Here is a 72,089-nt window from a genome sequence, read left to right on the forward strand (position 1 = left end):
TTTTTAAGGCAATATTTCTCCGTTTTGGAATATTTAGAAAAATAGAAAATTAAGTAGCAGTCCGGGAAGGACACAAGGGCCCCACGAGGGTGGAGCACGCGCCCTACCCCCCTGGGCGCGCCCCTACCTCGTGAGCACCTCGTGTGCCTTACGGACTCCGTTTTCTTGCACGATACATATTTTGGTCGGTAAAAGTTCACTATACTCTCCCGAAGGTTTTGACTCCCGTACCACGCAATTATCCTCTGTTTTTGTTTTGAGCTGTTGCTGCTGCAGATTAGAGCAAGATGTCTTCTCAAGAGTCAGTCGGGGAGAGCCGGGTATCTAATCCGGCACCGGAACCAAGGGCAAACAGCGACCCTGACCACTTTGGGCTAGCAATGGAGGAAGAGATGGAGGCTGACTTAATGAGGGTAGATGCCATGGAGGATCAAGAAGTAACCTCTCGCTTCCGAGCTGGGTTCATGATGGGGGAACTATAGAGCTCAGCTATTCCAAACTCGGTTATCCCTTCCAATGTTAGATTTCTTTCTTATGAAAGTATGAAGAGGAGTGCCACTTGTTCTCCCGCAGCTATGAAACACCCTTGGGTGCAAGGAGCCTTAGCCATTACAGGAAAGATTCGTAAGGAAACAATGGACCTCAAGCAGCAAGTCAACAAGCTTGAGGAGGAAAATCGTATCTCGAGAGGAATCATCGCCAAGAATATTACGCCAACAACAAAGAAGGAGACATAATCACATGGGTATGGGCACTCCCCTTGGCAACCGCCAAGCTTGGGGGAGGTGCCCCGGTATCGTATCACAATCACAACTCCTATCTTTACCGTTTTCCTTAGTTCGATCCTATTAGTAGTATTTTGATCTAGCAGAATAAAGTTTATGGCATGATCTAGTTTTAAGTTTTGCTTTATGATCTCTCTATGTAATCGAGTCCGTGAGTTATATAATAAAGATTAGTGTTGAGTCAAGGGCCTGATTTTCTTGCTATGATCTTGAATGAATAAAAGAAAAGAGAAAAAGAAACAAAAGAAACAAAAGTTCATATTGATCTTATTAAGAGTAATGAATTCACATAGAAAGAGTGTGATGATTAAAAGTTGTTGGGAGTTGGAAGACATAGCTTTGGTCATCGTTGCAATTAATAGGAAGTAATAAGGAAAGAGAGGTTTCACATACAAATACACTATTATTGACATCTTTTATAATTGGGAACACTCATCAAAATATGACATGCTAAAGAGTTGATGTTGGACAAGGAAGACAACATAATGAGCTTGCCTTTCCCCCTCATGCTAGCCAAATTCTCAGCACCAAGTAGAGATACTACTTGTGCTTCCAAATACCCTTAAACCAGTTTTGCCATGAGAGTCCACCATATCTACCTATGGATTGAGTAAGATCCTTCAAGTAAGTTGTCATCGGTGCAAAGCAATAAAAATTTCTCTAAATATGTATGACTAGTGTGGGAGAAATAAGCTTTATACGATCTTGTGATGTGGAAGTAATAAAAGCGACGGACTGCATAATAAAGGTTCATATCACAAGGGGCAATATAAAGTGACGTTCTTTCACATTAAGATTTTGTACATCCAACCATAAAAGCGCATGGCAACCTCTGCTTCCCTTTGCGAAGGGCCTATCTTTTATTATTATCTTCTACCTTATGCAAGAGTCATGGTGATCTTCACCTTTCCTTTTTACATTTTATCCTTTGGCAAGCACAGTGTGTTGGAAAGATCCTGATAGATATATCCAATTGGATGTAGGGGGCATGAGTTATTATTGTTGACATTACCCTCGAGGTAAAAGGTTGTGGGGCGAAACTATAAGCCCCTATCTTTCTCTGTGTCCGATTAAAACCCCGTAACCACAAGTATTGCGTGAGTGTTGGCAATTATGAAGGACTAGATGATAGTTGAGTATGTAGACTTGCTTTTTAGCTCTGACATAGACTCTTTCTGATGTTATGATAAATTGCAATTGTTTCAATGACTGAGGTTATAGTTTGTTGGTTCTCAATAAGGTTTCTGATTCATACTTTTGCATTGTGAATAGATCATCACTTGAACATAAGTAATCATATGACAATATCTGTATATGTTGCTGTTATGAGAATAATCATGATGCCTTCATGTACGTATTTTATTTTTATCGACGCCTCTACATATGAACATGGGGACATATTTATTGTTATCGGCTTTCGCTTGAGGACAAGCGAGGTCTAAGCTTGGGGGAGTTGATACATCCATTTTGCATCATGCTTTTATATCAATATTTATTGCATTATGGGCTGTTATTTCACATTATGTCACAATACTTATGGCTATTCTCTCTTATTTTACAAGGTTTACATAAGGAGGGAGAATGCCGGCAGCTGGAATTATGGGCTGGAAAAGGAGCAAATATTAGAGACCTATTCTGCACAACTCCAAAAGTCCTGAAACTCCACGGAACACCTTACAATAAATAATAAAAAATCCTCGCCAAAGATGAAGACCAGGGGGCCCACACCCTTCTCACGAGGGTGGGGGGCGCCCCCCCTAGGGCGCGCCCCCTACCTCGTGGGCCCCCTGGTGGCTCTCCGATGACCATCTTCTCCTATATGAAGTCTTTCGCCGAGAAAAAAATAAGAGGGAACCTTTCGGGACGAAACTCCGCCGCCATGAGGCGGAACCTTGGCGGATCCAAGCTAGAGCTCTGGCAGAGCTGTTCTGCCGGGGAAACTTCCCTCCCAGAGGGGGAAATCATCGCCATCGTCATCACCAACGCTCCTCTCATCGGGAGAGGGCAATCTCCATCAACATCTTCACCAGCACCATCTCATCTCCAAACCCTAGTTCATCTATTGTATCCAATTCCTGTCTCCAAGTTCAGGATTGGTGCTAGTAGGTTGCTAGTAGTGTTGATTACTCCTTGTAGTTGATGCTAGTTGGTTTATTTGGTGGAAGATCATATGTTCAGATTCTATATGCATATTAATACCCCTCTGATTATGAACATCTTTATGCTTTGTGAGTAGTTACGTGTGTTCCTGAGGACAAGGGAGTAGTCTTGCTATTAGTAGTCATGTGAATTTGGTATTCGTTCGATATTTTGATGAGATGTATGTTGTCTAGCCTCTAGTGGTGTTATGTGAACGTTGACTACATAACACTTCACCATTATTTGGGTCTAGAGGAAGGCATTGGGAAGTAATAAGTAGATGATGGGTTGCTAGAGTGAGAGAAGCTTAAACCCCAGTTTATGCGTTGCTTCGTAAGGGGCTGATTTGGATCCACATGTTTCATGCTATGATTAGGTTTACCTTAATACTTTTGTTGTAGTTGCGGATGCTTGCAATAGAGGTTAATCATAAGTGGCACGTTTGTTCAAGTAAGAACAGCACTCAAGCACCGGTCCACCCACATATCAAATTATCAAAGTACCGAACGCGAATCATATGAACGTGATGAAAACTAGCTTGACGATATTCCCATGTGTCCTCGGGAGCACTTTTTATTATATAAGAGTTTGTCCAAGCTTGTCCTTTGCTACCAAAAGGATTGGGCCACTTTGCTGCACTTTATTTTTACTTTTGTTACTTGTTGCTCGTGACAAATTATCTTATCACAAAACTATCTGTTATCACTTATTTCAGTACTTGCAGAGAATACCTTGCTGAAAACCGCATATCATTTCTTTCTGCTCCTCGTTGGGTTCGACACTCTTACTTATCGAAAGGACTACGATAGATCCCCTATACTTGTGGGTCATCAGCCACCTTCTCCAGATCGTCCACCTCCTCCGGTTGCTACAGGTTTTCGTACAGGTTCATGCGGCAGCGGAAGGGAAAATCAGCAGGAAGGGTGGAGGGCTGCGGCTATTGGAGTGGAAAGGGTGAGGAAACAATGGTTTTGGTGAGGAAACAATGGTTTTGGGTGGGCCAGAATTGTCGAAGTCCTACAGGGCGGAGGTCCGGACTCCCGCAACCCCCCCCCCCCCCCCCCCCAGCCTCCGGTTTGTGAGAAAACGAACATACAGAGACAAATACAAACCCGCGTTAAATGGCTTGGAGTGTTCGAACAGCTCAGTCCAGATGTCTAGCATAGTCAACCCGGTGCACCATTTTCCTTCTTCTAAAGTTCTCACATGTAGACATAGAGGAACAAAAAGCATTGTTGCACATCGGATATCCATTTCTGAGCCCCTGTCTCATCTGCATCCGTTGAAGAGAAAATTCACAAAAATATATAAAAAATCAAATAAATCTGTTTTTTGCATGAAAGATAATATACAAAAAAACGCAATTTTTTGAATTTTTCTACCATCTTTGTATTCTTTGTTCATCACAGTTACAGGTGAGCCATGTGCGTCGAATCGCCTCGTCCGTCGCACACGTTCTTTTCTGTCTTAGCACTAGACCGTGGGCGAAAAAAGTACGACTTGACCACGGACGCTACAGGGCTGTTTGGATCTCGCCTGCCAAAACCTGGCGCGCCAATATATTGGCTAGAGAATCCGTTTCGCTGGTGAGTCTGCTTAGAATCTGAACTGCCAGCCAATATTTTGGCGTGGCTCCGAAAATTTGGCCCCCAACCACACTCAATTTTTTGGTACGTCGAATTTTCCAGCCCGCGTAAGCTGACAACCCAAGGCCAACCAGCGAGTCGAGTAAAGAGCTACAGTACAGTCCAAGTGCTGTGCAAGCAAGCAGACGCACAGAGGCAGCGGTCAGGCGGGGATGTGAGCAGGGATTCGCTACCTTTTCTCTGATCGACCTTGGAATGGATGCCCACGTGTCGACCTTGGAATGGGTTCCTGTCATGTCATGCCTGTGAATTAAGGATTGGCTTCTCGTCACGTGGGCATGTAGACATACAGTAGACCTCGCACGTCGCACGGCTGTTGTGTTTTGAGGAATTCCGTGTTTTGATTAGCAGCGCTGCTATATATACGCACGACCAAGGTGCAGCCGACGCATGCACGATTGTTACGTGGAAGCACCAACAGTGAGAGAACTGTTGGGGAGGAAGCGTCGGTCGCAGATCGTGCGCTAACAATTCTCCACGAACCAATTTCGTTTTATTAGCTCGCTTTCCATACAAAAATGCTACACCTACGTAGCTGGTTACGTCAAGCTACGTAACTTTCCTTCGCCATAAACTAATCGCTCCCCTGATTTTCAGAGGGTGAGCCTGGCCCTCTCTTTCTTCCAACCAAATCAGCCCACATCAGTTCATACGTAAGTTTCGTAATAATTATTACGTGGGTGTAGTAAAACCGCTTTCCATGCCCCGCGCGTGCAGCAACGTAGGGGACGTCCTGTTCCTAATTAAGGATACACAAACTTTTGCCTATTTGGATACGAGAAGAAAAATAAAATAGGGAGGAAGGAACACTTAAAAAAGCACAAGTAATTTGTAAGATGTTCCAATAATTAAAACAAATGTCCTCCAACTATAAAAACTTTGGTCAAACATAAATAATTATTTTCACAAAACGTTTGTGAATTTTTCAATCTTCATGACTTTAACCAAAAGTTTGTGAATTTGTTTTTTTATAAAATTAAAAGCTGTTCTTGATTTTGCAAATGTTCAAGAACTAAGTTCATAAATTTGTAAAAATATTCATAAATTTCAGAAAAAAGTCTGTTTGTTTTATTTTTTTTATTTTAGAAAAAGTTTGTGAATTGAAAACAATGTTCCAGAAGTTCATAAAAGGTTCATGGATTTTAAAATAAAATTTTGCATTTATCAAAATGATCACAATTTTCATTAAAAAGATGAATTATAAAAACTGTTACTACCAAATTAAAAAAATGTTCCTGAATTTGGAAATTTTAGCATTATTTTGAAAGTTATAAATTAAAATCTGAAAGAGAAAAAAAATGAAAGAACGAAAAAAAAAGATTAAAGGCAACAAAGAGAAAAAACATAAATAAATAAATAAAAGCAGGACCTTCCTAAAACCATAATCCTCTATTTCTAAATAGCTACAACTCACTACCTAATTTTCCTAGCCATGCAACCATGTCACAAACTAAGTCAAACCAAATTACAATTTTTGCGCTAGTTTATGCATGCAGGGCTGCCATGCCAAATCACCGGTTCATGCATATTAGTCATAAATTATTTCTTTCATTAGATTTTTTATTTTTAGGAATTGTGCATTTGTTGGGCGGTTGCAGCTTACCTATGTAGTTCAGCGGTTCACACTTTTTTTTATAAATGACATTCTTTTGACTATAATTCCATAGTTTTCTCTCTCTTTTTAGTTGCTTCATATGTTTTCATTGTTTTTAAACATAGATTGGCTTCCCATTAGATTCTGTTGTTGCAACTATTTATACATTTCTTTCAGCGAGTTTTTTTCCAAGGTTTTTTAACAAGTGAGCTGACCCATGGGCGGGGGGGGGGGGGGGGGGTGCACTTTTGCTCTATGTGTCCAGCCCAAAGAGAGAAATAGGAATTGCCCGCGACGTATGGCGAATAAACCCACACCCGCCGATCATTCAGGGTCAGGCCCAGTTCAGTTTTTCTCGTCTAGCTAGCATGAATTCGTTTCAACTACGATTTTCTTCTTCGGTTAGTTATATGTCCAGTTTTCTAGTATGATTTTATTTTACTTTTTAATTGCGGTTTTCTTCCATTTTCTTGTTTTCAGTTGTTTTTTCTTACATTTTTTGTTTATTTCATTTCTTTTATCTTCATGTTTTTCTTTCTCCCTTTTTATCTTGTGTGTGTTTTCTTTTCCTTCTTATTATCTTTTTAAAAATTATGAACATTGTTTTTAGAGAAAGCAATGCACATTCTTTAAATATTCATCTTTATATTTTCGTGAATTTTTGTAATATTATGAAAATTCGTATCTGAAAAAACATGGAAATATAAATGTTTTGAACATTTCTAAAATTTAAAAAGTTTCCTAAAATCATCAATATTTTTAGAAGTTTAAGATTTTTTCAAAATTATGAACATATGAAATTTTAATGACTGTTTATAAAATTGACGAATATATGAAATGGTGATGTTCGGCGCTATTTATGTACCTGTTGTTTATATCTAGTTTATCTATGTATCTAGTGACTAGTGATGTCTGGTGATGAACTTGCTCTTTTGGGCACCGCTAGCTAGAGAGCTCGGGCGCGCGCGCTCCCGCTAGCTAGACCAATAGCGCAAGACCGCGTGGATGGGCCTCTTGAGCGGACCGTATACATGCACGTGGGCTTACTGTTTATACATACGGCCAGATTGCGTACGCTCGCGCGGTAACCGACGGAGATTGAAAACGTACCATCGGTACATTTTGATGGATCGCGGTGCATGACGGACTCAGGGCAACATTTCCGTCCATAAAAACGGCATAGACATAGCGGTGGAAAAAATGCCTTCGCGGGCCCAGCACAAGCCAAGATCCCCATCTCCCACCCCGCTCCCTCATTACGAGTGCTCTGCAGCGCCATCAGCAGAGAGCAGAGTTCATGGCGGCGGCGGAAGAGAACGGCAATGGACTGGAGTTCCTAACAGATCCTATCGATGGGTATGGTTTCTACTTCATCTTCGTTGAAGCAGTAGGTCTGAATCTTTTGCATGGACCAACTAATGGATGGCCGGCTCTTCTCACAGGTTTCCCTGGCCGGATCTTGAAACCAACGATTTAACTCCGGGCGGTGAGGCAGGTACTTGTCTCACACAGTCGGCTGCTGAATCAAGCATGGGAGATATTGGCGACGACCCACTGTCAATCCAATTGGCAGTGAATAACGGCTGGGAAGCACTGAGCTTGTCGGCGGGCGATTCGCAAGGACCAACTAGAAGGTACCCTCTCTTGGTCTTGATCCTGCTTAACTCTGAACGTACTCATGTAAGCCATATCTGGGAAAAATAGAACTCTGAAGCACAAGGTGTACTTGCATAGTGCTCGCGTGTCAGCGCTGAATTCTTCAGATTTGCATATTGCTCGCGTGTCAGCCGCTGAATTCTTCAGCAGAAATCAAAAAAGTATATACAAAAAACATCAATTGATAGCTGTTCATGCTCATCTCTGAATGTATTACGGTTATAAATGTCTGAAAAATTTATATCTCCAGATGTAAAGCTCTGCTTTACTTTTTGGTCGCTTATCAAGCCTGATGTCTTCTACGGTCGGGCGTATTTCATTCTTAATGATTTCAGAAATCTGGAACTAAACCTGCACCTCTATGTTGCTTGTGTGTGAACAATGAGATCCTGATGAGAAAATGAGCAAAACGTAAGTTCGTCTTGGATCGTCGTAAACACCGAAAACAGTGTGGTAAGCCATGTCTGAATAATTGAAATCTCCAACATTAAAGCTGTGCTACTATATTGGTTGCTTGTGAACATTGCATTCTTCAATACAAATCAGAGCAAACATTTGCAATCAAAATAATGATCCATTAATAATGATGCAGGATTCATATTGGACGAGCCCCTATTGAGCGCACACCATGCGCTGGAAGAGTGTGTGCCCTTGAAAAAAACCTTAAGAGGATACGCGGAGACGAAAACAAATACCGTCGTGGTACCAGCTGTTGGATACAACTTTGATTCATTGGGAGAAGCATACGACTTCTACAATCTATATTCGTGGGAAATTGGATTTGGGATAAGATATGGAAAAAGTAGGTTGAACGTCGAGAGAACCAAATGTATGCAAGAAATGGTCTGTGGATGCTTGGTGAGTTGAAAGTAAAATAATTACCAAAAAAGTTGTATCTGTTTTCTCGAAACGCAATATAACATTTGGCAATGGATTCATATTTTCAGGGCAAACGAAAAAGAGGAAACGCACGGACATGCGATGTGAGTGCCCTGCATTGACATGTTTGCTTCGATCAAATGACAATGGCTGGTACATAAGTGAGCACAGACCATCCCACCACCATTCCTTGACAGATAAATGTGGTGAAAAGGTGTACTGGCCTTCACATAAACATATAGATCTGTATAAAAGAGACCTTGTCAAACAGCTTAGGGAGAACAATATCAGCATTGGAAAAGTTTACAACATAATTGGTAGTTTCTTCGGCTCAATGAATAATGTGCCTTTCACGAAAAGGGCTTTGAGGGGTCTATGTGGTGAAATCAGCCGAGATCAAGCAGATGATGATGTCCGGAAAACTATGGATGTCTTTGCAGAATTGGGTTCAAAGGATTCTGGTTAAGGAGTTTACTCTGGTCAACTGGTGCAAGCAGAATGCAGTACCATTATTTCGGAGATGCAGTAACATTTGACACAACATACCATACAAACCTCTATGATATGCCATTTGGGCCTTTTGTTGGAGTTAACAACCACTTTCAGAGCATTATCTTCGGTGGTGTGCTTGTTAGGGATGAGACGGCTGAAACTTTCGAGTGGGTGTTCAGCGAATTCATCCGCATGATGGGCGGCAAACCTCCTCAGACCATTCTTACAAGTGATAATCTGAATCCCCATAATATTTGCTCGCTGCACAACTTGAAACACATAGAAAACCACGTGCATAGTTGAAATGTAAAAGATAAAACGATTCATAAATTTATAGTAAGACACAGTAGTCTGAATTGCAGGCAAATGATATGCTTTCTAACAAAAAGATTGTTGCCTCCGCAGATCAATGTACAGCTATGGAGCTTGCAATAGAGAAAGTAATGCCAGATACCACACACCGGTGGTGCAAGTGGCACATCGTGAAGAAGGCGAAGGAAAAACTTGGTGCATACTACTCAAAGCGAAGCAACTTTAGAGCAGAGTTCCATAAAATTGTGAATCACATGATAACAGAAGATGAATTTGAAAATGCATGGGCAGAGCTCCTTGAGAAATACAGTTTGCAAAAAACACTTACCTTACACACATCTACGAAGTTCGCACAACGTGGGCAAAACCATATTTCAGGGACACATTTTGTGCAAAAATGACAAGCACATAACGCGGTGAGAGTGCAAACCATATGCTGAAGGGATATGTGCCAGCAAGCTGCCCCTGCACTTATTTATATGATGCTTCTTTTCGATCGAGAAGCAAATGAAAACTATGAGGAACGGCGAACAAAGATAGTAAGTTGCTTCAATCCTCTATTGGATAGCAATACTTGTAATTCTGCCTTTGCAAAACCATAGTACATGCTAACTATTTATTTATTTATATTCAGACATTGCCAGCTATGTAGGTAAACACGCTACTGGAATTCCACGCTAGCAAGATCTACGAGCAATGTTTGAGAAATTTGGTGAGATCCTGTATAAAGCAGGACAGTACAGAGTAGAAGAAGTTGAAAAAGGTTCAAAATATTATGTACATCGATACCACCCGGATAAACATGAAAAGTGATGCAGAGTATTGTACATAGTGCATGTCCTCGCTCAAGGTGAAGAATTGACATGTGAATGTGGCAACTTCGAGCACACAGGATTGCTATGCTGCCATTCCATTAAGGTACAATCTCATCGTTTTGAGATAGAAAATGTAACATTATAGCTGTTGGTGTCAATTGATAAAACCATGTACGTTGAAACAACTAAATACTCGTATTGCAGGTTCTTGATTTCCTTGGTATAGACAGAATTCCATCAAAGCATATCCTGAAAAGGTGGACAAAAGATGCGAGACATACTTCCAAATAACTTGGCGCACCTACAGAAAGACAATATTTCAGCTAAGTGAATAACATTTAGACATTCAAATCTCTATACACATGCTTTAGAGGTTGTGAAGCTTGGTGATGCAAATCCAATTGCATAGGATTGCGCGATGGAACTTCTTAGAGCAGCAATGGATAAACTGACTCCTTTAGCTGCTGAGCATGATGGTCTGGGTTTAGAACACATAATAGAATTGAAGAACACAAAGGTTAAGGCATTGAGTCTGCTAGAACGGCCACATAATGGCTGCATGAGCGACGATGTGGGCAGTGCCATTGGAATTTTCATTGGATTATCTGCTCCAGAGCGCAAACGGAAAGCTGGACGACCAACAAACAGCAGAGACAAGCCTCCGTACAACGATCGATCTGGGAAGAGCAAAAAGTTGAAGGTTACATCGGAAGATGCAGTTCTCAGATGCGGCACAAGTAAAAAACACGGTTCTGCACTATATATCGTGGCCCTGGTCACAAAAGCACGCCTCAGAAGTAAAGGAAAGAACCGAAATGCTCGATTTGCAGGGTGGGAGGTCATCGGAAGAACACCTGCAACAATCCTAAGATCATGGTACATGTTGTCGAGCAAACAACTCATGATCCTGCTATCGATCAGTGATTAATATCTATGCAAGTAGAACCCAGTTTGTTTATGTATCCTGGTTGATCAATGATAAGTAGGTGACAACGTTCCTGCCCAGTCCTGGTACGGAACAATTGGTAGGACGGGCGAACTAAACCTTGGTTTGCGTTCGCCATATGTTGCAACTAGGGTTTCTTGTCTGGATTTGGGGGATCGATTTGTGATTATTGTGTGGCCATGCGGCGAGGTCGATGGGGTTAAGGGTGTGTTTGGTTTGGGAACAAAGTGAAATGAAATGTCATGGTTTCGTTTCACTAGAATGGGTCGGTTTCATCCTTGTTTTTGGTAGGGAAAATTTAGAGGAATAGAATGGTTAGATTTTAGTGTTCGGTTTTGAAAGATGGAATGGAATGAAATTGTTCATCTCACCACTTGTATGCTTTTGATTATGTACAATGTATTGAACTTTGGCATCGAACACAAACTGAATGCAAACGAACACTTGATTACACTGATTCAGAGAACAAAGGTACAATGTGCAGGCAAACAATCATGTGTCTGAGACGCTGCAGTACATCAGTTACTGAACCAACCTTCTAACTATGTCAATCTACTGGAGGTGTACACAAACTGTTATGCTTAACAGATTCCAGTCAAACAAGAGCGCTGATTTCAGCCAAAATTGCCCAGCATCAATGCAGGAGCGGTGCAGAGAAACCATCCCCGAATCGTCCAATCGGGTGACCAGCCTTGAACCTCTCCACCGCGCACCGCGTCCTCGCTTTTCTCCGTGAAGAAGAGCTCCATCGCCACGGCCCGACGCGTCACGGGTCACCGTCACCCGAGCTCCTTCGTGCCGACCCACACCATGGCCTCCACGGCTGCCTTGGACGCCGCGTCGCCGTCAGTGCCGAGTACACTGTACACGACCACGATTCGGCCCCCACCGCCAAATCCTTGCTCGAGGGGCGGGAATGTGCCTGCGGCGCAGATCGAAGGAAGAGGGCCGTCGACTGATGGATGGGCGTTGCGATCCGTGATGGGTGGGCCGAGTCAACCCGACTTCCATTCACCATGACGTGACGCTATGATGAGCCGGACGTTGCGATCCGTCACGGATGGATGGACGTCCATTTGGCCCGCCCCGTACAACCATCGACGCTTCGTCGGTACTACGCATTAAATAGGACACCACATACGCCGGAAGTACCGCATGCATCCCATATCCTGACGCGAGCCAACGCCTATTGATTCCGGGATCAGGCGAGCTCGTCCGCGCCTGTGAATATTCGCTCTTTTGAGTCATATTGTACAGAACTTATCCCCAATCTATGTATGGATTATGCTATGTTGATCCACGTAGTTGCATGGATTGTATGGATTTGGACTGGGGGGGGGGGGGGGGGGGCATTTGAAGAGGACGGCTGTGCGGAGAAATGGGATGTGACCGATCACTGTCCGACATATAGGTGCCAAATTTGGCAATCGTGGTTGTAGATGCTCTTATTGTGTTGAACCGAACGAAAATTGGTTGAACAGAACGCCTCCCATGTCAACCTTGATGTTGTTTCGGATCCTTATGTGAAGTACACATCAACACGTCTCAGATCAGTTCTTTTTCTCTTCAACAGCTCTTTACCTGTCATGTTCTCTCTCAAACAGTGATCACATCTTTTCCAAAGTCTGAGGAATAATGCCGAGAAAAGAACTGGCAAATTCTAGTGACTTTCTCTGACAACTTTACATCCCAATGCTGCAGTAAAAAAACTGCAACATTAAAGGGATGCTAACCATGGTTTTGGGTACCAGGCGGTAAATTCGGTTACTGCCCGGTTACCGCGTTTCCCGCTCCCCCATGAGAATCATGTATACCGAGAAAAAAATTCGAACTTTTTGAATTTAAACTTCTATCTGCTTGTTAAATAAGGTATATCTCTTGCTGGAACACAAGGATACTCGCGTCCCAGTGGTAGGGATCTCCAACCAGCAACTGCTGGTCTTGTGTTCGAGGACATCCAGCTGCACTATTTACTTTAAGTCATCCAGCTGCACTTTTTTCCTTTTAGTTTTTAGAAGCTGTAATTTCTAAAAAATATGGGCGTGCGAGAGTCGAACTCGCGACCTGCATGTGCAGGCCATTGGAGCAGACCTGTACATGCAACTTGCCGGGCCGGCGTAACCACTGTATGTGTACGTGAACCTCTAGTAGCGTAGCTAGCTAGACTTAATTGTCTCGTCGGCGGATCGTGACTTAGAGAACAAATAGAGGGATATTTGGTGATTGCCAGAGGCTCTTGACGTGCCTTGTTTTTGCTTATTGCTTACGTAGTGGTACAGATTATAGGGGGGTCACGTACCTATATATAGCAGCTAGGAGTAGCTATCTAAACTACTCGGTTAGGATTTCTAATCCTACTATTACTATTGGTACCTGATCAGTGTCCGACTAGGACACAGCTACTACGCGTCATGTTTATTTCTACATTCACCTCCTAAACATGACGTTCTCGATGCGACCGCGATCTCAAATGCAACGACTACTACTCATAGGCAATATCCTTAACATTGCTTTTGGTGTTCTTCGTAGTATTTCAAGGACCATCTTTATTGTTGTCAGCTCATCCATAGCTTGATGGCAACACTCTTCTTTGGTCCTGTCTTCGATCTTCACCGGTTCTTTGGTGCTTGATAGACTGTCTTTCGGATCATCGAGGGAACATCTTTTGAACCCGCGCGAGACCAAACTTCGGTCTAACATTGAGTTCGAAGCTCTTGGTGCTTGCTTCCTGTAAAGTGCCTTCTTGAGCTTGTAAACTTTTCCTTCTTCGCCTTTCTTCTCTTAGCCGAGGGGTTGTTTCACGTACACTTCTTCTTTGAGGTCGCCGTTGAGGAAAGCGGATTTCACATCCATATGATGAACCTTCCAATCCTCTTGTGCTGCCAAAGCAAGGAGCACTCTCACCATCTCGATTCGAGCAACCGGTGCAAACACCTCCTCATAGTCAACTCCTTGACGTTGTACGTAGCCCTTTGCAACGAGTCTTGCCTTGTGCTTCACAATGGCACTCTTTGTGTCCTTCTTCAACTTGTAAACCCACTTTAAACCTATGGCCTTTTGGTTTGGAGGTCCGGTTACCAAAGTCCACGTTTCATTTCTCTCGATCGCCTTCATCTCCTCATCCATGGCGTGCATCCAACTTGAACTTTTGCTCGCCTCTACGAAGTTTGTCGGCTCCTCAACTCCGAGTAAACACAAATCGGAGTACTCGAGCGTAACTGGCTTTGCGTATTTGTAGACTTTTTTGAGGGTCTCGAAGCGACGAGGCCTGGAAGAATCCGTTGTGGCTTGCCGTGCCCAAGTAATAGCTGAGTAATCCCAGATCGCTCATGCTAAACTTCTTCTTCATCTGCGTCTTGAAACATTCAATTTCTTGCGCGCTATCTCCGGTGATAATCAGATTGTCGACATAAACTCCAACTAACAGGTTTGATCCTTTGGAGTTCTTTGTATAGACCACGTGCTCGAGGGGAGATTTCCCTATGTCAATCGGCTTATGCGGTCAAGTTATTGGACAAGTGTGGCATGACAGGTTGCTACGACACACAAACTCCAATGGACCAACGACACAAGTTGAGCAAGCGTAGCTCAAATCCGCCGGTGGACACCACAATGTTGTAGGGGAACGTAGTAATTTCAAAAAATTTCCTACGCACACGCAAGATCATGGTGATGCATAGCAACGAGAGGGGAGAGTGTGATCTACGTACCCTTGCAGATCGACAACGGAAGCGTTTGGTTGATGTAGTCGTACGTCTCCACGGCCCGACCGATCAAGCACCGAAACTACGACACCTCCGAGTTCTAGCACACGTTCAGCTCGATGACGATCCCCGGACTCCGATCCAGCAAAGTGTCGGGGAAGAGTTCCATCAGCACGACGGCGCGGTGACGATCTTGATGCACTACCGTCGCAGGGCTTCGCCTAAGCACCGCTACAATATTATCGAGGACTATGGTGTAAGGGGGCACCGCACACGGCTAAGAATATGATCACGTGGATCAACTTGTGTGTCTAGGGGTGCCCCCTGCCCCCGTATATAAAGGAGCAAGGGGAGGAGGCCGGCCGGCCCTATAGGCGCGCCAAGGAAGAGTCCTCCTCCTAGTAGGAGTAGGACTCCTACTAGGAGGGGGAAAGAAGTGGGGAGGGAGAGGGAAAGGGGGGCGCCCCCCCCCTCTCCTAGTCCAATTCGGACCAGGGGGGAGGAGGCGCGCGGCCAACCTTTGGCTGCCCCTCTCTCTTTCCAGTAAGGCCCATATGGCCCATTACCTTTCCCGGGGGGTTTCCGGTAACCCTCCGGCTCTCCGGTTTTCTCCGAAATCACCCGGAACACTTCCGGTGTCCGAATATAGCCGTCCAATATATCAATCTTTATGTCTCGACCATTTCGAGACTCCTCGCCATTTCCGTGATCACATCCGGGACTCCGAACTAACTTCGGTACATCAAAACTCATAAACTCATAATATAAATGTCATCGAAACCTTAAGCGTGCGGACCCTACGGGTTCGAGAACAATGTAGACATGACCGAGACACGTCTCCAGTCAATAACCAATAGCGGAACCTGGATGCTCATATTGGCTCCTACATATTCTACGAAGATCTTTATCGGTCAGACCGCATAACAACATACGTTGTTCCCTTTGTCATCGGTATGTTACTTGCCCGAGATTCGATCGTCGGTATCTCAATACCTAGTTCAATCTCGTTACCGGAAAGTCTCTTTACTTGTTCCGTAATACATCATCTCACAACTAACTCATTAGTTGCAATGCTTGCAAGGCTTATGTGATGTGCATTACCAAGAGGGCCCAGAGATACCTCTCCGACAATCGGAGTGACAAATCCTAATCTCGAAATACGCCAACCCAACATGTACCTTTGGAGACACCTGTAGAGCTCCTTTATAATCACCCAGTTACGTTGTGACGTTTGGTAGCACACAAAGTGTTCCTCCGGCAAACCTGAGTTGCATAATCTCATAGTCATAGGAACATGTATAAGTCATGAAGAAAGCAATAGCAACATACTAAACGATCGGGTGCTAAGCTAATGGAATGGGTCATGTCAATCAGATCATTCATCTAATGATGTGATCCTGTTAATCAAATGACAACTCTTTGTCCATGGTTAGGAAACATAACCATCTTTGATTAACAAGCTAGTCTAGTAGAGGCATACTAGTGACACTCTGTTTGTCTATGTATTCACACATGTATTATGTTTCCGGTTAATACAATTCTAGCATGAATAATAAACTTTTATCATGATATATAAGGAAATAAATAATAACTTTATTATTGCCTCTAGGGCATATTTCCTTCAGTCTCCCACTTGCACTAGAGTCAATAATCTAGATTACACAGTAATGATTCTAACACCCATGGAGCCTTGGTGCTGATCATGTTTTGCTCGTGGAAGAGGCTTAGTCAACGGGTCTGCTACATTAAGATCCGTATGTATCTTGCAAATCTCTATGTCTCCCACCTGGACTAGATCTCGGATGGAATTGAAGCGTCTCTTGATGTGCTTGGTTCTCTTGTGAAATTTGGATTCCTTTGCCAAGGCAATTGCACCAGTATTGTCACAAAAGATTTTCATTAGAGCCGATGCACTAGGTATGACACCTAGATAGGATATGAACTCCTTCATCCAGACTCCTTCATTCGCTGCTTCCGAAGCAGCTATGTATTCCGCTTCACACGTAGATCCTGCCATGATGCTCTGTTTAGAACTGCACCAACTGACAGCTCCACCGTTTAATGTAAACACGTATCCGGTTTGCGATTTAGAATCGTCCGGATCAGTGTCAAAGTTTGCATCAACGTAACCGTTTGCGATGAGCTCTTTGTCACCTCCATATACGAGAAACATATCCTTAGTCCTTTTCAGGTACTTCAGGATGTTCTTGACCGCTGTCCAGTGATCCACTCCTGGATTACTTTGGTACCTCCCTGCTAGACTTATAGCAAGACACACATCAGGTCTGGTACACAGCATTGCATACATGATAGAGCCTATGGCTGATGCATAGGGAACATCTTTTATTTTCTCTCTATCTTCTGCAGTGGTCGGGCATTGAGTCTGACTCAACTTCACACCTTGTAACACAGGCAAGAACCCTTTCTTTGCTTGATCCATTTTGAACTTCTTCAAAATCTTGTCAAGGTATGTGCTTTGTGAAAGTCCAATTAAGGGTCTTGATCTATCTCTATAGATCTTTATGCCTAATATGTAAGCAGCTTTACCGAGGTCTTTCATTGAAAAACTCTTATTCAAGTATCCCTTTATGCTATCCAGAAATTCTATATCATTTCCAATCAGTAATATGTCATCCACATATAATATCAGAAATGCTACAGAGCTCCCACTCACTTTCTTGTAAATACAGGCTTCTCCAAAGGTCTGTATAAAACCAAATGCTTTGATCACACTATCAAAGCGTTTATTCCAACTCCAAGAGGCTTGCACCAGTCCATAAATGGATCGCTAGAGCTTGCATACTTTGTTAGCTCCCTTTGGATCGACAAAACCTTCCGGTTGCATCATATACAACTCTTCTTCCAGAAATCCATTCAGGAATGCAGTTTTGACATCCATCTGCCAAATTTCATAATCATAAAATGCGGCAATTGCTAACATGATTCGGACAGACTTAAGCATCGCTACGGGTGATAAGGTCTCATCGTAGTCAACCCCTTGAACTTGTCGAAAACCTTTTGCGACAAGTCGAGCTTTGTAGACAGTAATATTACCGTCAGCGTCGGTCTTCTTCTTGAAGATCCATTTATTCTCAATTACTTGCCGATCATCGGGCAAGTCAACCAAAGTCCATACTTTGTTCTCATACATGGATCCCATCTCAGATTTCATGGCTTCAAGTCATTTTTCGGAATCTGGGCTCACCATCGCTTCTTCATAGTTTGTAGGTTCATCATGATCTAGTAGCATGACTTCCAGAACAGGATTACCGTACCACTCTGGCGCGGATCTTACTCTGGTTGATCTACGAGGTTCAGTAGTATCTTGTTCTGAAGTTTCATGATCATTATCATTAGCTTCCTCACTAATTGATGTAGGTGTCGCAGAAACAGGTTTCTGTGATGTACTACTTTCCAATAAGGGAGCAGGTACAGTTACCTCGTCAAGTTCTACTTTCCTCCCACTCACTTCTTTCGAGAGAAACTCCTTCTCTAGAAAGGATCCATTCTTAGCAACGAATGTCTTGCCTTCGGATCTGTGATAGAAGGTGTACCCAACAGTCTCCTTTGGGTATCCTATGAAGACACATTTCTCCGATTTGGGTTCGAGCTTATCAGGTTGAAGCTTTTTCACATAAGCATCGCAGCCCCAAATTTTAAGAAATGACAACTTTGGTTTCTTGCTAAACCATAGTTCATAAGGTGTCGTCTAAATGGATTTTGATGGTGCCCTATTTAACGTGAATGCGGCCGTCTCTAAAGCATAACCCCAAAATGATAGCGGTAAATTTGTAAGGGACATCATAGATCGCACCATATCAAGTAAAGTACGATTACGACGTTCGGACACACCATTACGCTGAGGTGTTTCGGGTGTCATGAGTTGCGAAACTATTCCGTATTGTTTCAGATGTAGACCAAACTCGTAACTCAAATATTCTCCTCCATGATCAGATCGCAGAAACTTTATTTTCTTGTTACGATGATTTTCAACTTCACTCTGAAATTCTTTGAACTTTTCAAATGTTTCAGACTTATGCTTCATTAAGTAGACATACCCATATCTGCTTAAATCATCTGTGAAGGTGAGAAAATAACGATATCCGCCACCAGCCTCAACATTCATCGGACCACATACATCTGTATGTATGATTTCCAACAAATCTGTTGCTCTCTCCATTGTACCGGAGAACGGTGTTTTAGTCATCTTGCCCATAAGGCACGGTTCGCAAGTACCAAGTGATTCATAATCAAGAGGTTCCAAAAGTCCATCGGTATGGAGTTTCTTCATGCGCTTTACACCGATATGACCCAAACGGCAGTGCCACAAATAAGTTGCACTATCATTATCAACTCTACATCTTTTGGCTTGAACATTATGAATATGTGTGTCACTACTATCAAGATTTATCAAAAATAGACCACTCTTCAAAGGTGCATGACCATAAAAGATATTACTCATATAAATAGAACAACCATTATTCTCTGATTTAAATGAATAACCGTCTCGCATTAAACAAGATCCAGATATAATGTTCATGCTCAACGCTGGCACCAAATAACAATTATTTAGGTCTAATACTAATCCCAAAGGTAGATGTAGAGGTAGCGTGCCGACCGCAATCACATCGACTTTAGAACCATTTCCCACGCGCATCGTCACCTCGTCCTTTGCCAGTGTTCGCTTAATCCGTAGTACCTATTTCGAGTTGCAAATATTAGCAACAAAACCAGTATCAAATACCCAGGTGCTACTGCGAGCTCTAGTAAGGTACACATCAATAACATGTATATCACATATACCTTTGTTCACCTTGCCATCCTTCTTATCCGCCAAATACTTGGGGCAGTTTCGCTTCCAGTGACCAGTCTGCTTGCAGTAGAAGCACTCAGTTTCAGGCTTAGGTCCAGACTTGGGTTTCTTCTCCTGATCAGCAACTTGCTTGCTTTTCTTCTTGAAGTTCTCCTTCTTCTTCCCTTTGCCCTTTTTCTTGAAACTAGTGGTCTTGTTGACCATCAACACTTGATGCTCCTTCTTGATTTCTACCTCCGCAGCTTTCAGCATTGCGAAGAGCTCGGGAATAGTCTTATTCATCCCTCGCATATTATAGTTCATCACAAAGCTCTTGTAGCTTGGTGGCAGTGATTGGAGAATTCTGTCAATGATGCAATCATCTGGAAGATTAACTCCCATCTGAATCAAGTGATTATTATACCCAGACATTTTGAGTATATGCTCACTGACAGAACTGTTCTCCTCCATCTTGCAGCTATAGAACTTATTGGAGACTTCATATCTCTCAATCCGGGCATTTGCTTGAAATATTAACTTCAACTCCTGGAACATCTCATATGCTCCATGACGTTCAAAACGTCGTTGAAGTCCCGATTCTAAGCCGTAAAGCATGGCACACTGAACTATCGAGTAGTCATCAGCTTTGCTCTGCCAGACGTTCATAACATCTGGTGTTGCTCCAGCAGCAGGCCTGGCACCCAGCGGTGCTTCCAGGACATAATTCTTCTGTGCAGCAATGAGGATAATCCTCAAGTTACGGACCCAGTCCGTGTAATTGCTACCATCATCTTTCAACTTTGCTTTCTCAAGGAACGCATTAAAATTTAACGGAACAACAGCAAGGGCCATTTATCTACATTGAACATAAACAGGCAAGATACTATCAGGGACTAAGTTCATGATAAATTTAAGTTCAATTAATCATATTACTCAAGAACTCCCACTTAGATAGACATCCATCTAATCATCTAAGTGATCACGTGATCCAAATCAACTAAACCATAACCGATCATCACGTGAAATGGAGTAGTTTTCAATGGTGAACATCGCTATGTTGATCATATCTACTATATGATTCACGCTCGATCTTTCGATCTCAGTGTTCCGAGGCCATATCTGCATATACTAGGCTCGTCAAGTTTAACCTGAGTATTCCGCGTGTGCAAAACTGGCTTGCACCCGTTGTAGATGGACGTAGAGCTTATCACACCCGATCATCACGTGGTGTCTGGGCACGACGAACTTTGGCAACGGTGCATACTCAGGGAGAACACTTTTATCTTGAAATTTAGTGAGAGATCATCTTATAATGCTACCGTCAATCAAAGCAAGATAAGATGCATAAAAGATAAACATCACATGCAATCAATATAAGTGATATGATATGGTCATCATCATCTTGTGCTTGTGATCTCCATCCTTGAAGCACCGTCGTGATCACCATCATCACCGGCGCGACACCTTGATCTCCATCGTAGCATCGTTGTCGTCTCGCCAATCTTATGCTTGTACGACTATCGCTACCGCTCAGTGATAAAGTAAAGCATTACAGGGCGATTGCATTGCATACAATAAAGCGACAACCATATGGCTCCTGCCAGTTGCCGATAACTCGGTTACAAAACATGATCATCTCATACAATAAAATTTAGCATCATGTCTTGACCATATCACATCACAACATGCCCTGCGAAAACAAGTTAGACGTCCTCTACTTTGTTGTTGCAAGTTTTACGTGGCTGCTACGGGTTTAAGCAAGAACCAATCTTACCTACGCATCAAAACCACAACGATAGTTTGTCAAGTTGGTGCTGTTTTAACCTTCGCAAGGACCGGGCATAGCCACACTCGGTTCAACTAAAGTTGGAGAAACTGTCACCCGCAAGCCACCTATGTGCAAAGCACGTCGGGAGAACCGGTCTCGCGTAAGCGTACGCGTAATATCGGCCCGGGCCGCTTCGTCCAACAATACCGCCGAACCAAAGTATGACATGCTGGTAAGCAGTATGACTTATATCGCCCACAACTCACTTGTGTTCTACTCGTGCATATAACATCAACATATAAAACCTAGGCTCGAATGCCACTGTAGGGGAACGTAGTAATTTCAAAAAATTTCCTACGCACACGCAAGATCATGGTGATGCATAGCAACGAGAGGGGAGAGTGTGATCTACGTACCCTTGCAGATCGACAACGGAAGCGTTTGGTTGATGTAGTCGTACGTCTCCACGGCCCGACCGATCAAGCACCGAAACTACGGCACCTCCGAGTTCTAGCACACGTTCAGCTCGATGACGATCCCCGGACTTCGATCCAGCAAAGTGTCGGGGAAGAGTTCCGTCAGCACGACGGCGTGGTGACGATCTTGATGCACTACCTTCGCAGGGCTTCGCCTAAGCACCGCTACAATATTATCGAGGACTATGGTGGAAGAGGGCACCGCACACAGCTAAGAATATGATCACCTGGATCAACTTGTGTGTCTAGGGGTGCCCCCTGCCCCCGTATATAAAGGAGCAAGGGGAGGAGGCCGGCCGGCCCTATAGGCGCGCCAAGGAAGAGTCCTCCTCCTAGTAGGAGTAGGACTCCTACTAGGAGGGGGAAAGAAGTGGGGAGGGAGAGGGAAAGGGGGGCGCCGCCCCCCCTCTCCTAGTCCAATTTGGACCAGGGGGGAGGAGGCGCGCGGCCCACCTTTGGCTGCCCCTCTCTCTTTCCACTAAGGCCCATATGGCCCATTACCTTTCCCGGGGGGTTTCCGGTAACCCTCCGGCTCTCTGGTTTTCTCCGAAATCACACGGAACACTTCCGGTGTCCGAATATAGCCGTCCAATATATCAATCTTTATGTCTCGACCATTTCGAGACCCCTCATCATGTCCGTGATCACATCCGGGACTCCGAACTAACTTTGGTACATCAAAACTCATAAACTCATAATATAACTGTCATCGAAACCTTAAGCGTGCGGACCCTACGGGTTCGAGAACAATGTAGACATGACCAAGACACGTCTCCGGTCAATAACCAATAGCGGAACCTGGATGCTCATATTGGCTCCTACATATTCTACGAAGATCTTTATCGGTTAGACCGCATAACAACATACGTTGTTCCCTTTGTCATCGGTATGTTACTTGCCCGAGATTCGATCGTCGGTATCTCAATACCTAGTTCAATCTCGTTACCGGCAAGTCTCTTTACTCGTTCCGTAATACATCATCTCACAACTAACTCATTAGTTGCAATGCTTGCAAGGCTTATGTGATGTGCATTACCAAGAGGGCCCAGAGATACCTCTCCGACAATCGGAGTGACAAATCCTAATCTCGAAATACGCCAACCCAACATGTACCTTTGGAGACACCTGTAGAGCTCCTTTATAATCACCCAGTTACGTTGTGACGTTTGGTAGCACACAAAGTGTTCCTCTCGCAAACGGGAGTTACATAATCTCATAGTCATAGGAACATGTATAAGTCATGAAGAAAGCAATAGCAACATACTAAACGATCGGGTGCTAAGCTAATGGAATGGGTCATGTCAATCAGATCATTCATCTAATGATGTGATCCTGTTAGTCAAATGACAACTCTTTGTTCATGGTTAGGAAACATAACCATCTTTGATTAACAAGCTAGTCTAGTAGAGGCATACTAGTGACACTCCGTTTGTCTATGTATTCACACATGTATTATGTTTCCGGTTAATACAATTCTAGCATGAATAATAAGCTTTTATCATGATATATAAGGAAATAAATAATAACTTTATTATTGCCTCTAGGGCATATTTCCTTCAAATGTATCGAAGCGTTGTGGGCAGCCTAAGATATTTGGTGCATACCCGACCTAACTTGGCTTATTCAGTCGGGGTTGTGAGTCATTTCATGGAGAAGCCGGCAACCGAACACATGAGCGCGGTCAAGCAAATCTTGCGCTATGTGAAAGACACTATTAATCTTGGTTGCACGTAGGGAAAGGAAGGATTGATCCTTCGTGGATACTCAGATAGCAACATGGCAGGTGATGCGGATGACCGGAAAAGCACAACGGGCATGGTATTCTACCTTGGCCCAAATCCTTTCAGCTCGAATTCTCAGAAGCAAAAGGTGGTTGCACTGTCTTCATGCGAGACAGAATACATAACGGCAAGCACGACGGCTTGTCAAGCAGTGTGGCTGAGAAGACTCCTAGCTGATCTTGCAAAGCGGGAGGTGCAGAAGGTGTCGTTGAAGATCGACAATCAAGCTGCAATCTCACTATGCAAAAATCCGGTTCATCACGAGAGGAGCAAGCACATAGATACCCGGTTCCACCATATCCGGAAGTGCATTGAGGAAGGGATGATCGAAGTTCAGCACGTGAACACGTAGGACCAGCTTGCCGACATTCTCACGAAGTCCCTCGGTCGACAGAAGTTCATTGAGATGAGGAAGAAAGTGGGAGTACAAGTGATAAAGACAAAGCAACCAGATTAAGAAGGTGAATGTAAGAGTTAATCTAGTTGTAGTATTAGATATGGTCACGTAATAGTCCAAAAGAGTCTTAGTACTAATCGTTTTAGTGTTCACATAAGTAAATCGGACAAGTGCTTGTACGAGTCCGGGTCTCTGTCGTGTTGGTCGCCGACTCGGCGACATGTTGGACGGGGTGGCTGTATCCCTATATATACTGAGCAAATAAACGAAAAGGTGCAGGTCGGCGCACCGAAAAAGTAGTTTCCTCTATCTACAGTTTCGATCGCAAGTATCGCCGGCTACACACGTACGCCAGAATCCATTGAGCTCTTGCTAGCTGGTTGTACGTGCGTGTATCTCCAGAAGGCTTTTAGGGCGTGTTCTGATCTTCTATAACTTCACAAAACTTCATATATCCAGCTTCTTTGCGTGACTTCTTGCTTCACCTGGCGATCTGGAACCGTTCTGCTTCCAGCTTCTCATATTACTGCAGCCCGGCTGGGAGGGTTGGGGCCTGTTTGGCATAGATTGGGCCGGCTGATGGCAGCCCAACTCGGGCGCAGTGCACCGATACAAGGGGAGAGAGGGTTATAGCTTCGTTGGGATCGCTACTGTAGCGCTATTTCGAGGCGAGGCAGCAAACCGTTTTGTTTGCCGGTGGCAACTCCTTGTAAATAGGGGTGAACTTCTGATTTTCTAATCGGTGGAGCTGGGCCGATGGAGCTCCAGGTGTTTGCACTGTGGTTTCGCTCGGCTTCAAGAAGCTAGCTTCTTAGTGTAAAAACGTTCGGCTCAAAACAATTTCTGAAGTTAGTGAAGTTAGAAGCTGGAGAAGATCAGAACACGCTCTTAGTGTAAAAGCGTTCGGCTCAAAAACTTTTCTGAAGTTGATAAAGTTAAAAGCTGGAGGAGATCAGAACACACCCTAAGTTAACGTCGTGCTTCACTAGCTCTGCGACAGCTTGCGACATAGAGGGTGTGTATTCAAAGTCTTATGCGAATGGCAAGAGCGGACCCGTTCATAAAGAAATCATCAAACACTTTTGCTTCTGGAGGAATTAAGTTGGATCCATTCATAAAGAAATCATTCAAAATCTCATGCGAATGGCCAGAATGGCCAGAGAGGATCATTTCCTGCTTCTGGAGGAATGCAATACTAATCACCAGCATCTTAGCATCAATCGCTATGTGCTAATACAGCTCCACTCTGAAGGCATGTAGCAGTCTAATCGTTTTTTTAGAAAAGGAGAATGATCCCCGGCCTCTGCATCTAGGCGATGCATACAGTCATTTTATTAATTATTTTACAAGACCTTACAAAGTAATACCACAGTAAGACTAAAGCCGCCGTCTAAGCAACAAACTGTGGCTGCATCTATCCAGTTGATGAAGGGCCTAACATCGCAACCAAACCTAACATCGCAACCAAACCTAACATCTAATACCTGAGGACCCATCCAGGACGCCTGGGCCTAATACCAAACAGACATCGCAACCAAACCTAACATCTAATACCCGAGGACCCATCCAGGACGCCTGGCGGGCATGGGTCTCGCCGGTTTGGCGTGCTCTCAGAGGCCACCGCCGCCAACTGTCACCGCTCCATCTTCAGAACTGTACTGATGCATCAACCTTGCTCGGTCTAGCTATCATCGACGCCATCATGGCGCCCAACGGCACCTCCTCCCTGCGCGCAAACAGCCGTGCACGTCGCGGTCGCCACTGATACGCCTCAGCACCATGCTGCCAAGTACCACCAACCGACACAGTTTGAAGTCTTTGAAAGATCTGTCGTGCGTAGCACCTGCCGACCAGGCATGACAATGCGTAGCACCTGTCGGTCAGGCATGACTTAACATCTCCACCGAAGCTCCGTGCAAGACGAACCCGCTCCACCTACTGCCTCTGACTTCCAGCGCTGCTCCACAAACGATGCTCCCAAGAGAGAAACGACACCGCAGTGCCGCCATCGTCCAATCTGAAACATCAGATCCTAGGGTTTCCCCAGAGCAGAACAAGTGGGTCGACAGGAGTTACACACGATGCCTCCATCAAGGTAACGGCGTAGAACGCCGCCATCGCCTGCCAACGGCTCGGTTTTCATCGGGAACCATGTCTTCCCAACTCGCAGCCAGGACTGGATGATGGATCTCGAGATCCGATCACCAAGCCTTTGGCCGGCCATCTCTGACGAAGAAGATGACCACCACCATTGGCCAGCGAGACGACGTGAGATGAAGTAGAGCGCTGCCAGTGTGCATCCTGGCCAGCACCACCGGCGCTCGGCCCGTCCCGGACCACGCCCCATGGCCGAGGGCAATGGCAAGCGCTGCCACGACGAGGGCGCATATCGGAAGCCCAGATCCGGCACACCCGCGCGCTACCACGTGGCCACCACCAAGCGCCTTTCAGGGGCAGCCCCGCCGCTGTGAGGGACGCCGCCCCAGGGGCAACTGGCGCCGACCACCGGCTGCCGCGAAATCGCCACCGGCCGCCGCGAGATCTGCGCGAGAACGACGAGGACGCCCCACCGCCACCTTCCTTGGGGACCACGCGGGCTTCGGCGGTGTCCCCTCCGGCGGCAGCGAAGCGGGGGAGGAGCGGGGAGGGGCAGCTGGCGGCACGGTTATAACACGAAGTAAAGATGGATGTAGCAGTCCAATCGTGACAAAAATTAAGTTGGAACGGATCAAAGTCCCATCTAATCTACTCCCTCCGTTCCTAAATATTTACTACCCCACACACACACACACATATGTATTAGAGTGTAGATTCACTTATTTTGTTTCGTATGTAGTTACTTGTTAAAATCTATAGAAAGACAAATATTTAGCAACTGAGGGAGTAGCATGGTAAGACCATGAATGGAGTATTTGACAACGTAACTGCCGGCCGCCACAACCACTCTTGGTGATTTACTGATTAGAAAATCATCATTCCACGTCGTTAGCATCCAGAGCGATGTTTTATTAGGCACGGGACGCACCTATTGTCGCATCCCTTGGGTCACTTCTCTTGCATTGCGCAAAGAGTTGTCATGTAGTATTAGCTGCGTATATATTTCAAGTTGGCCATCCACTTGCAAGTTTTAATTAATTGTGGAAAGTATATTTTTGCCGATAGGTGGATGGATGCTTTCTATATACTAGATGACTCGTTGCGCCAATGGCGCAAAGGCCGAGAGGGAGCCAAGAATTGTGAGAATATTCAGACACCCAAATCTTTACTGCTGGTACATAAATGTTTCGTTACAATGTGATACACAATGGAAGTAGATAGGAAGGGACACATTATATAGATGGTATGAAGCTACGTAGATGGTAGGCTCATAGGTTTAAACAAAGTCATTAAGATCAGTTTATGCTAAGTAAAGCTACATAGACAGAGATGCATCATGTAGATTGTTTTAATCACCCAGCTTATGGTAAACAGCTACATAGACAGAGATGCATCATGTAGATTGCTTTGATCACCCAGCTTATGGTAAAACATCTACATAGACAGAGATGCATCATGTAGATTGCTTTGATCACCCAGCTTATGGTAAACAGCTACATAGACAGAGATGCGTCATGTAGATTGCTTTGATCACCCAGCTTATGGTAAACAGCTACATAGACAGAGATGCATCATGTAGTTGCTTTGATCACCCAGCTTCTGGTCTCACCGCCTAGAGATGCATCATGCAATAATTTAAGAACATGTAGCAAAAGAGCAAACCAATACATTGTTTGACTTTGACCAAAACTGATATGCCTTCTTTTCAAGAAGGAAGGGAGTACAATTTAAATGTAAATAGGGAACTCACTCCACTTCCCTGAAACTCTGTCAGGTTTCCTTTCCTAAAATCTGCAAATAATATCCTAAAAAAATCATAGTCAGTTATGCTTGTTATTATAGATACATGATAAGCGATATTCAGTATGATTCTGAACTACTTGAGCTCTAAGTTTTATTTGCAAAGCCTGACACACGACTAAGCTTCTTATATACATACATCATGTAATATGCTTGAATTTTGTTTGAATAGGGAGGGTGAGAACTAACAAAATTATCAGTGCACAACAATTTCTGATGAAAGAAAACCTGGCAGTCAAGCATTCAGGGAGGAACTAATCGGCGTCAGTCTCATGCCATATGTACTCAAGTTGGCATATACTCACGCAGTTGACCTCTTGGTAGTCTTGGTTCATCCATTGCACCGGTATATCCTCCCACCCTTCAATATGTGTTAAACTGGGTAAAAGAATTGAAAGCTCAACATTGCAGTATACACAATAAAAAAGTTTCTGCAATGACAGCGAAAGAAATAGACACATCATGAAGCTAATAAGTAGAGATATACTGGTTGTTTAATCTGCAGGTGCTGCCATGTTCTTCTCGAGATCAAAATAGTAGTAATCAAATTTCACAAATAAAACATCAAACAAACAATGGTTAATTAGTAAAGAACCAGTTTTATCTATTGCAGCAACACAAATTTCTTAGCTTGCGTACAACAACTCTTATGTGGTAAGAAGTCAATTCTGCTGGGTAGTAAGTACCTCGTGAGGATCTCCCACATGTCGTAGCGTCCAGCCAAGATGATGGAGATGGTTGGCATGGCGAAGCTGTAGGAGCCACCCATCACGATGGGGAGGCGAGACACGAAGAACATTTGCAATAAGGTGTTTATGCCTGTAACGAACAAGAGCGTCTAAATTTCCTGGTATGTATATTGAATGGCTAAATTTTATTCAAATATCTGGTAGGTACATCCACAATAGCACAACAAATAATATAGTTAAAGGTGTAAAAAATGTAGGGGGTTCATCCTTGCTGTGTGATACCAAAAGTTGCAGACATAAAATAAAATTTATCACACTGTTGGCTCCGTGATGCTCATGAGCTTTATGAGTTCCAATTAGTTTCCTGGTATTTCTATCATAATCATTTTCCAATATAGAGACATATCACTGCAGAAGGTTTCTTCTTAAAAGGAAAATTAAAGACACACCCCTTCGGTTGGAATGAGTACAAGCTAGGTATATCACATATGCACCATAATAATTTCAAAAGGGGTGCAAAAATATGCATCCAGCATAGAACATAAATCCCTGTGTATAAGGGGGAAAAGTAGTTTGCATACGAGGATATAATACATGAATGGACATAATTGTGTTTGTGTGTGTGTGTGCATGTGTGTGTCTCCAATAATTATTCTAGTAACATAATCTAATAATTAACATATTAACAACACTATTGCTTGAAGGGTCCAATCAAAAGCTCCCAATTATTTTAGTCTGCCAAGTAATCTCTCTGTGTTGCAATCTTCAAGCATATTTTATAACCAACTTATTTATTGATAATGAGAAAGAAGAACTACCTAAGCAGCTGAGAGGAGGGCTTGTATACACTAAAATCCAATATTGTCCAGTGAGGGGATATTCAGCATACATGTCCACTGAAGCTACAATGCCAATGATCTGTTGTGATACAGTTCCTGAAATTTATGACACGCTATAAAATCATTTTGAGTAGTAGGCAACCATGCCATAACTGAATCTATCAGAAAGCAAAAGTCACATTCCAATTTTGAAGTAAGCATACAGTTTCCGAGTGAAATGCTAACATACTATATGAACCAGAGAAAATAGATCTCAAGTGACTAAATAAGCAATAGATACAAAATCTGTACTCTGAGGTTGAACTTACATAGAAACTTAATAACTAAACTATATATGTAAGCTAGTAATCGCTCCCATAAACTGAAAAGGAAAGACTGCTGGTAAAAAGAGCCAACAAGACAACCAATATGCCCAAGCTCCAGAAAAAAGAAATAACCCAAATACACTGCGAAAGCAAATAAAAAAATGACAGGATAAAAAAGAATGATCAACCTGAACAGATCGTAGGAAAGACAAAAAGTCTCAAATTATTTGTTCTTCCTGAGTTGAATTACTCCTTCCAAAGCAAATGGTCAAGATAGCTGTAGGAAGGAACACCCAAAAATGGTGCGCCCCCTCCCACGACGGAGCCTGACGGAAGTGGCCGGTGGGCATCAGCGGCAGGGCCGAGCCATCTTCCTTGCTGGCTCTGTCTTCCCCATCTTCCTCGCTGGCTCTAATTAAGGCATCCAAAGAAGCAAGTAGCTAACATTAGTTGATAGAGCCTTGGAATTGGGCCACAAGATCATGGCAAAATAACAGGAGCACATCATTTCTTGTGGTTTGCATGGTCTCTCAAACTTTTCATGGTTGGTTTGCTATTACTTCCAATTTTGCTTTTACTGTATTAAATAAGCCCTATTAAAGCATACCAAAGATGGTTTTCTATGCAAAATAAATAGACAGAAAATGAATGAAGCAAAAAAATATGCAGATGAAACCTTTCAATAATGAACTATAATTCCTAGTTTAACCGAAAGGCATTACCGTACGTGAGAACAAATATTGTCAGTGAGCACTAACAAGAAAATTCAGCAGTGCATTATGCCATAGTTTCCTATGATCTAAACCGGTTGGAGACACGAATTGTTAATGCATCTTCCTTTGATCAAGAACTGGCTGGAGACACAAAGTATTAATATTTTACTTATAATATGAGCAAGAACAGAGCCAAAACTAAGGTCCCTAAGGAAATGCAGTATTATCTTTATGCTAAATATACATTTCAAACACATGTCAAATAAACTGGATTTGAGATAGTGTCAAATGTATCCCGCCGGTAACGAGCGCCATGGAGGGATAGAGAAAAAAACGTGCACTTGGCCATGGAGGCAGTAAGGGCGCGGTGAGAGGCGGAGACGGGCTGCAGACCTACTTTATCTTCCCGGCGGCTGCACCCTGGCATGACCGGAGCCCAGCCATTTGGTAGGTGTTAGCGTCTCATCATCAACAGAAAGCAGCAGCAATGTGGGATTCTTATAAAAGAACCAAGACACAGTCAGCATTACATGCCAGTTCCGTGCCAAATCAAGCGCACTAATACCTGCAAGCATGAACTATGGCACCAGCATAATTTTCTCTTGCATGTAAAGCATATTTAATATTCGTTGGTAACTCCGAACCTGAATACCACCATCTTCACCAAATTTCCCATGTATCACTGGGAAGACAATGTCAACGTTGGCAGCAAGATGCTCCACGAATTCACACAGGGAGCCGAATTCTTGTGCTAGACTATAGAAAGTGAAGTTTAGAACTGAACAATTTGATATGGACTAAACATTAGTAAGGAAGAGAAATAAACCATGGCAGTAAGCTCACCTTTCAAGCTTGAAATCAAAGTCTGAAGGGGTGTTGGAATACAGCTGTGGAGTAGGAACACAAGAGAGTGTCATTTTACAAACAGAGTGCTCCAATCAATAAAATACTACCTTTTATCCATGAGGGTATCCCAATCAAACCAAACAGAGTAGGCAATTGTTTAATCAGAATTCAACCAAGGGAATTATTGTATGACCATGTGTAGAGAGACATGAAAGTGGGTTCAGATAATGCATCGGCAGATTCAGTTCAGACAAACTAACTAACACCACAAGTAAGCAGCGAATGACAAAATATTCAGCTAAGAAATGTTACTGAATGATTTCAGACAAGCGAATTCAGTACAGTCAAACTATTACTCTGGCTGAGTGTCAAAAACGCTCTTATATTATGGGACGGATGGAGTATATGATTATCAGATTATTTATAAAGAAATCAAAGCGGGATCCTCTGATAATGCATCGCCGGATTCAGTTTAGATAAATGCATTAGCAGCACAGCAAAGCAGCGAATGACTGAATATTCACTTAAGGAATTAATAAGAGCAGTTAAGAAGATAGGTAGCTCACCTGCGCCGGCAATATTGCAAACTCGTTCATGCCGCAGTCGATGTAGTAGCAGCTCACCAACAAGTCCTCACCCTGCATCCAGCATTCCTCATCAGCGAACCAACAAGCAAGGGCGCGGTGAGAGGCGGAGACGGGCGGGAGACCTACTTTATCTTCCCGGTGGCTGCACCCCACCACGACCGGAGCGCAGTCACCGCCACCCTTCTCCGGCACGGATCCACCGCTCGTGTGCACTTTCTTTGCCAGCATCGCCAAAGAGAAAACTGAAGGAGAGCAGGAGGCGTAGTGGAGAGCATGGAAGGAGGGGAACGGGGCGAAGTGCGGAGGAAGCGGGTGAGGCGTTGGGGATGGGTACGATGGCCAGGGTGCTCCAACCCTGCTGCTCCTTCCACCATCGCCATCCTCCGGTCTCCTTCTCTGCCGCACCCCTCTTCTCCACTCGACAGAGCATCGGGAGCTGGCGAGGGCGGGGTCGAAGACGTGGGAGCAGGAGAGGGGCGAGTGACAACAGTGACCACGCGTTAGCTCTTCGACGGAAGGAGGAGAGAAGTGGAGGAGAGGAGGCAGCGGCAGCAGGAGAGGAGGAGGCGGCGGCGACAGGAGAGGCGGAGGCGTCTGCGGTTGGTGGCGGATTAGGTCACGGGCTGGCTTCGTTCTGCTCGCTCACTGCGTTGTCTGGCCTTTATATGTTCATCAATGCGTGAAATGACGAAAATGCCCCTGGGAGGACATCGATTTGCACGCGGTGGCACAACGCTATACGGGGCGAATTTACACGCGGCACAGCGCTATACGGGGCGACGTGGATGGCTTCTTCGTGCCTAGCAGTTCTTGAGGGTTTATATGTTCAATGAAGGCAAATCACAATCATTTGGGCATTCCTAGCCGCTGGCCGGCATTCTTTTTCCTCTTTTCTTTTAGATGAGCGGTAAGGAATATAATAACCACAACTACAAGTCTACAAGTGAGGTCGTCACAAAAAAAGAAGTTGAGTATACGTTGTGCTGTGAGAACATGTAATTTTACTCACGGGTCCTGCCTTATCGTCCTACGCATACGTGGTAAAATCGTCTAGGTCCTGTCAAATAACCCAAAAATCCAAGCTATGATCAACAAGTCAAAGAAGAGAGGAGGTAAAAATGACAAGTAGTCAAAGATGACGGCTCAGTGAAAAAAGGCTCAATATTACGGTGTAGAGATAGGTGGCCTAGTCCACCATAGACTATGCACCATCCCTCGTGAAGATAGAAATTACAAGAGCAGCTATAGAGCCCCGGGTGTTCATGTGACCTTGCACATCTCAAGGACACTGTGAATATTGATTAATACAGGAGTAGGTTTGGAGCACATAGACGGCCATGTGCCCCAGAGGAATGTCCACCATGAAATGAGAAACAATTAAGATTAGACTTGTGTGCGAAAGAGCAACCAACTAATTAAGAGCACGACTTGGTTAATCAGAAAGGATTTTAAGAGTGCGCCGAGACGGGGTTTGGGAGCACAACCAACCTCAAACACTCCAACCAACTTCTAAATGTTAGATAATCTTGTTAAAGATGGTTTATTAGTGTTAGCTAAGTTAATTAGCGATCAGGTATTGAAGTACTATGTACTAGTTGGTCTAGTTTCTGTAGTACATGTATGGCTTGGAGTAGTAGTCTGATTGGGATTGGTTAGCCGTGTCCTAGTAGTATATTGTCTACGTGAGTCAAGGTGTAATGCAAGTCCGTTTAGGACTTGTACGTGTGGCCGTGTGCGTTGGGCTGTGTATATATATACATATGCCCCGCGTGAGTTGTACCGAAAAAGAAAACAAAAAATCAATAAATAAAAAAGAAAGGCATGACACGTGCCTTTGGCGAAAGTCTTCGCGTGTGCTTGTGTTTGTCTGTGATTTGATGTGATCGATCCTATGGTCGAATTCCAACAATTGGTATCTAGAGCAAGGTCGATTTGAATCCGTGCTTGCCCCGGGGAGGTGACTTACTAGCGCCTCGGGGCGGGCGATATGGTCGCTGGGTGGTGCAGCAACAAGGAGGAGCGGGCGATGAACTCGCTAGGTGGTGCAGCGATAAGGAGGATCAAGCGATTGTCGGTCGGCGGAGCGACATGGAGGGAGGCGGCAGGATGTCGTCAGCAAGGTGGTAGAAGATGATCGTTGATGGGAGTGGTGGTGCCGAGGTGCGGTGCCGGAAAGTCATCAAGATCGTCGTCTACGAGGTGTCGGATGAGTCGAGGAGTCGTGCGAGTTTGCATGGTCAGTTGTCGTTGCGTATGTGAGTCGTCCTCGTGTCCAAGTGCTCGTCTTGGTGATGATTCGTTGAAGTGGAAGCGGTGTGCACGGTGTTCTGTGAGTCATGTCCATGTCCTCGTGGAGCATCCTGGTAGCGGCCAGCGTGGGTTCGGTGTGATGCCGAAGACGAACGGTGGTAGGTGAAGCCATCGTAAAGCGAGGAGATGTGCGAGCAGTGGAGAGTGGATCTACTGTAAGCAAGTACAGGGAGTATGGTGCGAACTGAGTGCAAGGCAGCGGCCAAGCAATGGCGGTGGCACAACATGGCAGCAAAGGAGAGGCGTTGCATGTTTCCAAGCGGGTTATACTCAGTGTACGGATATGGATATGACAGTTGAAGATCAAGTTCGGCGTATAGTGGGACAGTGACCAGTTAAGTTGAACGACGTGAAGACTGATGATGCGTCCAGTCTTGCACGTTGCACGCGTAGATGCGACCGTGTGGGCTGGTAGTCCGTATCATGCGTCGGAGTTTGGATCAACAAGTTGCGGATATTCAACGAGTCAAGATGAGAAAGAGCATAAAGGAGATGACAGCATCAAGATTAGGAGGAGATTGTTAGATAATCTTGTTAAAGATGGTTTATTAGTGTTAGCTAAGTTAATTAGCGATCAGGTATTGAAGTACTACGTACTAGTTGGTCTAGTTTCTGTAGTACATGTATGGCTTGGAGTAGTAGTCTGATTGGGATTGGTTAGCCGTGTCCTAGTAGTATATTGTCTACGTGAGTCAAGGTGTAATACAAGTCTGTTTAGGACTTGTACGTGTGGCCGTGTGCGTTGGGCTGTGTATATATATACATATGCCCTGCGTGAGTTGTACCGAAAAAGAAAACAAAAAATTAATAAATAAAAAAGAAAGGCACGACATGTGCCTTTGGCGAAAGTTTTCGCGTGTGCTTATGTTCGTCTGTGATTTGATATGATCGATCCTGTGGTCGAATTCCAACACTAAAACCACACAGCGGCCATGGACGCCAAGCTGATGGTGGCCACCGACGGTGGCGAAGTCTACAAGTTGAAGGATGGGCTGAACAAGGAGGATACCATGTCGATGGTTGATGCGACGGCGACGAGTAAGAAGCCTTCCGAAGAGGACCAATCCCCAGCCGGTACCATCAACCCCTTGCTTCTGTTATCGGCGCGCGAGGGCTCCTCGATGGCGCTGAATGTCCTTTTAGAGAGGGAAGACGCAAAACGTCCACCACTGATGATTATTTCTCAAGAATTTCTCGAGTTGGTAGAGGGAGGCAGCAGTGGCCAAGGAAGAACTGCAGTGTCAATTTTTGGTGATGTAGAAGAGGGCGTCGACGACCAGCCTGCTGCTTCACTTGCAGCTGGAGCACTCCTCAAGGGCGTCACTCCTGATGGTGATACTGCACTACATGTGGTCGCGCAGAATCACGAGGATGGCAAACATTTCCTGGAGTATGCCGGCATCATCTACGGAAGGGACAGGGGGCTCCTGTTTGCGAGGAATCACAAGGGTGACACACCCTTGCATTGTGCTGCCCGAGCTGGGAACTCCAAAATGGTTTCTTATCTTGTTGATCTAGCTGCACGCGAGGGTGCCGACACGAAGCTCAGCCTCCTGAGAATGGAAAATAAGCGTCATGAGACGGCCCTGCACGAGGCTGTCCGACACGAAGACGGTACAATTCTAGGTCAGAAGGAGAGAGGAGCTTTGCTTGATGCTACTGACACCGCCGGAGAAAAAAGGAATAAGGATGATGCTGCGGGCGCACCGGAAGAGAAGAATATAGTCAAACTGCTCATGGGTGCTGATCCAGAGTTAGCTAATTATCCTGCGGATGGCGTTTCACCCTTGTATCTAGCCATCTTGCTGGGGAAGAGTACAATTGATTCTGTACGATAAGAGTGGTGGCAATCTCTCCTATTCCGGCGCAGATGGACAAAATGCCCTGCATGTTGGTGTTCTTCCACACAGAGACTCAGGTACTCACTAAATGCATATATATTTTACAACTTCCATGTCTACTCCCTCATTCTAAAACTTGGCGTCCCCTCGAATTTTGAGCCTACCTTTAGCATACATTTGATAAACTATAACTTACTAGTAGACTGCCCGTGCGTTGCTACGGGCATTAAAAAAATATTGGTTGTGGTTATTTTTAACTTTTTACTGGTTCCATATGTTAACATAATGCATGTCAAATTTTACATCTATATAAAAGATAGCTATTAATAGACAATTTTTTTAAAAAAATCCTTACAATAAGAAAATGAAATTTGACTATGTTTACATAGAAAGACTTATCAGATCTGATGCAAAAAATAAGCGTTGATAGCACTTGGATGCCTTTTATGCTTAAGATCGACCGTCTCAGGAATCTGGTCCATTGTTACTATCCATTAATTAAAGACAACACATGGAGGATTTTGAACCCTTCAAACAAATGCTCCAATGTACTACTACAACCAGAAACTTGATTGCATTATGCAATTGCCTAGAAAACTATTACATACAAAATTAGGGACTTAGAACCATACCATTTAGGAACCATGGAAACACAAAATATTTGAGCCCTTCCGCATCTATTATTCATAGCTCACAACATGTTGGACAGACCTCATCTACTTTTCTTGGCTCAAAAGTATCGAGGCCCCTCCGGCTGGGCTCAACTTCTAGGATATTTCTTCTTTGAAGGCCAGGAAAACAGTCATCCGGTATCCAATATGATCAATGGCGATCGCAAATGATACTTATAATTACTTGATGTTTTCATGAACAATATGTAAGTAGTAAAGTATTTATAATCAACATCTTTCATTTACCATCTTCTCATCTCGGGTGCAACTGCAGTAGCTTGATCTAACAACACCCGACTGGAATATAGTCACAGAATGTGCTTTAATTAGAAACACAACAATCAGGTATTACGCAATCACATTGAATGTAATAATTTAAGTTCAACAATAATGAATAACATGATATTGTTTAACAATAGGTCTTGCTCTTAGCATGGTAACCATTCCAATGACCATTGCACACAACTTCAACCTTCTGGATCTCTAACATTACATAGCCCCATGTAAATTGCATACATGTAATCCTTGTAAATATTTTGCCCAATAGGCTTTTAACCAACTGGGTTTTTATGAAAAGGCCAGTTAAGTGAATGATAACATTGTGAGTTGATTCATGGTAAGATCATGCCAACTTTCACAAGTATATCAGCAAGACAACTCCATCTAGGAGATTCTCTAAGGAGAAAATCATATTCTACACATATAGCAAACCTGCATCATATAGCACTACAAATTAATGCTTGACATTCAATTTGAGTTTATATTTTGTTCCATCCATATACATGGTATATAATGTTGCATTTAAATAAGCCAAACTCAGAGCATGAAATTATGCCGTGGATCATGTTCTGTTGAAGAAAAATAACCCCGAGGTTTATTGATCTGATTCAAGTGAAATAAGGAGGGAACAAATGCATGAATGAATCACGTAATATATCATTTCTACAAGGGAACCCATCAGCCTCCTCACTGGCGTCGAGGAATCCCATTTGGCTATTTCCTCCGCCCCAGGCCTCAACATCTTGTATAACATGTCCTCTGTCGCCCTTGACGTCTTCTCCGCCAGCGCCATCGCAAAGCCATGTCAACCATGTTTCACTTCACGCCTCACATATCACAAGTACTATTACTCAACCATGCATATGAGTGAAGTATAGGAATGGATCACTATTACAGTACTATGCACACAACATAATTAGTTTTGCCGAGTGAAAGGGAGGGTTATATCATCCCTATATGCCATTGACAAGACCGCATTGACCACCTCGGGTATGGCTGTTGGGATGATTAACAATGACTCAAAACAGAGAAGGGGAGGCAGATTTGCATTATTGTATTGTTCACTCTCCTGATTAATTGACATATGAGCTACCATGGCCAATCATATAACCACTCGTCAGAAATCCAGCTAAAAGTGTAAAGGAAGGACTACGCTCAAATCTCATTCCTACGAACACTCCAAACATGTACATAAGTGATCATAAATAAGGTCATGACAACATCGAATTAATGCAATACTCCAGGTATTGTCCAAAGGCCCACTAATTTAGTAGCAGCTCGTTCATGGATTTCCCAAACCTGACCCTTTCTACAAATTAATATAGATATTGAAGAGAATCTAGTTGTTACAATCGGTTTAAGCAATATCATAGCTATGTGGAGGTCATTGGCAGCCCTGACACCCCTGCCGGAGTTCAGTGAAGCCCTTGAGCTCCTCCTCCAAAATACCACAAAATATACCAACTTTGAAGATTACCCTTTCTATAGACATAACTAAGTTTTGACTTGCATAGATCTGAACCTGCACAATTCCAAATAAAATCAATGCTTGGGAGATGACTTACCTTCTATATGACTCTGGTAGTTGTCGTTGAGCCTTTCACTACTGATGATGGGATGAGTTGCCTTTTTGTGAGGTGTGTCCCAATTTAAGTTTTGTTCAGAATTGCATGCGAAGTAGATCATAGAAACAAAATCTGTAGTTCTGAATCCTACAATCTTAAGGAAAGTTATTTCGAAGTAATGGACTATATACACAAACTCCAAATCTCTAAGAAATTCCTGTCAGTAAAAGATGCTCTTACACTGTTGGACACTATATCCTTCAAAAACACATACAGGTCTGTGCTAAAAAGACTACAAGTCTTCTCGCATAGCAGCAACTCTATCTTTTCCTTGTTCACCATATACCCATGCAAGAACTCCGCAAAGGTACGCATGCACCTCCCTCTCCAGCAAGAACTTGACCGACTGCCTCTCCTCAGACTTCCTGCACCTCAAGGCCATATCAGAAAAAATAGAGAAACCACATACAACCAGAGTACATGAGTTTATATTTTGTTCCATCCACACACATGGTATATAATATTGCATTTTAAAATCTAAACTACTATAATTATTAGCAGCAAATATTGCATCATAGTAAATTAAATAAGCCAAACTCGGAGCATGAAATTATGCTCTGGGTCATGTTCTACTGAAGAAGAAAAACCCGAGGTTTATAGATCTGATTCAAGTGCAATAAGGAGGGATCAAACGAATGAATGAATCACACAACATCTCAGTGCTACAACGGAACCCATCGGCCTACTTCTCGCTGGCGCCGAGGAACCCCATTTGGCTATTTCCTCCACCCCCGCCCTCAACATCTTCTAAAACATGTCCTCTACCGCCCTTGACGTCTTCTCCTCCAGCGCTGTCACAAAGACATGTCAACCATGTTTCACTTTACACATCACGTATCACAAGTACTACTACTCAACCATGCATATGAGTGAAGTATAGAAATGGATCTCTATTACAGTAATATCTACACAACATAATTAGTTTTGCCGAGTAACACTTGTATATTTGAATTTTTGAGGGTATTACAAATCACTAAAAACTGTGTCAGAAGCTATTAATCAATATTTTGTCTACAATAGACCTACATACCATCTGGAGAACTTTCACGTGGCTGAATTTTTTGATTGGGTATACATTGTTGGCTGACAATCTCCCACGGGATAAAGTTCTCAAAAGTGTTAAACATCATAGTTATTATGGATTTTCTAGATAAAAAGACTATAAGATTGCCATGGCTGACAATCTTCCACGGGCTAAAGCTCTCAAAAGTGTTAAACATCATAGTTATTATGGATTTTCTAGATAAAAAAGATTGTAAGATTGTCATGGCTGACAATCTCCCACGGGCTAAAGCTCTCAAAAGTGTTAAACATCATAGTTATTATGAATTTTCTAGATAAAGGACAATGTATGCAAGTCCAAACTTGTAGACCCTAATGATCTGCTCACAGTGATATAGTAAACAACTGATTTCCAATTCTTCTTTACCAATAATCGGCAACCAACCCATGTATTTAGTTATAAAATTGTTTCTAGAAATATTCATACTAATTCGCTGAGTTCTGAGACACGCAAAAGATACTTTCAACAAGGTTACAATATTAATCAAGATAAATTTATGGCTTCAGATCTAATACTATAGTGGTTCTCTCGCATCGTGCATGTTGTAAGATTTTTTGTTTAGTTAAATAGTGGATAAAAAATCTAAGCCACCCAACCAAATTTGTAAACCGCTTCTACAAAATCGAAACAAAACTTAGTACTTCAATTAGACAATTTCACAATCAAACAAAGCATCAATTAAATAGTGTTAGTCCCAAGTGTATGAATCACTTACAACAAAGCTTGCTAACCCGTCCAGCTACATCATCAATCTCGTATCCAAACTTCTTCGTGGCCTCTGTGTAGCCGCTGGTGATGTCGAGGTTGCCCAATGTTGTCTGTTAGAATGCGGGCCTGCAGGTAATCCATGAACAGGTTGTAGTTCTGCTTGGGATCAATCTTTGGTAAGTGTCAATCCATCTAGTATAAGAGTGTTCTAAACTCATTTATCAAATACCATGCTCTAAACAAACTCATGTGAGAAAATGAATCTAGGAAGTGTAAATTAGTAGCAGTAAGAATTGTAAGAAGCCCTCGGCTCAAACTATAATATAGCTAAAATAATAATTAATTTAAAAGTTGTGATACATATGAATTAAACAACCACTTGATGAAAGATTCAATAGTTGAAACAATACAATTTTCTTTATATGGACATATATTAAACAAAATTTAGGCATTTATAGTTGGAAGACCATATCTCGTTACTTCTGCTGCCACGCCGTTCTCTCTATCAAATTAATATGTGATTGCATCAGAACATAGCAGATATCTTGATCAACTCCTAACAGGATTCAAGTCAACATTGAAATCTGCAGGAAGATCATGGATCAGCAATGTAAGAAAGGAAATAATCATAAAAATAATAATCAAGATGTTGTAATCCCTTGATGTATACGCATGGCGATTACATAATAGTGTAAAAACAGATTGGAACAATACAAACAGAACTGAAAGTTTCCTGTTAAGTTAGGAAATAGAAGCATTGCTCAGCTTGCTAAAATCATGCTTCATTTAACAACATGAGAGCTCAAACTAAGTTCATGTGGCTTTTGCTCAAGAGTGGTCATGAATTGTTCAGCAAAACAAAAAGAAGTGCATATGATTTTACCAGACAGCATGACAACAAGCGCATAGAACACACACACGCTCAGTAATGACAGCAAGCGCACAGTGGCAGGGGCACACCACACACATGCGAAGCAGCAATAGTAACAAGTGCACATCAGCAAGCAAGCATGCACGCTAGCGGCTACAAAAAGCTACACGGTGGCTTGTCTCCCTCAACCTCACCGGCAACCAAATTGACCTCGTCACCTCATGCCCACCCTGTCTCTCCCGCTCTCCCTTCCATCCAACGTTGTCCAGCCTTCCACCTGTCGTTCTCGTATTACTCCGGACCAAGACCATCCTGTCTATCTCCGATCAGCCTCCTTCCTCTCGTCTCCTCTCTCCAATCCCCGCTGCCACCTGCCTTTCTAGCAGATCAGGGCAGAGCAAGGCATCGAGGGATGGTACAAACATGTCTTCCAAGGCATCAAGGTCAGGTCGGCCCCTTCGATGTGACGGCGGTGATGGGTGGAGAAGGGAGACGGTCGACGGCCCGAGAGACAGGGACCGAGAGGAGCGGAGTTTCGTGCGGGGGTGGAGTATTTTTGTGCGTGCGTAGGGGGAAGTGGAGATAAAAAAACGACAAATAAACCATAGGAAAGTGGGATACAGAAAAAACCGGGGAGGCTATCCCACCAAGTGAGACATTAGGAGTAGAGATCCTTATGGTTTTACACTGAGCATGAAGCCATAAACCACAAAAAAACCCGGCATGTTTCTTTTACTAAAAGGAAAACTTAAGTCAGCACATAGCAAGTTGTGGTAAGTGTACTTCATATCCAAGTGGTTTGAGTTAGCTTGATTAGTCAGATGAACATGCTCTAGGCTAGAAGGACATTAGCTAAGAAACTTAATATTAGCAAAGAAAAGATGGATAATCTTACCTGGACTTCTTGCCATGATGACGCCTTTACAGAGAGCACAACAAAGAGTACTACATCAAAAGAGTACTTAATATTAGCGAAGAAAAGATGGATAATCTTACCTGGTTATGTAGTATACTACATCAAACAATGATCACATTCTTTAAAGAAAAATATGTAGTATACTACATCAAACTGCATGAAAATCCCAATCAATATGAGGCAATGTGGTGCGTAACTGAGTGCAGAAACAAGAGTATATTCATTTATATAAAAATAAAATAAATATGCTCTATGAAAATGACTCACACTTGATCTATGATATGGACTTCTGCGCAACATGCTTTATATGAGTCCCCTACTGAATGACCTAAATAAATATACTATAAAAATTTCAGATGTGTCATGAATAGCTCACAAGAACTCGGTACAAGTTAATGCATTGCAAGTGCTTAGAATGCACCCGAAAATATAGTCGATAGAGGAGCAACAACAGACTTGTTTATCAGTGTCTGCATATTGCGATCCTGTTATGAAAAAACATCATCTGACATACAACTTTTGGTGAAACATCATATATTACAACTTACAACAAGGAGCTGTAATTTTTTTCTTTTATTTTTGCGGGGAAGAAGGAACTGTAACTTAAAGAGCATGTCAACGTAGCTACCTAGAAATGCTTTGAATCCATGATTCAGCGCAGTCATCTCATAGATGCAGCAACCTGAAAATTGCAGATGTTTAGCCAAGATAATAATGCGAGCAACACATGCAACGGAATGTTAATTAGATTTGAATACTTGCCTAGCAACCATATGGTGGACTTGGAGCCATATGGAATGTCAGCAAGAAGTTCAGAGAACATGTAATTGGTTCCTACAACCTCAGAGGAGACATAGTGTATCAAATCATAAGGAACTTAATTAGAACATCTACCTATGGGTTGAGCAAGAACAACTTAATTAAGGGCTCTAATAAATCATCAGAAGTCGATACTTTGGGCGGCCCAAAATCACATGTTTCAGACAATATATTCGGAACACAAGATAACCCCGTTAGTTATTTCAACTATTCATAGTGCAATTATTTTTCAAGTATTTTTCCTATCTGGTTTTAGTAGAGCATACTTACCAATCCATATATTTTGGTCATTGGCAAGAAATATATCCGAACAGTGAAAAAAATACAATCCGTGGTGAGTAATTAGCTAGGATTAACTAAACTATGACTTAAGATAAGGCCGCTACTGTTATCACAAGTTCAACAACTAAAAATGCAAAGACGGACTCACTCAATTTATTAGCGATCCAAGCCATCCAACTAAACTGATGAAGTCGGGTAAGTAGAAGCAGCCAGGCTACTTTTGCTCGGGTTCTGAAACTGATGCATGTGCAATACTAAATCATAGAAACCAGTGAAATTTCGTGAACTCGGGATGGATCATGAGATGCTTACCGTTTTTAACCAGGTGCCAGAACCTGAACGCATGGGTGGCAGTGCCGCTGCTATACGAAACATCAGGCGCATACGAGCCAAAGGGGCTGTCCGCGACGCCATCAGGGGACGTCGTGCGACCCTTCTCGCTGCAAGGGTGGAATACGGAGGCACCGCCGCTGCTGATAGTTCAGCGGTGGAGGGCAATGGGAAAGATGGGGTTGGACGGGATTGGGAACATCGATCTGGTGGTGTGCAGAGGAGAGGCACTTCCAGACCTGGCCGACACTACTCTTGTTCCTAGCAGAGCGGGAGATGAGTAGGCCGCCACCGATCCCGTTTCTGGCCTCTTTAGATTTTCCCTCGCACAGCCGATCATGACCGCCTCTCGTTCCCGGTGGCACCATGGAGACTGAATGCAGGAAGACGTGGAACAAGGGGGGGGGGGCGGGGGCAGCATGGCGGCCGGAGGCGACGACTCCTCGCCCGCCTCGGTGGCCTCCGCAGCCACCCTCTCCCGGTTCTTGGCGTGCTCGCAGATCAACGCGATGAGGTACTACTGAAAGAGAAGCGACGAAAGGTGAGAACCATAGTCGGGTTAGGGAAGAAATTGGGGAGGGGGGGGGGGCAAGGAAGAACCATGATGGAGGAGAGCCGGAGGTGGAGGGAGGAGAACGCCCGGCGGCGGCACACTGGGCATGGAGGCAGCGGCGTGGAACCCTAAGCGGGCGAGAGGGATGAGAAAGATGGAGGGTGAGACCGTGAGAGGATGGAGCGTGGGGTGGAGTATCGGCTTTGCGGCACCGGAAATAAGACGAAAAAAAAACAACGAAAAAAACCCAGCGAAAGTGGTGGGGCGAAAAAAAATCATGGTAGGTGAGACGAAAATAAACCCGGAACGGAGACTACCAACTGAGACATTAGGAGTAGAGACTAGAAGAACGCCCGTGCGTTGCAACGGGGCCACATTAACTTTAAGAGTTCAATATTAATCATGTTAATAATACATTTAATATTCTCATACATATCAAGTGACACTGGCGACCTTTTTTTGTCAATTTAGCAACGGGCTCAGTTGCAACGGGCTCTTTATACATATCAGACAACTCGCTACTACTTAAACTACAACTATGGCTACCAATATTTTTTTGTCAATTTAGCTCAGCAATAATGCCTAGCTTAATAGACTGCTTTGCATTCACCCCCTCAGAAGACAGAGAGAACCAATTCAACATGTCAGAAGATTAACAGAAATTTCATTTGTATGGCATGAACATATAGCAGGAGCACCAACACATAGATCAGCAGAGAGCAGAGCACAGCATGCACACACTCGGGCCATCTATATCATACACACACAGCAACGCACACACGCATCACGCTGGCATACACATACAGAAAAGCAGGCACACACGCATCATGCGCATTGGCCGGTGCGACGCACACAGAGCAAGTACGTACGCACGGAGAGCAAGTTAGCAAGCACGCACGCGTCCAACCCCACCGCTGCATGCGCTGGCAGAAGGTGAGGCAGCAAGGGAGACTGCACATTGAAGCTGTCCATGCAAGGCTGGAGGTGCTGGGCCGGCGACGGCGGTGTCGGGACGGCGCTTGATTCGTTCCCAGTGGCGTGGAGCTTGGGGCGGCAACGCGGCGATAGCTAGTGCTCGGGGATGGGGGTTTGGGGCGGGGGCAGTCGACTCGATGGCTGGCGAAGTTAACGGGCTCGGGCGGCTGGAAATTCGGCGGGTGGCGGCGACACAGCGCGAGGATGGGACAGGCGGAAAACCTAGCGGGCGTTCAACTACCAATACCCACGCCTTTTTTAGGGGAATTGCTTGTGAAAATAACGTGCGATGATGACTTAGCAAGCGGATCCCCTTAAAAAAGACATAGCGAGCAGATTCCCTTAAAACTGGTAGGAATGGATACGATTGATGATGTTGATAAATAGTGGTGAATGTTGGCCTAATTTACTATCATCATGCATGGAAATGAATCATCAAGAAAAAGAATACTTCCTATTACTACACTCATAGGAAGCTTCCTAATCTCTACTACCAAACAGTTTCTGCCCAAACAAGGAAGGAAAGTTATGGGCGTGATTCGGAAGGAAACAAACGTTATGAAGATTAATTAATTTAGATTTGATCTTTAGAGATTGATTGTGATTGATTCTTTTACATAAAGACATTACTAAATAATTTGCGTCGGTATGGAAACGAATCATCAAGAAAAAGAATACTTCCTATTACTACACTCATAGGAAGCTTCCTAATCTCTGCTACCAAACAGTTTTTGCCCAAACAAGGAAGGAAAGTTATGGACGTGATTCGGAAGGAAACAAACATTATGAAGATTAATTAATTTAGATTTAATCTTTAGAGATTGATTGTGATTGATTCTTTTACATAAAGACATTACTAAATAATTTGCGTCAGTATGGAAAGTTCTGATCCGTTCAGTTTTTTTCGTTGTGTGAGAGGGTGAAGTGAAAATAAACCGATGAAGTGGGGGAGGCAACGAAAAAAATCTACGACGGTTAACCTACGAAAAAAACCGGACGAAAGTGGTGGGACGAAAAAAAACCTGGAAGCGAGACTACCAACTGCTCCATTAGGAGTAGAGATTATTATTATTAGAGAATTAGAGATTAGAGATTATTTGTTTCCTAAAGAAAATTGCATCAATGAGAGAGAACCGTTGATTTGGCTAATTAAGGTAGGAAAGAATCTATTATTTGTTTCCTAAAGCAAATTGCATTAATGAGAGAGATCCGTTGATTTGGCTAAGGTAGGAAAGAATCTATTATTTATCTCCTAAAGCAAATTGCATTAATGAGAGAGATCCGTTGATTTGGCCAAGGTAGGAAAGAATATATTATTTATTTCCTAAAGCAAATTGCATTAATGAGAGAGATCCGTTGATTTGACTAAGGTAGGAAATAATCTATTATTTGTCTCCTAAAGCAAATTGCATTAATGAGAGAGATCCGTTGATTTGGCTAAGGTAGGAAAGAATCTATTATTTGTTTGCTAAAGCAAATTGCATTAATGGGAGAGATCCGTTGATTTGGCTAAGGTAGGAAAAAATCTATTATTTGTTTGCTAAAGCAAATTGCATTAATGAGAGAGAACCGTTGATTTGGCTAAGGTAGGAAAGAATCTATTATTTGTTTCCTAAAGCAAATTGCATTAATGAGAGAGATCCGTTGATTTGGCTAAGGTAGGAAAGAATCTATTATTTGTTTCCTAAAGCAAATTGCATTAATGAAAGAGATTCGTTGATTTGGCGAAGATAGGAAAGTTAGATCCGTGATCTTTTGTAATTAGGAAAGTGTTGAAAATAAACTGTACCAGAGTATCAACTCCTCCATTAGGTTTTTTTCGCTGGTTAATTTTCGTAGGTTTTTTTCGCTTGATTGTCTTGGGTGCGATCGGAGGTTAGGCCCTGGAGTGCGTGGGGCGGGTGGGGGCTTCGGTACGCGGTTTTTTCGGTTCGTGACGGTTCAGTGTGAGGTGGGACGAGGTACCAAAAAAACCATGAAAGGTGGGACGAAATAAAACCTGAAAGCGAGACTACCAACTGCTCCATTAAAAGTAGAGATATGCCATAAATTTTTTCAAATGAAAACCTATTTTGAATATGAAACAAATGGAATAGTATCCTCGATCAAAGGAATGTTCAGAAAAAAGGAAATATACTAGAAAATCCAAGAAAACTTAGTCATAAATATATTGCAACATATTTCGCATTTTGTAACGGGTACTCTCAAAAGAGATAGGAACTCTTCGTTTGCTTTTGCTCTGAAAGAGAAATGAAACATTTTTAGTTTTACCGCATGAGGATTTGCGCTTCATTTTCATCATCTCACATATCTCTGTAAAGGTGTCGAGATGCATGCAACCAGGCATCATAAGTAGGGGGGGGGGGGGCAAAATTGTGCTTTTAGCATAAAGTAGATATAGTTCTCTACACTTACGTATTTGTTGTTGTTGATGGTGTCTATGTTGCACGGATACTTGGATACGTATCGGATACACGATATCAGGATACGTCCGATGCGCCAATTTTCTAAAAACATGGATGCAGGGATACATTTATATATAGATATTACATGTATTAATTATTAAAAATATGAAAATAAAGAGTGAACTGCATCCTAGGTTCTCGAACTATTTCGAAGGTGTCATGTAGGTCCTCAAACTATGAAAAGTGTCATCTACGTCCTCAAAATCCTTGAAGTGTAATAGTTGAAGGACCTACGTAACACCTTTGAAATAGTTTGAGGACCAGGATGACACACATATTGCAATTTGATGACCTGGATGGTGATTTTCATAGTTCGAGGATCTACGTGAAACCTCTGAAATAGTCCGAGGACCTATGATGCACTTCTCTAAAAAAAAGAAGCTTCTAGCTCAGAGCATGCCTCAATAGATTACCCCCTTTCTTTTCTTGCACTTGGTCCACTTACATTAATTGGCAGTGGGATTTCCCTAGGCTTGCTGCTCCATGAGTGCATCAACTCTCTCTTGCTCACCTTTCAATTGAACAAGAACATTAATAGTCATGTTTTGACATGAACTCATGCCTATGTTGGGAATCTTCAAAAGGTGCGCTTTTACTATATATTGAGGGGATTTCATGTCGAACGAGAGGTTTCAGGTATCCAAAACGTATTGCAACAGTATCCAGATGTATCAAACATTTTTTTAAATCAAAACATCGAGGGATACTTACGAGATACGTATCGTGTTGTATCGGGGCAGTATCCGGCTGGATACACGCGCTTTCTGAAGTATCTCCGCAACGTAGGATGTTGTTATCCTCATCGTCTTGATATAAGAACATGGTTAAATTAACGCCCAATTCTACGAAATGTTATTCAGATTAAGATAATTCCTACTTTGTTTCACTAACACAAAATGGGTATTCTTGACAGTGATGATAGAGTTCCTAGTGCATTGGAACAAAAGCCTTACTACACAGGTGGACAAAGATGGGAGAACGCCGCTTCACTTTGCTTCATCGTTGTCTTTTGGGACTGCCTCGTGTCTGCAACTTGAGCTCCTCAGCAGACCTCCTTGGTGTCGTTTTGTATGGATTTCCCGGACCTCTACATCGATGCTCAAGATAGTATTCGAAGCGAACCCCACCGTACTGTATCAAGCAGACAATAATGGATCTTTTCCCATACATTTGGCTGCCTCTGCAGGTGCGAAAGATGCCATATGGTTTTTCCATGGCAAGTATCCAAATTGTGTTGGGTTGCGCAATGCTAACGGAAGAACATTCCTTCATGTTGCTGTCGAGAAAGAAATACGGGACATAGTGTTCTATGTATGTGAAACTCCATCTTTAGTTTGGATTTTGAATATGCAAGACAATGATGGAAACACTGCACTGCACTTGGCTATCCAAGCTCGGAACTTTAGGATGTTCTGTGCTCTATTTGGGAATCCAGAGGTGAATCTGAATATAACAAATAACCAGGGGGAAACTCCCTTTGATCTATCCATCAGTAAGCTTTCATTCAGATTGAATTATATAGAGGTAATACCCTGTTTTAGTTTCAAGTTTGCCCCTTGAATAAAATAAATAATTTATGACACATTGCTTCATTTGGTACTCATATAATCCTTCTTGTTTTTATTTCAGAACTCTCAGAATAAAATATACCACGCTTTGAGGTCAGTTGGGGCAAACTATGGTGTCGCTCGCTGGGATAAAGCTGAGGAACCGTTCCGTCGGCCGCCAAAGCCAGAGGAGGAGGACCAAGAATCACGGAGGCTGAAAGATGCAACACAAACGTGTGTTGTTGCTTCAGTCCTAATAGCAACTGGCCTACAATGCAACTTTTGCCATCCCTGGAGGTTACAGAAACGATGATCATATAAGTGGAGTCACGCCAACATATGCTGGGAGTTTTGTTTTTGACGCTTTCATGATGGCCACCACATTAGCTTTTATATGCTCTTCACTAGCTACCGTTGGCTTCACGTTTCCTGCAAATCCAATGGTTAACTTGGTCACCCGTAAAGTCTACTTAGTCTTATCTGTGCTTTCCTTCTCGAGCTCATTCATATTCATGTCGATTTCATTTGCACTGGGTGTGTATATGGTGCTAGGTCCATATGCTCGTAATACTGCCGTTGCAGTCTGTGTCCTTGCTCCTACCGTATGGTTAGGTACATATATGGATGCTATTTCTAAATTTGTTATTCTTGCACAACCATTATGCATTAGAAAGGGGTTATTCAAAGGAATGGTAGAATTACTAAGGATGTACACGCTCATAATGACCACTACACTTTGGCCCATCATAGTTACCTTTGGTTGGGCTGCGGTGGCAAGGATCCACCGTCACCGCTAAATCCTTTTCCTTTTTCTTTTTGTAAGGAGGGTTGGTAAGCATGTTCTTGTACGGAACTAATGTTATGGAAGTATTTTGATGTAAGACATTATCTCTAATCTAATACTATAATGCATCAGTTTTGAAATTGGATTTACACTCCACTCTTGATTCCCGCCAAGTAACACAAACTCACTTTTAGCCGTTGATTTCACCACGTATCCCCTTATCCACCATTCATCAGCCCTTAGCTCCACCGAATCGGACGGCTGCAATTAGTTGGATCCGTCACCACTCCCTCCCCGCGCTGTCTCCCGCGCGCTCGCGCGTTTGGAAGCTGCTCGCACCTTCCTGATAGCTCCATGGCCCACGATGTTTGGAATAATTTAATTGAAAGAGAGCCCCGCACGCGCTCTGCTGGACCGGAAAAGACTGCATACCTTCAAGCTTCATCCCGATTTCAAAAGGAAAAAACAAAAAGCTTCATCCCGAGCTAGCACAAGGCTATCATCCTGCCACAACTCCATCCCCGTTGTCTTGTCTCCCATTGCCTGTATCTCCCTGCTCACATCTTGCTAAAATTCCATTTCCATCTGCTTGCAGAGTACCTCAATTCTTTGACGACCTTGCTATTGAGATCGCAGGGCTTGGTTGTTATGAAGTGTGCCACTCTTGCGCCCCGTCTCCGTTCATTCAGATTCGCACGTCTTCGTCTCTTCGCTCTCTCCAGCCGCGCCGTACACCGGCAAGCCCGCCATGTACAATACACATTCTCTGTGCGGACGGACGGCCAACAACACGGGAGAAAAGCACAGGTGAGTTGCTCCTTCTCTACATTACCCTTTTTTTTTTCTGTTGATGGTTATGAGTTTGGAGAATTCCTTTATGTCAGATTGCTTCATGTCATTAGGATTAGCTGGTTATACCTTGTTGATGTTCTTGGCTCTTTCTTTGCGTGCAAGGTGTTTGTGTTTTTGTCTAAGCCAGTGTAAGTTGCAGATTCTGTACGTAGACTACAAAAGCTACTATGTTTTGAGATAAGTGTGTCACGAAAGATTATTTGATTATTTTTCTTGATTTTTTTTATGACTCCACTATTTTATTTGGGCCATTTCATTGTTCACATTTAAAATATTTATTTTGGTAGAAATATGATTGACACTCATTACTGATGGACATCAACTGCGATAATTAATTCATACTCCCTCCGTTCCAAATTACTTGTCGTGGTTTTAGTTCACGACAAGTAATTTGCAACAGAGGGAGTATTTTCTGTTTACCCATGAAGAAATGATTGTTGGCTAAAGAGCATAACCCCCCCCCCCCCCATGCCTTGTTTACCAATCTTTTCTTGTGTGCGTCTCATTAAGCTGATGATTGTAGATCAATATCGTCACCTAACTGAACAAACCGGTGCTGTACCAACGGATCCTTCTCAACGCAAACGTAACCGTGATTGGGTTAGGTATATGCAGATGACACCACAACAGAGAGAAGCTTATTTGAAAAGGAATCGTGAGTACAAACGAATCAAGCGAGGTGACCGTGCAATTAGTAAGACTGCAACCCGTAAGAGGGGAGACCAGTATGAATACCAATGATAACACACACTTGCCAACTGAATCTTCTATGACGACAGAAGGTACTTTGTTGTGTGATGATAAGTAAAATAATCATCTTCAATATACATGATTAGGTGGTGACATTAGTCTGTAATTTGTGTGCCAGGGAAAGAAATAGCAGTGACTATGTTACAAGAACAAGAAAGCCTTCCATTTTCAGGTTCTATGACACACAGTTCAGGGGTCCATCAAAGTAGGTGTCTGACAAAAAGGAAACGAGGTTGACAAAAATATATTAATTCAGTACTAATACATTTCTGTTTACTAACATTATAGTCTAATTTGTTTGTTGTAATGTCAAAAACAGTGACAACAGTCAATAGTTATGATGTGTCTGCATCTGACCAAAGCATCCTTGCTCAGCCAAACATGTGCCACCCAAAAAAGGGTACTCGGCTGAAGATCAGTCCATCTGGAATTTCTGTATCTCCTATTGCTTCATAAGACCAAGTTGTAATTGATGCGCAAACAAATAACAGTGGATGTAAGCGGCGACACCGCACTAGCTGGTATTCCCAATTGGAACCTTAACAAAAAGAAGCATATTTACAGAGGCCGTGAGTATAAAAGAAGAAGAAAGTCTCAAGACGCAAGTTGCAGCCATGCACAAGATACATCTGATGGGGCAATTAGTAGTAATGTACAAAATACAGTTGGATATACTCATGTGCAACTACAAGATCATACCAGCCGTCAACATGAAGATCTCATCTACCTGCGAAAGGATTCTTTTCCTGCCATTCAAGGTAATCTCGGTACCAACTAGCATTTATCTATTATATTGGTCCATATAAAACATTGTGTGACGTATATGATGATTCGACAATCAACAGATATCATTGGGGAAACAGGAGAAATGCTTGGATATAATGATGACCCTGATGAAGAAATTCGTATGTTTAGCGGGCATGGTAAGTATTACTGTACTTAATCGACAATATTACTTTTAAATATGATTTGTATTTCTAATCTAGCCTAATAAAAATGCAGGTTTTGAATTTCAGTCGTATTTAGAAAAATAATAATGCCCAAAGTTGCATTCAGGCGGATCCATATGATCATATATATCAAAATTTATCCACTGATTATCATCTTCTAGATCCAGTTCCTGACTGTAGGCATTGCAATGCAAAAAGGTTCCAGTATGAGAAACCAACGTTTTGTTGCATGGGTGGAAAAGTTAAAATAGTAACTCCACCAGTCCCTGATGAATTACGTCGACTGTACAGCAGCCAAGATCCAGATGCGAAGTATTTCCGGGATAACATACGTTACTTCAATTCTCACTTCTCCTTTACATCTCTTGGTGTTGTCTTGGATCAACGTTTTTGCAATAACAGATCTAGAGTTTACACATTCCGCGCACAAGGTCAAATTTATCATCGAATTGACCAATTAGTGCCAAAGGATGATGGGCCCAAGCATCTACAACTTTACTTTTATGACACTGATGCAGATTTACAGCAAAGATTTCGCCATTCACCTAACCTTGATAAAGATCTCATCAGAAAATTGTTGGGCATACTCTCATCTAATCCTTATGTCCATATCTTTAGAAGTCTCGGCTCCATTTCAAACCTTTGCGAGTATAGGATTGAGCTCAACACAAATATTGCTTTAGACCAGAGAGTATATAATGCTCTAACACCATCACAGGTGGCAGCAATTTGGGTCGAGGGAAGCGATCCTCGAGGTCATTTTGATAGAAGTATCATGATTTATGGTGTATCAGACCGTCCACAATATATAAAAGCATACCATGATCCACCATCATATCCGTTGTTTTTCCCAAACGGAGAGGTCGGATGGAACTTGGATCTGCCCAGATTAAGTCGACATGCTAGGAAAATAATAGACAATTAAGCAAATGATTTTGATATAGAAGGTAAGTTTCCATCATACATTAATTGGTTACATGCTCAAAGTTTTAGTTTCTAGAACTATTTAATAATCATATATTATTTTGGATTCTGTAGGAATGCTGGAGAATAGTTCTGGTTCTTGCATCTCACCAGGAGAATATTATTGTTTCATGCTGCAAATTAGATCCGGGAAGTTTAACATCTTACTCTTTGGAAGGCGATTGACTCAACAATATATAGTTGATATGTACATTAAGATTTGTTGGATAAACAACAACTAGTTTCTCATGATATGCGTCTGTCCTGAAGCTTCAGAACCTGGCTTGTCATTTTTCTGTGTAAGACTTATTGACCCTAGCTTGTCATATTATTTAGAAATAAAAGTATAGATCTATGCACTGTACGTCCAGAAACCTCATTAAGATTTGTTTCATCTGCTTCTGAAGCATATGCATAAGTTGCACAACTAGACAAGTTAATGCTGAACGATGCCACTTTCCACTGAACCCGACTTTTGGAAATGACTATTCTGGGCCATGTTTTTCCTCCAATATGTATAAAACTATTCTGGGCCATTCGGATGCTATTCCAGCACTGAATTCGATTTTGCAATCTTGCTGCCAAGATAAACACAAAATCTTATTCTGGTTGTTAGTTGTTACCGGTGTTTGTCTCTGAAAAATTATGTTTGACCACTACTATATAATACCTCCCATATTGAGCGTATCCGCCATCGCCTAACAAACGCGTGCCGTCCAGTGCCGTACTCGCTGCATCTTTGGCATCACGGACATGTTTGCTTTCCGTTGGCATTCTCGTGGTGCTGACATCTGATGACACTGTGTGCTTGCGCTCAAAGGTTGGTTGTTGTGAGTTTGTTCATCATCTTGGTTCGGAGGTCGAGAGAGCAATGCAATCTATCTTGGTTTTTACTAAATCCGAGTTGCCTAAGATTTTCTTCTGTATAAGTCGACGTACTAAGCCGTTGTATATTTCAGCATTGGGATGGCTCAAGACGTCGACTTAGACAAAAGTTTTTCTTAGTATTAAATGGATAGTATTTTCTCGTGAAATATGCATAGCCAATTGCACTTTTTTCTACTTTCGAGAACCAATTTAACATTTTTTGCGAATTGACAAATATTACAAGTGCAATGTTTTGGATCATAGATCGGAAAAACTACTCCCTCCGTCCCAAAATATAAGAACGTGTTCGACACTAGCATAGTGTCAAAAACATTCTTATATTTTGGGACGGAAGGAGTAGTACAAAGTAACTCTTTTAACTATGAATTACAATGGAATCTCTTAGAAATGTCTACTACATGGCATCAATCTTTGTAACACGAATACTGTCAAGGCTTTAGTTAAGAAAATGCAAACAGATCGGAGTAGCGGTACTTTCACTGTACCTGCATGAACTTAACTTTTTTTTTTTTGATGCTGCATGAACTTAACTTTTTTTTTGAGGCAAACTCGCAAAGCTTTTTATTAAAACGTCACCTCTACAGGGATGAAGGTAAGGTCTCCTGGGTGGCCTACCTAAACATGGCGGCCGGTCCCGAGAGTTAAAGCATGCTTTGCTAGTTTATGGGCCTCGGTATTCGAGGTTCTAAACTAATGACTAAAAACACATGAAATAAAATCACTGAGTGCTGTTTGATCTCCTTCACCACTGCTCCATACGCCGATGATGTCCCTCTGTGTAAGGCTTCAACAGCTAGCTTGCAATCCGATGCCACAGATATTTTTTGGATCTAGAGATCATCCGCCAGGGCTAGAGCTTCTCTGATTGCGAGGCATTCCAACACTTCCGGCTCGTCAATGTTTCGGAACACGACAACAGACGCACCCTAATAAGCTCCTGAGATGTCCCTGCAGATGACTGCTACAGCACCGTACCCTCCAGCTCTGGGAGTTGCCGCATCAATGTTTAGCTTGGCATGCTCCACACATGGTGGCAGCCAATTTGCCAGTCTGGGCTGAGTCGCTGGGCGTGTCCTGGTGGCCGGCTTGAATATCAACTTCAAGTCACTCATATAGCTGCTGATAAAAGAATGCGTGGAGAGAGGGGTCTGAAACACCCCTTCATGTATCAGTTTCCGGCGAGCATGCCAAATTGCCCAGAGGGTAACAATCATAGTGGTGAACTCCTGCTGAGGCAGCGACTCATGCATAGCAAACAACCATCCCTTGGCACTGTCATCCATGTTCATGCACATATGTTCTGCTAGATCAGTACTTGCGAGGGCCCAAACACTTCTTAACATTGTGCAGTCTAGCATGGAATGACGCCAATTATCTGCCGCTCCACAAATGGCACACTCATGGGACTGAGCCATATTTCGGTGGTGCAGGATATCATTCATTGGGAGGGAATGTTGTGCAAGACGCCATGTAAAAACCTTCAACTTCGACGGCACTTGCATGCCCCAGATGGAAGACCACCCCCTGCGTTCACCAGTATTGCTGGACATGTCCTCTATACCCTCGAGCCAAGCCTCTCTGCCAGTCTTTATTCGAAAAATCATGTTATAAGCCGACCGGACCGAGAACAAGCCCCTTGGGTCTTCGGCCCAAGCCCCAAAATCATCGACTTGTCGTGTGCATATTGGTATCTTGAGTATAGCCTTAGCATCCACTAGTATAAAAACTTGTCGCACAAAGTCCTCCTTCCACTCTGCTGTACTGTGATCAATCAGCTCATAAACTGTCTGCGGGGGCCGCAACTAGTGAAGAAACAGGCCTATAAAAACCTTCCCTTGGAATCCGGTTCTGAGTCCATATATATGTTGATGAGCCATCTCCTATCCGACGAATAATTCCTTGCTTCATAATGTTCCGCCCATCGATGACAGCCCGCCAAATTTGAGAAGGTCGGGACCCTAACTCCGCGTCGAGGATTGATGTGTCTGGGTAGTAGATTGCCTTTAGCATACGTGCACTGAGGGAGTCAGGATATTCTAGCAGTTGCCACGCCTGCCTGGATAAGAGTGCAAGGTTAAATATCTCCATATCCCGAAAACCCAAACCACCAAGGCATTTAGGTCTTGTGATTACATCCCAAGACACCCAACATGGTCGTATTTTTCCTTCTTTACTTCCCCGCCAAAACTGACGAATCATTGACGTGATGCTTTCACATAACCCCCTGGATAGCATGAAACAAGACATAGAGAAAACTGGGATGGCTTGCGCTACTGATTTAATAAGCACCTCTTTTCCTGCAGCAGATAGAAGTTTCTCCGTCCATCCCTTGATTTTCTCCCGGACTCTATCTCGGAGATACTTGAAGGTGCCACTCTTAGATTGCCCAACCTCAGTTGGCAGGCCCAGATATTTCTCACTTTGTAAGTGCATCTAGTGGCCCTTAGTGACTTTGGTGTATTGAAGACTTATAGGTTAAGGGACTGATGCGTTTGTGAGTGTACACAGGTCTATAAGTCTATAAGGAGTTTGATATTTACAGAGAAAGTCGACCCCTAAAAATGAAGTTCTTCGACTAAAGATTTTGGATTTCTGAAGACTTTGAAAGTGAAGAAATTGGTGTGATCCTGAAGACGTGGTATTCATTCGAGGAACATGAAGCATGAAGACTTTTGTTTTTGTAGTTTCATTTTCTCTTTCTTGAGTCATAGGAAACACTGTACTGTTAAAGGGGGTCGAGAAAATACTAAGGAAAAATTTCCAGGTGATGCTCAACTCAAATCCTACACCTACCAATCCCTTCGAGTGAAGCCATTGAAAATCTCACACAGTTCAGTCAATTTCTTCAGTGACAGAGACAAAGTTCTTCTGGTCTCTGAGAAATTTGTTCTGGCTGAGGAGTTAGGAATTCGCCAGTGCGGATTGCCTACACAGTGAGGAATATGATAGCCCTGAGGAATTTGATACTCAAAATTCTGACCGTTGCTACGCTATGTGCCAGCTGTCCCAAAATATCTACCCACCTAACGGTCATATCATTGAAGGACATTTATGTCTTATCATGTCGGGCTGCTCCCTAGGCTATAAATTGCCGCCCCCTACAACCACTAGCTGGTTGGCTGCTCCGAGAGAAACTGACACTTGTCATTTAAGAGCATCCCATCCTCCGAGGACTTTGAATGAAAATCATCAAGTGAGGAAAACCCAAACACCTACAAACCCAAAATGATTGAGCATCACTGAAGAGATTAATCCTGCGTAGATCGGACGCTAGTTACCTTTGAAAACTGTGCATCTTCCAGACGGTTAGGCGTCATGGTCTAGAGCATCCAAGAGAAAATTGTGGATCACCGAGTGACCGAGTCTGTGAAGGTTTGAAAGTCACCTGAAGGCTTTCAAAATCTCCATAATGATGTACATGATTGAGCATGTGTCAAATGCCTTCTTAAAGTCTAGTTTTAGCAGCACTATTTTTTTGTTTGATTGCTTGCATTGATGAATATAATCATAACACCAAGCTAAACAATCATGTATGTGTGGTTGGTCGGTTAGCACATAGAAACTTGAACGAAGAATGCAGATTGTGGCCTACATAGGTGGCATCTAAAAGATGGTGGATCGTGTGCTGAGTTCGTGGTTAATGGTAGGCAGGTATGGTTTCCTCTCCCGACGTCTTAGTCGTGCGGGGAGCTAGATCTGGAGTTCGATGGCATGTCCATGGTGTTACCCTTGTCTAATTCGTTTAATGGCAATGGCTTCGCCTTTGGTGAGCCACCTTGGAGCTCCGCAAAGCTACATATCAGCGATGGAGCTGCATCGAGCCCGTTGAGGAGGTGATCCTTCATTTTTTTCCTTTGGTGGATGCTGTTGTGGTGCCGAGACAGGTGACGAGCATTGGTACCAGGGAATTTTTCGGTCTCGATTGTATTTCTCTTCTTTTTTTCAAACCATGCAGGAGTGCTGCATGTATATATTAATAGATAGGACAGAAAGAGAACACAATATAAGGTACAAACGACCATAATTCGGAAAAAAAAAACCAGGCCAGCGACAACTAGTAGCCGGAGAGCCTACCCTGCCGCATATGGGATCCTAAGCCTACCATAACTCGCTACGACCCAAAAGCGAGCATCCGTCTTGATCTGGTCTATGCATGATACACTGGATGGGTGTGAAAATCCCATCGAAAACCCTTATGTTCCTCTCTTTCCATATGGACCAGACTATCAAGATCACAAGAGTGTTGAGCGCTTTTCTCTTATCCCCTTGTAGCCTTGGTCTTGCACTAGCCCAACCACTCATCCATAGTAAGGTCCATGAATTATATGACCTCCTGTAGGTTTACCCATATCAGAGTCGCACTACATATGATGCTAACAACTGTGCATCCAATGAACAAGTGTTGCACATTTTCCTGTCCGGAAGAGCAAAAATTGCAGAGTTGGCTATGGGGAAACCCTCTTCTGCTTAGACGATCGTCAGTCCAAATTCTTCCTCGCATGGCCAGCCAAATGAAGAATTTGCATTTGAGAGAAGCCCAAGGTTTCCATATAGCGTGGGCTGATCTCCACTCCGGTTGTGCTGCAAAGAACGCATTATATGCAGATTTAACAGTGAACGTGCCGCTCGACTCCCATCGCCAAGTCCAAGTGTCGTGACCTTCTGGGTTTATCTGAAACTTTGAGATAGCCTCCCAGAGTTGCAACACTTGGATGAAACCGACAATGGATATCAGCCTTTTTTTTGCAGGATAAAGGAAGATTTCATTAACTCAATGAGGCTTCTCGGCCTCTGAAAGGTTTACAATGCAGTCTAATCCCGATCGCAACCAAACAGCCGTGCACGGGGTACTACGTCCATACACGGCGAGCGCGTAACTGACATTATTTGGTGATCTACTAATATGAGAAAAGAAAATCTCCCTTGATTCAATAGCTACTATTCCACGTATCTCCTCGACTAGCGCTCAGACTTGTGAGCGATTCGTCGGTTGTGCTGACAGCATTGAAACTGCTTCAGTACTATCCAACTCCATCAAGATGGGCATGTTTGTACGGTGCAAAGGTCAGCTGCAGTCCCTCCCTACATGCTTCCAACTCCGTTTGGAGGCTATTATTACATGTAAACAGCTTTCTGCATGCTGTGAAGATGAGCTCTCCTTTTTCACTTCTCAGGACTATACCACCACCTGCTGCGCCTGTGGCCTGGACAAAACTTCCGTCGGTGTTGAGCTTTGTCCAGCCGAGTGGAGGGGGTACCCATTGAAGTGTTGGCTCCTTCACACCGCTTACATGTATAGGCCGGCCAACTTCATGCACAACCATTTTACCTTTCACCAAGTCTGTATGTGGGAATTGGTGGATGCTCAGCAAAGACATGATGTATCCGTGAAAAAAAAACGTCTGGATGCTTCTGTGGGTGGATATCAGCCTTTTCATGTCTTGGATCCACCGACCATTTACCATTGCCTCGGCCACAGTACGTCTTGCTCTGATGATACTCGGGATTTGAGTAAAAATATTTGGTGCAATGTCCTCAACCGACCTACCAATAATCCATTTGTCACTCCATAAGAAGATTTTCTTCCCATCGCCAACAACAACCATGGTTGCTGCGTTAAACCATTTTTTTTCTTTTTTCGAAAAGGGGATCCCGAGCTCTGCATCAGAACGATGCATACAATCACTTTTATTACCAAGCAAATCAGTTCGACAATAATCTTAAAGTCTCAACAAAGTACAGAAAATGCTTACAAAGAGCTAAAGAACAAAAATAAAGCCACAGCCGGCTAGCAAGAGCAAGATATGAAAACTAATTGTCTATTCTATTACATGACCGTCATCCAAACCGGTTGAAAATATCCCGTGCTACCATCTTCCATCGGGTAGATCCAGTAGAGAACACATACGGACCAACACAGTGGCTCAGAAATAACCTGCAAAAATTGAGTATTTGTTGTTCTGTTAAAAACCAAATTATTTCTGCAATTCCAGATAGCCCATAATAAAGCACATACTCCTACGCGAATGTGTCTCGCTGTTTGGGGCTCAACTCCATCAAACCACGTCCCAAATAACGTGTTGATATTATTCAGAGGAGTAATATTAAAGGCTATGTGCACATACTGCCAAAGAAGTTTTGCCAAGGGACAATCAAGAAAGAGGTGTTTGATGGATTCATCCCGATCACAAAAACTACATCTAGTGGATCCATTCCCGTTGCGTTTTATGAACTTATCCTTAGTTAAAATGACTTGTTTGTGTATAAACCACATAAACACTTTAACTCTCAAGGATACTTTGACATGCCAAACATGTTTCGAATTAGGAATAGAGTTAGAATTAATAACATCCAAATACATGGATTTGACCGTAAACTCTTCATTCCTAGTTAGCTTCAAACACAACTGATCGGGTCTTTGAGTGAGTTGAACATCCATCAATCTTCTCACAAGATGGAGCCAAACTTTCCAACGGTTTCCGGCTAGCGCTCTCCTGAAGTGAATATTGAGAGGCGTGGACTGACATACTGTCTCAACGGCTGCATCTCTCCATTGAACAATGCTATAGAGAGAAGGATATTGAAGCGCGAGGGGCGTATTCCTTAGCCATGTATCCTCCCAGAATCTCGTAGAAGAACCGTTCCCAATAACAAACTTTGTCCGATTAAAAAAGACTGATTTAACTCTCATCAGTCCTTTCCAAAAAGACAAATTCATCGACCTCACTGTCACCTGAGATAAAGTTTTGGAATGAAAGTACTTATTACACAGAATTTTATGGATGCCGCAAGCGAACTCCAGTTTCTGTTGCTCGTATGCACAAGCCATGCCCATCTCAGATTTAGTGCTGAATTCATATCGAGCAGATCTAATCCCCATGAGACTTTGGTCTGCACATATGTTTCCAGCTGACTAAACAATGTCCTCCCTGCACCGTTTCCGTTCCTTTCCAAAGGAATTTGAAAACCCAAGGAATGGATCAACAGCCACTGGTGGAAAAAGGGCCTTTGGTCGCGGTTCGCAACTGCCATTAGTCGCGGTTGCGCAACCGCGACCGAACGGGCGCGACTAAAGCTCCCCCCCCTTTAGTCGCGGTTGCTTAAGAACCGCGACTAAAGGCCCGTCCACGTGGGCGCCAGGTGGCCGTCGGGGCGGAGAACCTTTAGTCGCGGTTCTTCTGGCCAACCGCGACTAAAGGCCGCCGCAGGTTTAGGGTTTTAGCCCCCCCCCTTAAACCTGTTTTCTGTTTAATTTGTATTGTTTTATTTCTTTTGTGCTTTATTTTAATTTTGAAGGAGTTTCATATATTCTACGGTACTACATACATGCATATGAATGTACAATTTCAAATAAATTTGAAATTAGAACCAAAAAGAATTCAAGAGGAATATACAATATATATTCAATATCATCGGATGACCATATACAATTTTGAACAAGTTTCCATACATGATTTAATGCATATAAAGTTCTACGTCCTCGTAATAGTGTTCTCCTTTAGGATGGAGGACTTCCCTGCTGAACCATCCAGCTAGTTCCTCTTGAAGTGGTCGGAAGCGAGCTTCTGGACTAAGCATCCACCGGAGGTTATTCCTCTGAGCATTGGTATCACTCGGAACCCGCTCAGAGGTGTATCTCCGGATCATCTCACAGACATAGTATCCACATAGATTGGTCTCGGGTGGCTGAATATCCCCAGCATTCTTAGCCTTTAACATTTTGAATTCTAGCTCTTTTTTGAATTCACCGACCTTTGTATCTACGAACCGTCTCCAAACCCTACGAGGCAAAGAAAATTAAATGAACAAGAGAGTTATTAATTCGTTACTTGATATTAGGAAATGAACGAAATAGGCCGATCGATATAGAGCGCAAATGAATGAAAATAATTACTTCTGCAGCATTCTTCTCATGCCGCCCCAAAGCTTTGGATCCATATTCACAGAGTCGTGGACGAGACATTCTGAGGTGTTAACTTTAATTACTAGCAGAATCCAGTGGAACCTGCGGACACGATACATGCACAGTACGTCATGCATAACTCATCGATTAGCCGGCCACATACCATGCATGGAGTAAACAAAAAAGAATGTGCTCAAGACAGAAACACTCACTCAAAATGGTAAGGAAATAGAATATCACTTTTGAGTTCCTGCTTTGTAAGAAACTGCCACAGGTCTGCCTCCACGTCGGCGGGGTAACGCTCCAACACATGTCCATTAACGATGTGTGGGTCAATGAACCCAACATCATGGATGTTCCTTACTCTGCATTCCTTAATCTTCATTCTGCATGTATAATAGCGGACACAACAATATAGTTAGGACATATATATAGTGCAGGCAATATGAACGAGATGGGGTAGAAATTAATAAATCACTTACATAACGTAGCAACTGATGATAGATTTATCGAGCTCGCGCAGATTGAAAAGCTGGAACAATTCACTCAGTTCAATTTGTACATAGTAATGTTTGAAGTGATGCTCATGTCTAACTTCCGCATAAATATATTCTTTGGCGTTTTTATTTTTTATGTAACCCTTGTACCATTTCAGCAGACCTTTCATTTGTGGAGGTAGATCCTTTTCCTGCGCAGGCTCGACGAGAGGCCCATTCTTGACATATGTAATTACTACCTCCTTCACTGGCGCCTCATCAAGGCCTAACAGTTCACGAAGAGTAATACCTAAGTTGGCCGCTTGTTCTCTGGCACTCGTTACAGTCAATCCCTGTGCTGCCGCAGCTTGTATGATCTCGGGGGCATCCGGACAGAAGGCTTCCACTATAAGCGGGGCAATCGATTGTTTACTTTGTTCCCCGAGCTGGGCAACTTGTTTCCCGCTTTTTTTACTTTCGGCCTTCTCCCGCTCTTTGTTCTCCTTGAACATGAGTGCCTGCCTGCGAAGTTCACGTGCATAGTCGTTAGGCAGATTCTTCGCGGCTTGGGACGGTGTGCTCAAAAATGACTTAGCCCACTTCTTTTGCTCATCAGAAAATACTGGCTTGGGCTCGGGCTCTCTTTTCTTCTTGCAGTCCGCCTTCCATTTCTCCAAATCAGCAGCCGCGGCCGCGTCGACTTCCTCGGCACTACGTTCCCAAGGCCTTGTGGGGAGAGGCTTCAGTGATGGCTCCGGTACCTTTGTGGTCTTAGGTACATAAGGGTCCGGGTTAATAATCCAGGACTGCTTCTGCTTCTTTGCCGGAGGTGGATTGGGGGGCGGCGTCTGATCACCCGCCGGACGAGGACTGGGGGGCGGCGGCTGATCACCCGCCGGACGTTGTGGACTGGGGGGCGGCGTCGGCTGACGTGACGGAGGTGTAGGTGAACCGCCACCACCACCACCACCACCACCACCGCCACCGCCACCACCACCACCGTAGGGGGGTGGACTTGTTGTCCTTGGCGCCTCGCCTGGAAACTTGATAAACTTCTTTTTCCATAGAATGAAATGGCGCTTGACATCTCCAAGTCTTTTCTCCCCTTCAGGTGTAGCAATGTCAATCTCCAGGTCCTCAAACCCTTGGACTATGTCCTCCACCGTGACACGAGCATAGCCATCTTAAATGGGGTTGTTGTGGTGGAGTGCTCCAGGTAAACATGGTAAAGCACTGCCGATGGCTACCTTCATGGACATGTTCCCGATAGGATAATACAGATGACATTCTTTCATCTCCTTTATATCGTCCACGGGGTAGCGAGGAGGCTCCGGTGAAGTAATTTCGACCACCAGAGGCTCCGGTGCAGTAATTTCGACCACCAGAGGCTCCGGTGCAGTAATTTCGATCGTCGGTGCATCTGCACCAGCCGGTGGGGCCTCCGTGGAAGCCACGCTGCTTCTCCGCTGCTGGCTTCCGAGATCCGCTGGCATCGCAACAACTTGGCATGCTCTTTATTCCTGAACAGACGTTTCAACCGTGGTATTGTAGGAGCATACCACATCACCTTGGCGGGAACCCTCTTCCTGGGTTTCTGGCCCTCAACATCGTCACCAGGGTCATCGCCTCTGATCTTATAACGCAATGCAGTGCATACCGGGCATTCATTCAAATTCTCGTATTCACCGCGGTAGAGGATGCAGTCGTTGATGCATGCATGTATCTTCAGAACCTCTAAACCTAGAGGGCAGACAACCTTCTTTGCTTCGTACGTACTGGCGGGCAACTCGTTATCCTTTGGAAACATATTCTTCAACATTTTCAGCAAGTTTTCAAATGCCGAGTCAGCTACACCTGCCTCTGCCTTCCATTTCAGCAAATCCAGTGTGCAGCCCAGCTTTTTCAGACCATCATCGCATCCGGGGTACAGCGCCTTTCTGTGATCCTCTAACATGCGATCCAAATTCTCCCTCTCCTTTTCAGTTTCGCAGCGTCTCCGTGCATCAGCAATGGTCCGACCAAGATCATCAACGGGATCATCACGTGCCTCTTCTTCACCTTCCCCTTCACCTTCAGCATCCTCCATGAAAGTATCACCGAAATGAGCAAGATAGCTTTCATCGATGAAATCATCCCCTTCTTCATCTTCTTCCATTATAATCCCTCTTTCTCCATGCTTGGTCCAACAATTATAGCTTGGCATGAAACCGTGCCGAAGCAGATGCATGTGAGCATCTCTTGAGGAAGAGTAACCCTTCTGATTCTTACAGATAACACATGGACAGATAACAAAACCCCCCTGCTTGTTCGCATTAGCCACTACGAGGAAATCTTTCAAACCCGTAGTGAACTCGCCGGAGAGTCGGTTACCGTACATCCATTGCCGATTCATCTGCATTATTATAATATAAAATATATAATTAACCATCATGCATTTGTTAAACTAACTAGCTACAAACAATATAAATTAAACAATGAACTGCACACATGCATATTTTATCAATGACACATCAAAGGTTCATCAAGTTGCTAACCGCGATCGAGGAGTGTGGCTCCAACACTTCATGTCATGTTTGTTTCATACTCTTGGGGCATATCATCAAACACCTTATGTGCATAAGAGGAACCAAAAGCAAACCTAGCTACACCCACTTGTGAAGAGAATGGCTCCAAATGGCTAAGTGTTGGCTGCTGGATGGGTATATATAGGGGAGGGGCTTTAGTTGCGGTTGGCCTGGCAAACCGTGACTAAAGGTGCCCGAAGGCCTTTAGTCGCGGTTGTCCTGGCCAACCGCGACTAAAGACCCTCACGTGCGCCAGCTAGCCACCGAGCGCCCTGGGCCCAGGCCTTTGGTCGCGGTTCACCTCCAGAACCGCGACTAAAGGTCCCATTAGTCGCGGTTCCTACAGCTTCGCGACTTATGGGGCTGGACGGAAGCCTGTTTTTCCACCAGTGAGCCTTTTTTTTGTTGTTTCTTTGGGTAAAGTTTAACGTTTTACTATCTTTTCAGCTTTGTCAGATCGATGTCTATAATTTTTATTATGATTTTTTTATATAAATGAGACACGTATTATCATATAAAAAATCCGAAGATATCATGGTGGTTTAGATTCCCCACGATCACCGCCCACGGAAGCTCGAGATCTTATCTACCCGCACCAGCCCACGCCAAACAACCAGCGGCGCACACGTACCGCGCAGCGGCCATGCCGCGGAAGGACTGGTCGTCGCTGTCCCCCGACCTCGTCAGTTGCGTCGGAGACGTCTTCCTCGACGCCGGCGACATCGACTACTACGTGAACCTCCGCGCCGTGTGCCGCAGCTGGCGCGCCGCCACCGACAAACCGCGCGGCCTAAGCCGCCGCTTCAGCCCACACAGATGGGTGATGCTCTACGACGACCTCTCCCGCCGCGTCGACTCCCGCCTCTTCCTCAACCTCGACACCAGGCGCTTCCTGCGCAAGGACCTGCCCCTGAACAACGGCTACAACTACATCGGCGCGGCGGACGGCCTCCTCGTCCTTGAAATGGCCCGCGGGCGTGCCTACAACATCTGTGTCCTCAATCCCTTCACAGGCTCCATGGTTGGCTTCCCTTCAAGCCTTGCATCTCATCGCTTTCGCTCCCGCGTCGCCATGGGCGCCGGCATGACGGCGCCAGTGCTCTTTCTCTTCTCGCCTGACAGCGGACGATGGTGTGACCCGAGTCATCCTTCCCCTAGGTGGTTTAGGTTCGAGCATATAAGCAGCACCCCGATCTGCACGGTGGTGTCCTTCGAAGGCCGGGTATACATCACTGACATTGGTGGGTCGGTTATGGCTGTGGATTGCTTGGAAGGTCACAAAAAGCCTGAGATCACTACCATCATCAATAGAAGCAGGGAATTAGGGCAAAACTTCCTCGTGGATAATGCCGGGGAGTTGCTGCTTGTGTGTGTGCCGTGGTGGCAGTGGCACTCAATATATGCCAAGCGCACGCATGTCTTCAGGGTTGACTTCGAGGGCAAGGTCCTGGAACCGGTCAAGAGCATCGGAAACCGTGCTATCTTCCTAGGACGCCGTTGTTGTCTCTCTGTCAACGTTGATCATCTTCCTGCCATCCAAGGTAATTGTATATATCACTATGGAGATGCCAGCATTCGACTTCACATGTATCAGGATCACCTTGAGGACGGCAGCCGGGAGGTAGTCACACTGCCCGCTCTGCACCGCCCCTTGAGCCTTGCCCAGGTTATTCTTCACTACTGCCGGGGAGATGGAAACTTATGAGTACCACTCTCTTAGTTTACTGAATATGAAGATATCAAATTGCATGTTTTGATGACTGATAGATTCAGTGCAATTCTTCATTTTGGTAATGAGATGTAATATGTTATGGACCACCATTTCACACACACTGTTCATTTCAGATTTCGTGTTTTAACTTTCAACATTAGGTCATTTATTTATCTCATTTAGTGTGTGTACCAGGACAATTTTATTCCGAAATCAACTATTCTCTTTTTTTTTTCTTTGTGGTGGGTGTACTCATTATTCAACTATGTATACCAAGGTTTCATGGTGTAGTTGGTTATCATGCCAGTCTAACACACCGAAGGTCTCCGGTTCAAACCTGGGCGATGGTTTCAGCATATTCAATGCAGGCCTCCATAAGCGTCAAGAGATAGAGGATGGTTAAAGTGTGTTGATAATGCCAAGAGAGGACAGGGTAGGCCAATATTGACATGTGAGGAGTCATAAAGAGATATCTGAAAAACTAGAGTATCACCAAAGAACTTGCCATGCACAGGGGTGTATGGAAGTTGGCTATCCACGTGTCAGAATCATTACTTGGTTTTGAGATCTTGGCTTTCAACTTAGACTGCCCCAACTTGTTTAGGACTGAAAGGCTTTGTTATTGTTGTTACTGTATATCACTAGCTCTGCTCGAACAATTGATATTTTTTTTTATTTTTTGCTGGGATAGTGACTAAGATTTTGTCATGTCTCCTGCATAGCCTCTTGGTTTGAACATTTGAGTACTTGACAAAGCCATATGTACTCATCAACACATAAGCATTACTAGCTAGCTTACAACTGCAAGCATATATATGCCTGAGAATATATACTCCTACTTGAGTTTATTTTGGGTTTTCAAATTTTTAAAAAGTCATATATTTCAAACCGCGCATCAAAATTCAGACCCGTCTTCACCGTTGGATTCCTCGTGGCGAGATCTTTGAAACTAGATCCCGCATGAGTATATTTTGATGAAATTTTTTCGATGCCAACTTGGATGCTATATGATGCAATTTTAGTACTGCATTATGCAACTTTAGTACTGAATGGTGCAACTTTTTTAAAAACTTAATATTTGGAGCTGCATGATCCAACTTCCTATGAGGTCGCAACCAACCAACAATGATAACGCAGTGTGCAACTAGTCTAACATCCCAAGCAACAACCTAGTAGTCGATGTGCAACTCTCCTCCCTACTCGTGGATGTGTAGTTTTTCACTCTTTTACACCCTGCTCCTCCCTCCTACCAGTGCTATGTGCAACTTAGTCTGTTGTTCACGCCAACTGCCTATTAGTCGATGTGCAACTCCTTCCCCTCCCTTGTTGGGGCAACAGACGGAGTTGCACAAGTCTGCTAGGCAGTTGGCCAGTGCAACATACGAAGTTGCACATCTCACATGTGGGATAATCAGATTATGAAAACTCCACATTCATGAGGGTAGTGAAAAGTTCTATATAGACAGGATGCTAAAGTTGTAAATCTCACTAGAAGGGGTGGCTTGGCCTAGGTGCTAGCAGGGAAACTACACATCCATGGGGATACAAGGAAAAGTTGCACACCACTGTTAGATAGTTGGTCGTGGCAGTATCCAAAGTTGCACATCCACTGATAGGTAGTTGGCCGATACAGCAAACAGTGAAAGCATATCCACGGGCAGAAAGAAAGTTGCACGTCAACTACTAGGTAGTTGCCTGGCCAAAAACGAGGTTGCACATCTCTCTGAAAGGAGCTAGTTTAGGGTGAATGTGCCATCAATGGAAACTACATGTCCACGGAGTAGGCGGAATGTTGCACATTCACTGTCAGTAGTTGCACATCGACTACTAGACACTTGCACAAAACAGGGACTTAATTACACACAAAAATTTTCATCAAAAACATATTCATGCGGGATCTAGTTTCAAAGAGCACGGTGAGGGTTCCAACGGATTTAACTTTTGATGTGCAGTTTGAAAGTTATGTTTTTTTTTAATTTGGAAACTTAATGTAAGTGCGTTCACACTAGTTCACGTGGTTGCTTTGCAAAAAAAAAATTGTTCACACCTGTTCACTTTTACTAATATGGATTAAGAGGGAACAAATTATTTCCATTTATAGATTGGGGGACAGAATATTTTCTTTTTCAGCTGGCCACTCCGAAGCGCTAGTGGGCCAACGGCCACCCGCTAGACGCATCCTTATGTAAAAGTCTGTATCCTTCTGTACGTGTAGCATTACTTTAGAAAATCGACTGGTCCTGATTATTTTTCTGGCATCTAGAGTATAGTCAGCCCCTAGAAAAACAAACAGAATTGAAATATTTCAATTTGAAAAGCACAGAATGAAACATCAACTCAAATAAGCCAACATGGTCATGACTCTTGAACCCCTGAGAGTGGCATATGACCAGACGCTTATTTTGGATCGGGCAAGCAAAGCAGAGCGAGGGGCAAAATAGGGATAAGGGGTTTATACTTCAACAAATCAGCCACGCTCTCTGACTGTGTAAACTGAAAGTAGTACGGTCCAAGAATTCCGGGGAACCTCTGGTCCGAATCGGAGTGTGCTTCATTGTTGCTACGTGTACAAATATGTGCACGCAGTGAACTACTTGTAATCTAGCCCAAAGCAGGGAGGAACACCGACCCATCGCAAGCAAATTCGCAGGGATGGATCGGTTGATATTCACAACGGTAAGCACGGCGGCGGCAGAGGAACCCATCTACCACGACGACGACGACGACGAATATGATGACTACGATGATGGCCTGGGCCCGGAGGAGCATCGCGTGCTGCGGCGACGCCGGCAGCGGCGGCGGCACAGGCAGCGGGAGCGGCGAGCGCGGCGGCTGCTGGCGTCGGGGCTGGAGCCGTGGCAGGTGCGGAAGCTGGAGGAGGACGTCCGCAGGTCAGAGAGGGTCCTGCGACGGCGCCGCCAATGCTGCCAGCCTTCACCGTGTCCGAGCTGGCGTGGACCTCCGTGGGCGTCCTCGGCATCACGTCCGGCGTCTTCATCGCCGGTTTGGTCGGCTGGGCCGTGTTGACCGTCGGCGTGGCCATCCTAAGGAATTGACTTGCCTCGTTCCTACGCGTAAAATGAGCTTTGAGTGGATGTGTAGTTTCCTCCAAAAACACGGAAAATGAATAGTATTCCTACAAAATTCCTGCACGCATTTCATACAAACCGAATGCATACATAGAAAATTTTTCTATGGATTCCTTATTCCTATGTTTTTTCTACGAAAATCCTCCAAACCGAATGCCTAATACTCGAAACCTCGGGAATCTGTCTCGACGACGTCAAGCACCGGCTAGTGGAGCAGACGCGGGCGGATGCGAAGGAGCTACAGGCCGCCGTGCGCGCCGTCCTGGAGCGTACGGGCAACGCCGATCTGCTTCCACTCCAAGATTGGTATATGTAGTGTCTTAGGTCTCATGTCGTCTAGTGACTTTTTGTCAATCGTGCCAACTCCACGGCAGATGCCAGAGTGTCTTAGCCAGCGAGGGGCGGAGCCAGAACTGGGTCAGGCCCAGGCCAACAGTAGAAAAATGCTACAGTTAACGAAGGATCCACCACTAGTCTTAGCCCATGATATTCTCCAACCTCATAATAATAATAATCTGTGTGATATTCCAAAAAAAAAAGGTCATCTATATGATGAATCGTTACCACAAGCTCCATGGTTTTAGTTTTCTCGCAAATGAATGTGAGTGGTACTGAGTTGTTTGCGCTTTGTGTCCAAGCAAAAATGTTCATAATTTGTAATTAAGTTATTACGTTCAGTTTGAGGGTATGTTTGGTTTGTGAGGCGTGCTACGTGTTGACCGGCTGATCTTTTGAAAACATTGGCCGGGTTCGATTTATGATGCTCACTGTGTGATCGTACCGTTCTATTCACTGTTTCTCACATTCTAGGACCAAACCAACATGACCCTTGTTGCAGAATCATCTTTGCTCGTCAACCATCTACGTCGCCATTGCAATAAGAGTCTTATTGCAATTGCAACTAAACACTTCTCACAAAAGCATATCTAGCTCATGGCCGTGTCCGGCACAATTTGCAACAAGATCCATGTTGCATTGCGTCAGGACCTCCGTTGCAAAAAGCATCTCCGTTCGCATGGAAGGGAACCACCTGTCGGTGACCTGTGTCTCTGTCATCGCCATCCACCCTGAGCTCCCATGCCGAGTGTCGTGAATCTCCGGCGAACGTCGCATCTATCGGTGATCTCGCCGTAGTAGCACGCTGATGCGTGAAGAAAATATGCCCTAGGGGCAATAATAAAGTTGTTATTTATATTTCCTTATATCATGATAAATGTTTATTATTCATGCTAGAATTGCATTAACCAGAAACTTAGTACATTTGTGAATACATAGACAAAACAAAGTGTCCCTAGTATGCCTCTACTTGACTTGCTCGTTAATCAAAGATGGTTAAGTTTCCTAACCATAAACATGGGTTGTCATTTAATGAACGGGATCATATCATTAGGAAAATGATGTGATGGACAAGACACATCGTTAGCTTAGCATAATGATCGTTAAGTTTTATTCCTATTGCTTTCTTCATGACTTATACATATTCCTTTGACTATGAGATTATGCAACTCCCGAATACCGGGGGAACACCTTGTGTGCTATCAAACGTCACAACGTAACTGGGTGATTATAAAGATGCTCTACAGGTGTCTTCAAAGGTGTTTGTTGGGTTGGCATAGATCGAGATTAGGATTTGTGACTCCGAGTATCGAAGAGGTATCTCTGGACCCTCTCAGTAATGCACATCATGATAAGCCTCGCAAGCAATGTGACTAATGAGTTAGTTGCGGGATGATGCATTACGGAATGAGTAAAGAGACTTGCCGGTAACGAGATTGAACTGGGTATGAGGATACCGACGACCGAATCTCGGGCAAGTAACATACCGATGACAAAGGAAATGACATAT

General features: G+C 43.7%; 1 protein-coding gene, 2 long non-coding RNA genes and 1 pseudogene across 3 annotated transcripts; 2 read left to right on the plus strand and 2 right to left on the minus strand.

The window, feature by feature from the left end:
* The first annotated feature begins 7,378 nt into the window (after positions 1-7,378).
* On the plus strand, positions 7,379-11,598 carry LOC123107648 (uncharacterized). Its single transcript, XR_006451713.1, has 7 exons — positions 7,379-7,520; positions 7,607-7,798; positions 8,413-8,678; positions 8,768-9,420; positions 9,597-10,042; positions 10,138-10,421; positions 10,523-11,598. It is a non-coding gene; the product is annotated as an uncharacterized lncRNA (long non-coding RNA).
* A 16,334-nt stretch (positions 11,599-27,932) lies between these two features.
* LOC123104726 (uncharacterized) lies at positions 27,933-31,752 on the minus strand. The gene is made up of 4 exons (XR_006450495.1): positions 30,101-31,752; positions 29,587-29,703; positions 28,766-28,898; positions 27,933-28,084 (listed from the first exon to the last, which is right to left on the minus strand). It is a non-coding gene; the product is annotated as an uncharacterized lncRNA (long non-coding RNA).
* Positions 31,753-31,844: 92 nt separating this feature from the next.
* LOC123101539 (uncharacterized) lies at positions 31,845-34,480 on the minus strand. Its single transcript, XM_044522942.1, has 3 exons — positions 34,380-34,480; positions 32,185-32,692; positions 31,845-32,109 (listed from the first exon to the last, which is right to left on the minus strand). The coding sequence occupies exons 1-3, from the start codon at positions 34,478-34,480 to the stop codon at positions 32,017-32,019; spliced, it is 702 nt and encodes a 233-aa protein (XP_044378877.1). The 3' UTR covers positions 31,845-32,016.
* Positions 33,852-50,110, plus strand: LOC123107649 (ankyrin repeat-containing protein At2g01680-like; annotated as a pseudogene).
* The last annotated feature ends 21,979 nt before the right edge of the window (positions 50,111-72,089 follow it).

This window comes from Triticum aestivum, chromosome 5A, assembly GCF_018294505.1.
Source record: "Triticum aestivum cultivar Chinese Spring chromosome 5A, IWGSC CS RefSeq v2.1, whole genome shotgun sequence".
Classification (NCBI taxonomy): Eukaryota; Viridiplantae; Streptophyta; class Magnoliopsida; order Poales; family Poaceae; genus Triticum; species Triticum aestivum.

Coding starts and splice junctions, on each gene's coding strand:
- LOC123101539 (XM_044522942.1), bottom strand. CDS start 34,480: ATGGCTTCACCTACCACCGTTCGTCTTCGGCATCACACCGAACCCACG. Junction 32,693..34,379: donor GACATGACTCACAGAACACC/GTGCACACCGCT, acceptor GTGAGCGAGCAG/AACGAAGCCAGCCCGTGACC. Junction 32,110..32,184: donor GCAGCCACCGGGAAGATAAA/GTAGGTCTCCCG, acceptor TGCTGGATGCAG/GGTGAGGACTTGTTGGTGAG.